At 44.0% G+C, this 68,777-nt stretch overlaps 7 protein-coding genes across 8 annotated transcripts in view; all 7 read right to left on the minus strand.

The window, feature by feature from the left end:
- Positions 1-18,262: 18,262 nt before the first annotated feature.
- LOC132452831 (uncharacterized) lies at positions 18,263-28,237 on the minus strand. Its single transcript, XM_060045637.1, has 6 exons — positions 27,426-28,237; positions 24,337-24,381; positions 23,447-23,592; positions 22,279-22,686; positions 21,115-21,369; positions 18,263-20,064 (listed from the first exon to the last, which is right to left on the minus strand). The coding sequence occupies exons 1-6, from the start codon at positions 27,496-27,498 to the stop codon at positions 18,793-18,795; spliced, it is 2,199 nt and encodes a 732-aa protein (XP_059901620.1). The 5' UTR covers positions 27,499-28,237; the 3' UTR covers positions 18,263-18,792.
- Positions 28,238-30,717: 2,480 nt separating this feature from the next.
- Positions 30,718-33,508, minus strand: cops9 (COP9 signalosome subunit 9). The gene is made up of 3 exons (XM_060045216.1): positions 33,282-33,508; positions 32,663-32,735; positions 30,718-30,947 (listed from the first exon to the last, which is right to left on the minus strand). Exons 1-3 carry the CDS (start codon positions 33,342-33,344, stop codon positions 30,910-30,912), a joined length of 174 nt encoding a protein of 57 aa, XP_059901199.1. The 5' UTR covers positions 33,345-33,508; the 3' UTR covers positions 30,718-30,909.
- A 339-nt stretch (positions 33,509-33,847) lies between these two features.
- Positions 33,848-35,902, minus strand: otos (otospiralin). Of its 2 annotated transcripts, none has more exons than XM_060045178.1 (4): positions 35,809-35,902; positions 35,436-35,497; positions 34,830-34,856; positions 33,848-34,526 (listed from the first exon to the last, which is right to left on the minus strand). In XM_060045178.1, exons 2-4 carry the CDS (start codon positions 35,488-35,490, stop codon positions 34,339-34,341), a joined length of 270 nt encoding a protein of 89 aa, XP_059901161.1. In that variant the 5' UTR covers positions 35,491-35,497; positions 35,809-35,902; the 3' UTR covers positions 33,848-34,338. The 2 variants fall into 2 exon arrangements, with proteins under 2 accessions (XP_059901161.1, XP_059901162.1); XM_060045179.1 differs by having other exon boundaries at positions 35,436-35,500; positions 35,809-35,885.
- A 104-nt stretch (positions 35,903-36,006) lies between these two features.
- apodb (apolipoprotein Db) lies at positions 36,007-41,630 on the minus strand. Its single transcript, XM_060045177.1, has 5 exons — positions 41,470-41,630; positions 40,746-40,861; positions 40,330-40,451; positions 37,905-37,990; positions 36,007-37,043 (listed from the first exon to the last, which is right to left on the minus strand). The coding sequence occupies exons 2-5, from the start codon at positions 40,857-40,859 to the stop codon at positions 36,814-36,816; spliced, it is 552 nt and encodes a 183-aa protein (XP_059901160.1). The 5' UTR covers positions 40,860-40,861; positions 41,470-41,630; the 3' UTR covers positions 36,007-36,813.
- A 549-nt stretch (positions 41,631-42,179) lies between these two features.
- On the minus strand, positions 42,180-45,442 carry LOC132452836 (apolipoprotein D-like). Its single transcript, XM_060045646.1, has 5 exons — positions 45,420-45,442; positions 44,184-44,299; positions 43,917-44,047; positions 43,530-43,621; positions 42,180-42,966 (listed from the first exon to the last, which is right to left on the minus strand). The coding sequence occupies exons 2-5, from the start codon at positions 44,292-44,294 to the stop codon at positions 42,686-42,688; spliced, it is 615 nt and encodes a 204-aa protein (XP_059901629.1). The 5' UTR covers positions 44,295-44,299; positions 45,420-45,442; the 3' UTR covers positions 42,180-42,685.
- Positions 45,443-48,909: 3,467 nt separating this feature from the next.
- Positions 48,910-50,474, minus strand: LOC132452835 (apolipoprotein D-like). Its single transcript, XM_060045645.1, has 5 exons — positions 50,338-50,474; positions 50,053-50,168; positions 49,822-49,952; positions 49,481-49,581; positions 48,910-49,312 (listed from the first exon to the last, which is right to left on the minus strand). Exons 2-5 carry the CDS (start codon positions 50,161-50,163, stop codon positions 49,032-49,034), a joined length of 624 nt encoding a protein of 207 aa, XP_059901628.1. The 5' UTR covers positions 50,164-50,168; positions 50,338-50,474; the 3' UTR covers positions 48,910-49,031.
- Positions 50,475-50,782: 308 nt separating this feature from the next.
- Positions 50,783-68,777, minus strand: part of LOC132452957 (collagen alpha-1(XVIII) chain-like) — a 49,294-nt gene continuing 31,299 nt past the window's right edge. The window contains exons 14-43 of the mRNA XM_060045791.1: positions 67,903-67,956; positions 67,640-67,675; positions 66,965-67,081; positions 66,016-66,075; positions 65,902-65,937; positions 65,764-65,808; positions 65,601-65,663; positions 65,249-65,284; positions 64,992-65,075; positions 64,382-64,438; positions 63,664-63,726; positions 63,182-63,271; positions 62,718-62,753; positions 62,560-62,613; positions 62,285-62,341; positions 62,023-62,082; positions 61,538-61,579; positions 60,548-60,572; positions 59,578-59,646; positions 59,111-59,136; positions 58,913-58,996; positions 58,325-58,469; positions 57,675-57,739; positions 56,597-56,725; positions 55,732-55,779; positions 55,130-55,192; positions 53,950-54,147; positions 53,351-53,466; positions 52,583-52,838; positions 50,783-52,520 (exon numbers count right to left, since the gene is read on the minus strand). Of these exons, the coding sequence (XP_059901774.1) occupies positions 52,640-52,838; positions 53,351-53,466; positions 53,950-54,147; positions 55,130-55,192; positions 55,732-55,779; positions 56,597-56,725; positions 57,675-57,739; positions 58,325-58,469; positions 58,913-58,996; positions 59,111-59,136; positions 59,578-59,646; positions 60,548-60,572; positions 61,538-61,579; positions 62,023-62,082; positions 62,285-62,341; positions 62,560-62,613; positions 62,718-62,753; positions 63,182-63,271; positions 63,664-63,726; positions 64,382-64,438; positions 64,992-65,075; positions 65,249-65,284; positions 65,601-65,663; positions 65,764-65,808; positions 65,902-65,937; positions 66,016-66,075; positions 66,965-67,081; positions 67,640-67,675; positions 67,903-67,956 (2,157 nt within the window). The 3' untranslated portion in view covers positions 50,783-52,520; positions 52,583-52,639. The remainder of the gene's footprint in view (positions 52,521-52,582; positions 52,839-53,350; positions 53,467-53,949; positions 54,148-55,129; positions 55,193-55,731; positions 55,780-56,596; positions 56,726-57,674; positions 57,740-58,324; positions 58,470-58,912; positions 58,997-59,110; positions 59,137-59,577; positions 59,647-60,547; positions 60,573-61,537; positions 61,580-62,022; positions 62,083-62,284; positions 62,342-62,559; positions 62,614-62,717; positions 62,754-63,181; positions 63,272-63,663; positions 63,727-64,381; positions 64,439-64,991; positions 65,076-65,248; positions 65,285-65,600; positions 65,664-65,763; positions 65,809-65,901; positions 65,938-66,015; positions 66,076-66,964; positions 67,082-67,639; positions 67,676-67,902; positions 67,957-68,777) is intronic.

Genomic DNA, 68,777 nt, shown 5'->3' on the forward strand with positions numbered 1-68,777 from the left:
TTGTTATGAGGTAAATGATTCTAATAATATGGCACTAGAGCTAGGCCACGCCCCCAGCTCTCCTAAAATCCCAGCCTGAAGTGGCTCATCTGACACTACAGGCTACCTGCTGTGCTATGTGATCACAGGTGGGTTGTTTTAGAACGGCTTCAATAAATAGGATTCTACACCTGTTTGCTCTGAATCACCGTCTTATTTTAGTAAAAGGGGCACCGTTTCCGACCTCGAGTCGTACCCTTTTATTGCTCGCATAAATCTGCTCCCTCACACACCCTGGTGGGCAGCTCAGGAACTGCTGCTGGTTTTATTTCCATTACATGATTGCTAGAGACAGTGACGGACTGGACGGTCTGGCATTCGGAGTACGGTCCAGCTGTAGCCCCGGAGAATAACACCCTGGCGTGACAACCTCGATGGTGACAACAACCCTGGAGCGACGGAAGTACTCCGGCGTAACGGAAGTGATTTATTTTTTAAACTTCTTTTTACACACCGCTAAATTGGATACCAAAGATGAACCATGGAAGTAAGTGTGACTGCCGATATGCTTAATATAGCCTGTTGAGTAGTATTCATGTCAGTGAATGGGGTAACACAAGGGGTAACACTGTCGTTTTTAATTGGTCGTCAGGAAAAAAAACATAAGGGGTAACACTGTCGAAATGTATCAAATAAAACATAGGGGGTAACACTCGATATTCATCAAATGAAGCATAGGGAGTAGCACTGTCGTTTTTTATTGGTCGTCATGAAAGAAAAACATAAGGGGTAACACTGTTTTTTATTGGTCGTCATGAAAAAAAACATAAGGGGTAACTGTCGTTCTTTATAGGCCGTCATGAAATAAACATAAGGGGTAACACTGTCGATATTTATAAAATAAAACATAGGGGTTAACACTGTCGTTTTTAATTAGTCGTCATAAAAAAAAACATAAGGGGTAACACTGTTGTTTTTTATTGGTCGTCATGAAAAAAAGCTTAAGGGGTAACACTGTTGTTTTTTATTGGTCGTCATGAAAAAACACATAAGGGGTAACACTGTTGTTTATTATTGGTCGTCATGAAAAAAAACATAAGGGGTAACCGTCGTTTTTTATCGGCCGTCATGAAATAAACATAAGGGGTAACACTGTCGATATATATAAAATAAAACATAGGGGGTAACACTGTTGTTTTTCTTTGGTCGTCATGAAAAAAAACACAAGGGGTAACACTGTCGTTTTTAATTGGTCGTCAGGAAAAAAAACATAAGGGGTAACACTGTTGTTTTTTATTGGTCTTCATGAAAAAATACATAAGGGGTAACACTGTTGTTTTTTATTGGTCGTCATGAAAAAAAACATAAGGGGTAACACTTTCGTTTTTTTTGGTCGTCATGAAAAAAAACACAAGGGGTAACACTTTTGTTTTTAATCGGTCGTCATGAATAAAAACATAAGGGGTAACACTGTCGTTTTTTATTGGTCGTCATGAAAAAAAACATAAGGGGTAACTGTCGTTTTTTATCGGCCGTCATGAAATAAACGTAAGGGGTAACACTGTCGATATTTATAAAATAAAACATAGGGGGTAACACTGTTGTTTTTCTTTGGTCGTCATGAAAAAAAACACACGGGGTAACACTGTCGCTTTTAATTGGTCGTCAGGAAAAAAAACATAAGGGGTAACACTGTTGTTTTTTATTGGTCGTCATGAAAAAAAACATGAGGGGTAACACTGTTGTTTTTTATTGGTCTTCATGAAAAGAAACATAAGGGGTAACACTGTCGTTTTTTATTGGTCGTCATGAAAAAAAACACAAGGGGTAACACTTTTGTTTTTAATCGGTCGTCATGAATAAAAACATAAGGGGAAACCCTGTCGTTTTTTATTGGTCGTCATGAAAAAAAACATAAGGGGTAACTGTCGTTTTTTATCGGCCGTCATGAAATAAACGTAAGGGGTAACACTGTCGATATTTATAAAATAAAACAGGGGGTAACACTGTTGTTTTTCCTTGGTCGTCATGAAAAAAAACACACGGGGTAACACTGTCGCTTTTAATTGGTCGTCAGGAAAAAAAACATAAGGGGTAACACTGTTGTTTTTTATTGGTCGTCATGAAAAAAAACATAAGGGGTAACGCTGTTGTTTTTTATTGGTCGTCATGAAAAAAAACACAAGGGGTAACACTGTCGTTTTTTATTGGTCACATGAAAAAAAACACAAGGGGTAACACTGTCGTTTTTATTCGGTCGTCATAAAAAAAAACATAAGGGGGAGCACTGTCGTTTTTTATTGGTCGTCATGAAAAAAAACAAGGGGTAACACTGTTGTTTTTTATTGGTCGTCATGAAAAAAAGCATAAGGGGTAACACTGTCGTTTTTTATTGGTCGTCATGAAAAAAAACATAAGGGGTAACACTGTTGTTTTTTATTGGTCGTCATGAAAAAAAGCATAAGGGGTAACACTGTTGTTATTTATTGCTCGTCATGAAAAAAACAATAAGGGGTAACACTGTTGTTTTTTATTGGTCGTCATGAAAAAAGACATAAGGAATAACACTGTCGTTTTTTATTGGTCGTCATGAAAAAAACAAAAGGGGCAACACTGTCGTTTTTTATTGGTCGTCATGAAAAAAAACATAGGGGGTAACTCTGTCGTTTTTTTCGGGCCGTTTTGGAAAAAACATAAGGGGTAACACTGTCGTTTTTTTCTGGCCGTTTTGAAAAAAACATAAGGGGTAACACTGTCGTTTTTTTTGGGCCGTTTTGAAAAAAACATAAGGGGTAACACTGTGGTTTTTTTCTGGCCGTATTGAATAAAACATAAGGGGTAACACTGTCGTTCTTTTCTGGCCGTTTTGAAAAAAACATAAGGGGTAACACTGTCGTTCTTTATGGCCGTCTTGAAAAAAACATAAGGGGTAACACTGTCGTTTTTTTCGGGCCGTTTTGAAAAAAACATAAGGGGTAACACTGTCGTTTTTTTCTGGCCGTTTTGAAAAAAACATAAGGGGTAACACTGTCGTTTTTTTCTGGCCGTTTTGAAAAAAACATAAGGGGTAACACTGTCGTTTTTTTCTGGCCGTTTTGAAAAAAACATAAGGGGTAACACTGTCGTTTTTTTCTGGCCGTTTTGAAAAAAACATAAGGTGTAACACTGTCGTTTTTTTCTGGCCGTTTTGAAAAAAACATAAGGGGTAACACTGTCGTTTTTTTCTGGCCGTCTTGAAAAAAACATAAGGGGTAACACTGTCGTTTTTTTCGGGCCGTTTTTAAAAAAACATAAGGGGTAACACTGTCGTTTTTAAATAAACGTAAGGGGTAACGCTGTAATTATTTATGTCAATTTGAAATGAGAAGTAAGGGTCGGCTTAGCACAGGAGGTAGAGCAGTTGTCGTGTAAGCGATAGGTTGCGTTTTCAATCCTCAGGGTTAGCACTGCCGTCTTGAAAAAAACATAAGGGGTAACACTGTGGTTTTTTTCTGGCCGTATTGAATAAAACATAAGGGGTAACACTGTCGTTCTTTTCTGGCCGTTTTGAAAAAAACATAAGGGGTGACACTGTCGTTTTTTTCGGGCCGTTTTGAAAAAAACATAAGGGGTAACACTGTCGTTTTTTTCTGGCCGTATTGAATAAAACATAAGGGGTAACACTGTCGTTCTTTTCTGGCCGTTTTGAAAAAAACATAAGGGGTAACACTGTCGTTTTTTTCTGGCCGTTTTGAAAAAAACATAAGGGGTAACACTGTCGTTTTTTTCTGGCCGTATTGAATAAAACATAAGGGGTAACACTGTTGTTTTTTTCTGGCCGTTTTGAAAAAAACATAAGGGGTAACACTGTCGTTTTTTATGGCCGTCTTGAAAAAAACATAAGGGGTAACACTGTCGTTTTTTTCTGGCCGTCTTGAAAAAAACATAAGGGGTAACACTTTCGTTTTTTTTGGTCGTCATGAAAAAAAACACAAGGGGTAACACTTTTGTTTTTAATCGGTCGTCATGAATAAAAACATAAGGGGTAACACTGTCGTTTTTTATTGGTCGTCATGAAAAAAAACATAAGGGGTAACTGTCGTTTTTTATCGGCCGTCATGAAATAAACGTAAGGGGTAACACTGTCGATATTTATAAAATAAAACATAGGGGGTAACACTGTTGTTTTTCTTTGGTCGTCATGAAAAAAAACACACGGGGTAACACTGTCGCTTTTAATTGGTCGTCAGGAAAAAAAACATAAGGGGTAACACTGTTGTTTTTTATTGGTCGTCATGAAAAAAAACATGAGGGGTAACACTGTTGTTTTTTATTGGTCTTCATGAAAAGAAACATAAGGGGTAACACTGTCGTTTTTTATTGGTCGTCATGAAAAAAAACACAAGGGGTAACACTTTTGTTTTTAATCGGTCGTCATGAATAAAAACATAAGGGGAAACCCTGTCGTTTTTTATTGGTCGTCATGAAAAAAAACATAAGGGGTAACTGTCGTTTTTTATCGGCCGTCATGAAATAAACGTAAGGGGTAACACTGTCGATATTTATAAAATAAAACAGGGGGTAACACTGTTGTTTTTCCTTGGTCGTCATGAAAAAAAACACACGGGGTAACACTGTCGCTTTTAATTGGTCGTCAGGAAAAAAAACATAAGGGGTAACACTGTTGTTTTTTATTGGTCGTCATGAAAAAAAACATAAGGGGTAACGCTGTTGTTTTTTATTGGTCGTCATGAAAAAAAACACAAGGGGTAACACTGTCGTTTTTTATTGGTCACATGAAAAAAAACACAAGGGGTAACACTGTCGTTTTTATTCGGTCGTCATAAAAAAAAACATAAGGGGGAGCACTGTCGTTTTTTATTGGTCGTCATGAAAAAAAACAAGGGGTAACACTGTTGTTTTTTATTGGTCGTCATGAAAAAAAGCATAAGGGGTAACACTTTCGTTTTTTTTGGTCGTCATGAAAAAAAACACAAGGGGTAACACTTTTGTTTTTAATCGGTCGTCATGAATAAAAACATAAGGGGTAACACTGTCGTTTTTTATTGGTCGTCATGAAAAAAAACATAAGGGGTAACTGTCGTTTTTTATCGGCCGTCATGAAATAAACGTAAGGGGTAACACTGTCGATATTTATAAAATAAAACATAGGGGGTAACACTGTTGTTTTTCTTTGGTCGTCATGAAAAAAAACACACGGGGTAACACTGTCGCTTTTAATTGGTCGTCAGGAAAAAAAACATAAGGGGTAACACTGTTGTTTTTTATTGGTCGTCATGAAAAAAAACATGAGGGGTAACACTGTTGTTTTTTATTGGTCTTCATGAAAAGAAACATAAGGGGTAACACTGTCGTTTTTTATTGGTCGTCATGAAAAAAAACACAAGGGGTAACACTTTTGTTTTTAATCGGTCGTCATGAATAAAAACATAAGGGGAAACCCTGTCGTTTTTTATTGGTCGTCATGAAAAAAAACATAAGGGGTAACTGTCGTTTTTTATCGGCCGTCATGAAATAAACGTAAGGGGTAACACTGTCGATATTTATAAAATAAAACAGGGGGTAACACTGTTGTTTTTCCTTGGTCGTCATGAAAAAAAACACACGGGGTAACACTGTCGCTTTTAATTGGTCGTCAGGAAAAAAAACATAAGGGGTAACACTGTTGTTTTTTATTGGTCGTCATGAAAAAAAACATAAGGGGTAACGCTGTTGTTTTTTATTGGTCGTCATGAAAAAAAACACAAGGGGTAACACTGTCGTTTTTTATTGGTCACATGAAAAAAAACACAAGGGGTAACACTGTCGTTTTTATTCGGTCGTCATAAAAAAAAACATAAGGGGGAGCACTGTCGTTTTTTATTGGTCGTCATGAAAAAAAACAAGGGGTAACACTGTTGTTTTTTATTGGTCGTCATGAAAAAAAGCATAAGGGGTAACACTGTCGTTTTTTATTGGTCGTCATGAAAAAAAACATAAGGGGTAACACTGTTGTTTTTTATTGGTCGTCATGAAAAAAAGCATAAGGGGTAACACTGTTGTTATTTATTGCTCGTCATGAAAAAAACAATAAGGGGTAACACTGTTGTTTTTTATTGGTCGTCATGAAAAAAGACATAAGGAATAACACTGTCGTTTTTTATTGGTCGTCATGAAAAAAACAAAAGGGGCAACACTGTCGTTTTTTATTGGTCGTCATGAAAAAAAACATAGGGGGTAACTCTGTCGTTTTTTTCGGGCCGTTTTGGAAAAAACATAAGGGGTAACACTGTCGTTTTTTTCTGGCCGTTTTGAAAAAAACATAAGGGGTAACACTGTCGTTTTTTTTGGGCCGTTTTGAAAAAAACATAAGGGGTAACACTGTGGTTTTTTTCTGGCCGTATTGAATAAAACATAAGGGGTAACACTGTCGTTCTTTTCTGGCCGTTTTGAAAAAAACATAAGGGGTAACACTGTCGTTCTTTATGGCCGTCTTGAAAAAAACATAAGGGGTAACACTGTCGTTTTTTTCGGGCCGTTTTGAAAAAAACATAAGGGGTAACACTGTCGTTTTTTTCTGGCCGTTTTGAAAAAAACATAAAAAACATCGTTTTTTTCTGGCCGTTTTGAAAAAAACATAAGGGGTAACACTGTCGTTTTTTTCTGGCCGTTTTGAAAAAAACATAAGGGGTAACACTGTCGTTTTTTTCTGGCCGTTTTGAAAAAAACATAAGGGGTAACACTGTCGTTTTTTTCTGGCCGTTTTGAAAAAAACATAAGGGGTAACACTGTCGTTTTTTTCTGGCCGTTTTGAAAAAAACATAAGGTGTAACACTGTCGTTTTTTTCTGGCCGTTTTGAAAAAAACATAAGGGGTAACACTGTCGTTTTTTTCTGGCCGTCTTGAAAAAAACATAAGGGGTAACACTGTCGTTTTTTTCGGGCCGTTTTTAAAAAAACATAAGGGGTAACACTGTCGTTTTTAAATAAACGTAAGGGGTAACGCTGTAATTATTTATGTCAATTTGAAATGAGAAGTAAGGGTCGGCTTAGCACAGGAGGTAGAGCAGTTGTCGTGTAAGCGATAGGTTGCGTTTTCAATCCTCAGGGTTAGCACTGCCGTCTTGAAAAAAACATAAGGGGTAACACTGTGGTTTTTTTCTGGCCGTATTGAATAAAACATAAGGGGTAACACTGTCGTTCTTTTCTGGCCGTTTTGAAAAAAACATAAGGGGTGACACTGTCGTTTTTTTCGGGCCGTTTTGAAAAAAACATAAGGGGTAACACTGTCGTTTTTTTCTGGCCGTATTGAATAAAACATAAGGGGTAACACTGTCGTTCTTTTCTGGCCGTTTTGAAAAAAACATAAGGGGTAACACTGTCGTTTTTTTCTGGCCGTTTTGAAAAAAACATAAGGGGTAACACTGTCGTTTTTTTCTGGCCGTATTGAATAAAACATAAGGGGTAACACTGTTGTTTTTTTCTGGCCGTTTTGAAAAAAACATAAGGGGTAACACTGTCGTTTTTTATGGCCGTCTTGAAAAAAACATAAGGGGTAACACTGTCGTTTTTTTCTGGCCGTCTTGAAAAAAACATAAGGGGTAACACTGTCGTTTTTTTCGGGCCGTTTTTAAAAAAACATAAGGGGTAACACTGTCGTTTTTTTCTGGCCGTTTTGAAAAAAACATAAGGGGTAACACTGTCGTTTTTAAATAAACGTAAGGGGTAACGCTGTAATTATATATGTCAATTTGAAATGAGAAGTAAGGGTCGGCTTAGCACAGGAGGTAGAGCAGTTGTCGTGTAAGCGATAGGTTGCGTTTTCAATCCTCAGGGTTAGCACTGCCGTCTTGAAAAAAACATAAGGGGTAACACTGTGGTTTTTTTCTGGCCGTATTGAATAAAACATAAGGGGTAACACTGTCGTTCTTTTCTGGCCGTTTTGAAAAAAACATAAGGGGTGACACTGTCGTTTTTTTCGGGCCGTTTTGAAAAAAACATAAGGGGTAACACTGTCGTTTTTTTCTGGCCGTATTGAATAAAACATAAGGGGTAACACTGTCGTTCTTTTCTGGCCGTTTTGAAAAAAACATAAGGGGTAACACTGTCGTTTTTTTCTGGCCGTTTTGAAAAAAACATAAGGGGTAACACTGTCGTTTTTTTCTGGCCGTATTGAATAAAACATAAGGGGTAACACTGTCGTTCTTTTCTGGCCGTTTTGAAAAAAACATAAGGGGTAACACTGTCGTTTTTTTCTGGCCGTTTTGAAAAAAACATAAGGGGTAACACTGTCGTTTTTTTCTGGCCGTATTGAATAAAACATAAGGGGTAACACTGTTGTTTTTTTCTGGCCGTTTTGAAAAAAACATAAGGGGTAACACTGTCGTTTTTTATGGCCGTCTTGAAAAAAACATAAGGGGTAACACTGTCGTTTTTTTCTGGCCGTTTTGAAAAAAACATAAGGGGTAACACTGTCGTTTTTTTCTGGCCGTTTTGAAAAAAACATAAGGGGTAACACTGTCGTTTTTTTCTGGCCGTTTTGAAAAAAACATAAGGGGTAACACTGTCGTTTTTTTCTGGCCGTTTTGAAAAAAATATAAGGGGTAACAGTGTCGTTTTTTTCTGGCCGTTTTGAAAAAAACATAAGGGGTAACACTGTCGTTTTTTTCTGGCCGTTTTGAAAAAAACGTAAGGGGTAAAACTGTCGTTCTTTTCTGGCCGTTTTGAAAAAAACATAAGGGGTAACACTGTCGTTCTTTTCTGGCCGTTTTGAAAAAAACATAAGGGGTAACACTGTCGTTTTTTTACTGGCCGTTTTGAAAAAAACATAAGGGGTAACACTGTCGTTTTTTTCTGGCCGTATTTAATAAAACATAAGGGGTAACACTGTCGTTTTTTTCTGGCCGTTTTGAAAAAAACATAAGGGAAGAAAAAACGGCCACTGTCGTTCTTTTCTGGCCGTTTTGAAAAAAACATAAGGGGTAACACTGTCGTTTTTTTCTGGCCATTTTGAAAAAAACATAAGGGGTAACACTGTCGTTTTTTTCTGGCCGTCTTGATAAAAACATAAGGGGTGACACTGTAGTTTTTTTCGGACCGTCTTGAAAAAAGCATAAGGGGTAACACTGTAGTTTTTTTCGGGCCGTTTTGAAAAAAACATAAGGGGTAACACTGTCGTTTTTTTCTGGTCGTTTTGAAAAAAACATAAGGGGTAAAACTGTCGTTTTTTTCTGGCCGTTTTGAAAAAAACATAAGGGGTAACACTGTCGTTTTTTTCTTGCCGTCTTGAAAAAAACATAAGGGGTAACACTGTCGTTTTTTTCGGGCCGTTTTGAAAAAAACATAAGGGGTAACACTGTCGTTTTTTTCTGGCCGTTTTGAAAAAAACATAAGGGGTAACACTGTCGTTTTTTTCTGGCCGTTTTGAAAAAAACATAAGGGGTAACACTGTGGTTTTTTTCTGGCCGTATTGAATAAAACATAAGGGGTAACACTGTTGTTTTTTTCTGGCCGTTTTGAAAAAAACATAAGGGGTAACACTGTCGTTTTTAAATAAACGTAAGGGGTAACGCTGTAATTATATAGGTCAATTTGAAATGAGAAGTAAGGGTCGGCTTAGCACAGGAGGTAGAGCAGTTGTCGTGTAAGCGATAGGTTGCGTTTTCAATCCTCAGGGTTAGCACTGCCGTCTTGAAAAAAACATAAGGGGTAACACTGTCGTTTTTTTCGGACCGTCTTGAAAAAAGCATAAGGGGTAACACTGTCGTTTTTTTCTGGCCGTTTTAAAAATAACATAAGGGGTAACGCTGTAATTATTTATGTCAATTTGCAATGAGAAGTAAGGGTCGGCTTAGCACAGGAGGTAGAGCAGTTGTCTTGTAAGCGATAGGTTGTGTGTTCAATACCCAGGGTTAGCACTGCCGTCATGAAAAAAACATAGGGGGTAACACTGTGGATTTTTTCGGGCCGTTTTGAAAAAAACATAAGGGGTAACACTGTCGTCTTTTTTCTGGCCGTTTTGAAAAAAACATAAGGGGTAACACTGTCGTTTTTTCTGGCCGTATTTAATAAAACATAAGGGGTAACACTGTCGTTTTTTTCTGGCCGTTTTGAAAAAAACATAAGGGAAGAAAAAACGGCCACTGTCGTTCTTTTCTGGCCGTTTTGAAAAAAACATAAGGGGTAACACTGTCGTTTTTTTCTGGCCATTTTGAAAAAAACATAAGGGGTGACACTGTAGTTTTTTTCGGACCGTCTTGAAAAAAGCATAAGGGGTAACACTGTAGTTTTTTTCGGGCCGTTTTGAAAAAAACATAAGGGGTAACACTGTCGTTTTTTTCTTGCCGTCTTGAAAAAAACATAAGGGGTAACACTGTCGTTTTTTTCTGGCCGTTTTGAAAAAAACATAAGGGGTAACACTGTCGTTTTTTTCTGGCCTTTTTGAAAAAAACATAAGGGGTAACACTGTCGTTTTTAAATAAACGTAAGGGGTAACGCTGTAATTATATATGTCAATTTGAAACGAGAAGTAAGGGTCGGCTTAGCACAGGAGGTAGAGCAGTTGTCGCGTAAGCGATAGGTTGCGTTTTCAATCCTCAGGGTTAGCACTGCCGTCTTGAAAAAAACATAAGGGGTAACACTGTCGTTTTTTTTTCGGACCGTCTTGAAAAAAGCATTAGGGGTAACACTGTAGTTTTTTTCTGGCCGTTTTAAAAATAACATAAGGGGTAACGCTGTAATTATTTATGTCAATTTGAAATGAGAAGTAAGGGTCGGCTTAGCACAGGAGGTAGAGCAGTTGTCTTGTAAGCGATAGGTTGTGTGTTCAATACCCAGGGTTAGCACTGCCGTCATGAAAAAAACATAGGGGGTAACACTGTGGATTTTTTCGGGCCGTTTTGAAAAAAACATAAGGGGTAACACTGTCGTCTTTTTTCTGGCCGTTTTGAAAAAAACATAAGGGGTAAAACTGTCGTTTTTTTCTGGCCGTCTTGAAAAAAACATAAGGGGTGACACTGTCGTTTTTTTCGGGCCGTTTTGAAAATAACATAAGGGGTAACGCTGTAATTATTTATGTCAATTTGAAATGAGAAGTAAGGATCGGCTTAGCACAGGAGGTAGAGCAGTTGTCTTGTAAGCGATTGGTTGTGTGTTCAATCCCCAGGTTTAGCACTGCCGTCATAAAAAAAACATAAGGTGTAACACTGTCGTTTTTTTCTGGCCGTATTGAATAAAACATAAGGGGTAACACTGTCGTTCTTTTCTGGCCGTTTTGAAAAAAACATAAGGGGTAACACTGTCGTTTTTTTCTGGCCGTTTTGAAAAAAACATAAGGGAAGAAAAAACGGCCACTGTCGTTCTTTTCTGGCCGTTTTGAAAAAAACATAAGGGGTAACACTGTCGTTTTTTTCTGGCCATTTTGAAAAAAACATAAGGGGTGACACTGTAGTTTTTTTCGGACCGTCTTGAAAAAAGCATAAGGGGTAACACTGTAGTTTTTTTCGGGCCGTTTTGAAAAAAACATAAGGGGTAACACTGTCGTTTTTTTCTTGCCGTCTTGAAAAAAACATAAGGGGTAACACTGTCGTTTTTTTCTGGCCGTTTTGAAAAAAACATAAGGGGTAACACTGTCGTTTTTTTCTGGCCTTTTTGAAAAAAACATAAGGGGTAACACTGTCGTTTTTTTCTGGCCGTTTTGAAAAAAACATAAGGGGTAACACTGTCGTTTTTAAATAAACGTAAGGGGTAACGCTGTAATTATATATGTCAATTTGAAATGAGAAGTAAGGGTCGGCTTAGCACAGGAGGTAGAGCAGTTGTCGCGTAAGCGATAGGTTGCGTTTTCAATCCTCAGGGTTAGCACTGCCGTCTTGAAAAAAACATAAGGGGTAACACTGTCGTTTTTTTCTGGCCGTTTTGAAAAAAACATAAGGGGTAACACTGTCGTTTTTTTCTGGCCGTTTTGAAAAAAACATAAGGGGTAACACTGTCGTTTTTTTCTGGCCGTCTTGAAAAAAACATAAGGGGTAACACTGTCGTTTTTTTCAGGCCGTTTTTAAAAAAACATAAAGGGTAACACTGTCGTTTTTTTCTGGCCGTTTTGAAAAAAATATAAGGGGTAACACTGTCGTTTTTTTCTGGCCGTTTTGAAAAAAACATAAGGGGTAACACTGTCGTTTTTTTCTGGCCGTTTTGAAAAAAACGTAAGGGGTAAAACTGTCGTTCTTTTCTGGCCGTTTTGAAAAAAACATAAGGGGTAACACTGTCGTTCTTTTCTGGCCGTATTTAATAAAACATAAGGGGTAACACTGTCGTTTTTTTCTGGCCGTTTTGAAAAAAACATAAGGGAAGAAAAAACGGCCACTGTCGTTCTTTTCTGGCCGTTTTGAAAAAAACATAAGGGGTAACACTGTCGTTTTTTTCTGGCCATTTTGAAAAAAACATAAGGGGTAACACTGTCGTTTTTTTCTGGCCGTCTTGAAAAAAACATAAGGGGTGACACTGTAGTTTTTTTCGGACCGTCTTGAAAAAAGCATAAGGGGTAACACTGTCGTTTTTTTCGGGCCGTTTTGAAAAAAACATAAGGGGTAACACTGTCGTTTTTTTCTGGCCGTTTTGAAAAAAACATAAGGGGTAACACTGTGGTTTTTTTCTGGCCGTATTGAATAAAACATAAGGGGTAACACTGTCGTTTTTAAATAAACGTAAGGGGTAACGCTGTAATTATATATGTCAATTTGAAATGAGAAGTAAGGGTCGGCTTAGCACAGGAGGTAGAGCAGTTGTCGTGTAAGCGATAGGTTGCCTTTTCAATCCTCAGGGTTAGCACTGCCGTCTTGAAAAAAACATAAGGGGTAACACTGTCGTTTTTTTCGGACCGTCTTGAAAAAAGCATAAGGGGTAACACTGTCGTTTTTTTCTGGCCGTTTTAAAAATAACATAAGGGGTAACGCTGTAATTATTTATGTCAATTTGAAATGAGAAGTAAGGGTCGGCTTAGCACAGGAGGTAGAGCAGTTGTCTTGTAAGCGATAGGTTGTGCGATAGGTTGTGTGTTCAATACCCAGGGTTAGCACTGCCGTCATGAAAAAAACATAGGGGGTAACACTGTGGATTTTTTCGGGCCGTTTTGAAAAAAACATAAGGGGTAACACTGTCGTCTTTTTTCTGGCCGTTTTGAAAAAAACATAAGGGGTAACACTGTCGTTTTTTTCTGGCCGTATTTAATAAAACATAAGGGAAGAAAAAACGGCCACTGTCGTTCTTTTCTGGCCGTTTTGAAAAAAACATAAGGGGTAACACTGTCGTTTTTTTCTGGCCATTTTGAAAAAAACATAAGGGGTGACACTGTAGTTTTTTTCGGACCGTCTTGAAAAAAGCATAAGGGGTAACACTGTAGTTTTTTTCGGGCCGTTTTGAAAAAAACATAAGGGGTAACACTGTCGTTTTTTTCTTGCCGTCTTGAAAAAAACATAAGGGGTAACACTGTCGTTTTTTTCTGGCCGTTTTGAAAAAAACATAAGGGGTAACACTGTCGTTTTTTTCTGGCCTTTTTGAAAAAAACATAAGGGGTAACACTGTCGTTTTTTTCTGGCCGTTTTGAAAAAAACATAAGGGGTAACACTGTCGTTTTTAAATAAACGTAAGGGGTAACGCTGTAATTATATATGTCAATTTGAAATGAGAAGTAAGGGTCGGCTTAGCACAGGAGGTAGAGCAGTTGTCGCGTAAGCGATAGGTTGCGTTTTCAATCCTCAGGGTTAGCACTGCCGTCTTGAAAAAAACATAAGGGGTAACACTGTCGTTTTTTTTTCGGACCGTCTTGAAAAAAGCATAAGGGGGAACACTGTAGTTTTTTTCTGGCCGTTTTAAAAATAACATAAGGGGTAACGCTGTAATTATTTATGTCAATTTGAAATGAGAAGTAAGGGTCGGCTTAGCACAGGAGGTAGAGCAGTTGTCTTGTAAGCGATAGGTTGTGTGTTCAATACCCAGGGTTAGCACTGCCGTCATGAAAAAAACATAGGGGGTAACACTGTGGATTTTTTCGGGCCGTTTTGAAAAAAACATAAGGGGTAACACTGTCGTCTTTTTTCTGGCCGTTTTGAAAAAAACATAAGGGGTAAAACTGTCGTTTTTTTCTGGCCGTCTTGAAAAAAACATAAGGGGTGACACTGTCGTTTTTTTCGGGCCGTTTTGAAAATAACATAAGGGGTAACGCTGTAATTATTTATGTCAATTTGAAATGAGAAGTAAGGATCGGCTTAGCACAGGAGGTAGAGCAGTTGTCTTGTAAGCGATTGGTTGTGTGTTCAATCCCCAGGGTTAGCACTGCCGTCATAAAAAAAACATAAGGGGTAACACTGTCGTTTTTTTCGGGCCGTTTTGAAAAAAACATAAGGGGTAACACTGTCGTTTTTTTCTGGCCGTTTTGAAAAAAACATAAGGGGTAACACTGTCTTTTTTTCTGGCCGTTTTGAAAAAAACATAAGGGGTAACACTGTCGTTTTTTTCTGGCCGTATTGTATAAAACATAAGGGGTAACACTGTCGTTTTTTTCTGGCCGTTTTGAAAAAAACATAAGGGGTAACACTGTCGTTTTTTTCTGGCCGTTTTGAAAAAAACATAAGGGGTAACACTGTCGTTTTTTATTGGTCGTCATGAAAAAAACATAAGGGGTAACACTGTCGTTTTTTATTGGTCGTCATGAAAAAAGACATAAGGGGTAACACTGTCGTTTTTTATAGGTCGTCATGAAAAAAAACATAAGGTGTAACACTGTCGTTTTTTATTGGTCGTCATGAATAAAAACATAAGGGGTAACACTGTCGTTTTTTATTGGTCGTCATGAAAAAAAACACAAGGGGTAACACTGTTGTTTTTTATTGGTCGTCATGAAAAAAAGCATAAGGGGTAACACTGTCGTTTTTTATCGGTCGTCATGAAAAAAAACACAAGGGGTAACACTGTCGTTTTTAATTGGTCGTTATGAAAAAAAACATAAGGGGTAACACTGTCGTTTTTTATTGGTCGTCATGAAAAAAAACATAAGGGGTAACACTGTCGTTTTTTATTGGTCGTCATGAAAAAAAACACAAGGGGTAACACTGTCGTTTTTAATCGGTCGTCATGAAAAAAAGCATAAGGGGTAACTCTGTCGTTTTTTATTGGTCGTCATGAAAAAAAACATAAGGGGTTACACTGTCGTTTTTTATTGGTCACATGAAAAAAAACATAAGGGGTAACACTGTTGTTTTTAATCGGTCGTCATGAAAAAAATGATAAGGGGTAACACTGTCGTTTTTTATAGGTCGTCATGAAAAAAAACATAAGGGGTAACACTGTCGTTTTTAATCGGTCGTCATGAAAAAAATGATAAGGGGTAACACTGTTGTTTTTTATTGGTCGTCATGAAAAAAAACATAAGGGGTAACACTGTCGTTTTTTATTGGTCGTCATGAAAAAAAACACCAGGGGTAACACTGTCGTTTTTAATCGGTCGTCATGAAAAAAATTATAAGGGGTAACACTGTCGTTTTTTATTGGTCGTCATGAAAAAAAACATAAGGGGTTACACTGTCGTTTTTTATTGGTCACATGAAAAAAAACATAAGGGGTAACACTGTTGTTTTTAATCGGTCGTCATGAAAAAAATGATAAGGGGTAACACTGTCGTTTTTTATAGGTCGTCATGAAAAAAAACATAAGGGGTAACACTGTCGTTTTTTATTGGTCGTCATGAAAAAAAACACCAGGGGTAACACTGTCGTTTTTAATCGGTCGTCATGAAAAAAATGATAAGGGGTAACACTGTCGTTTTTTATTGGTCGTCATGAAAAAAAACATAAGGGGTAACACTGTCGTTTTTTATTGGTCGTCATGAAAAAAAACACCAGGGGTAACACTGTCGTTTTTAATCGGTCGTCATGAAAAAAATGATAAGGGGTAACACTGTCGTTTTTTATTGGTCGTCATGAAAAAAAACATAAGGGGTTACACTGTCGTTTTTTATTGGTCACATGAAAAAAAACATAAGGGGTAACACTGTTGTTTTTTATAGGTCGTCGTGAAAAAAAACATAAGGGGTAACACTGTCGTTTTTTATTGGTCGTCATGAAAAAAAACACCAGGGGTAACACTGTCGTTTTTAATCGGTCGTCATGAAAAAAATGATAAGGGGTAACACTGTCGTTTTTTATTGGTCGTCATGAAAAAAAACATAAGGGGTAACACTGTCGTTTTTTATTGGTCGTCATGAAAAAAAACACCAGGGGTAACACTGTCGTTTTTAATCGGTCGTCATGAAAAAAATGATAAGGGGTAACACTGTCGTTTTTTATTGGTCGTCATGAAAAAAAACATAAGGGGTAACACTGTCGTTTTTTATTGGTCGTCATGAAAAAAAATACAAGGGGTAACACTGTCGTTTTTAATCGGTCGTCATGAAAAAAATTATAAGGGGTAACACTGTCGTTTTTTATTGGTCGTCATGAAAAAAAACATAAGGGGTAACACTGTTGTTTTTTATTGGTCTTCATGAAAAAAAACATAAGTGGTAACACCGTTGTTTTTCTTTGGTCGTCATGAAAAAAAAAGACAAGGGGTAACCCTGTCGTTTTGAATTGGTCGTCATGAAAAAAAGCATAAGGGCTAACACTGTTGTTTTTCTTTGGTCGTCATGAAAAAAAACAAAAGGGGTAACACTTTCGTTTTTTATAAAATAAAACATAAGGGGTAACTGTTGTTTTTTATCGGCCGTCATGAAATAAACCTATGGGGTCACACTGTCGATATTTATAAAATAAAACATATGGGGTAACACCGTTGTTTTTCTTTGGTCGTCATGAAAAAAACACAAGGGGTAACACTGTCGTTTTTAATTGGTCGTCATGAAAAAAAACAATCTCCGAAAAAAATATTTACAGGAAGTTTTTCGAAATAACAACCAAGACAACTAAAGGCAAATAAAATAACTTGTAACCAACCGCAAAACTGTCGTTTTTTATTGGTCCTCATGAAAAAAAAAATAAGCGGTAACACTGTAGTTTTCTTTTGGTCGTCATGAAAAAAAAGATAAGGGGTAACACTGTTGACTTCGTCAAATAAAATATAAGGGGTAAGTTCTTTTTTTTAAGAAAAAAGTTTTAAGGGCCCTTGTTTTTTTTAACATTTGTATCGTTAAATACTCGAGTGACTAGAAACCAAATACTTACATTTAAATGCAAAACTTAAATCGCCATTTTCCGCCATCTCCATTGATTGAATCAGCAATGAATCTTGTGAGCGATACGTTGGGCCGTGAAGGATCTTGGGATACGTTGGGCCGTGAAGGATACAGCCGATGCATCCTTTAAATCCGGGAAAAGAAGGCTGCATTCGTAGGCCGCATTTGAAGGACCCTTGGAATTGGGACAGCACTTGGCGCGTCGCTGTGACGCAATCGGCGTAGACGCATCCTTCGAATGCAGCCTTCGAAGGATGCGTCCTATGAATTGGGACACAGCCATCTCTTGGCCCACTATCAAGCATCTATGGTGTTAAACAGCTTCAAATTAGCCATTTGTCTCTAAATCCCTATTCATGCTACATTATAGGAAACGAACAGTATTTATACCAGATATGAGTGTCTATATACTACACTCATGGTTACCCTTAATATTTACATCGGTCTACATTATTTTGTAGCCTTATTCAATCAGAAGTTTAAAAAGTGCATTGTTTGAAATTGAATTACAACAAATCTGCCTGTATTTTTTATTTTATTATTGGTTTACAAAAGTTCTATGAAGCAGGACTTCTGGGAATTTCAAAACCGAATCAGACCGCGTCTGCGTATAGGGGGTTGTTGGAAGTTGAAAGTTGGAAGATACCAGAGTCTGCTGAGGTTACTATGAGCATGAACTATGAATCGAGGAATTAAGCGACAGAAGGGAGGAGCGGAGAAAAAGAGAGCGAAATCCAGGAAATGACTGTTGGCTGACAGTGAAAAATGCGCGAAACCGACCGATTTGTTTTTTTAAGCCGCCGTGTGCAGCTTCAGCTAGTAGCACCAGCGCTAGCACTAATGTTCAAGACACTGAACAAACAGACCAGTGCGTGTTATTTCCGTGCATGTGAGGTTATATCTGTGTGTTGCGGGCACGCGCGTGCGTGCGCGTCCCCGTGTGGGCCGCTGGTGGTGAAAATGCCAGGGCCGTTTTTTAATCCCAGTCTGTCACTGACTAGAGATTGCATTCATCCATCAATTATTTGTGAAAAAGATCTTGCAACAAGGCGCAGCATCCGCATGAAATTAGAAGGAAAACCATTGTCTAAAGCTTTTATTAAAACATTCAAAGTGGAAAAAAACAATACAAACAAAACATCTTTAAGTAATTCCATCATCGATCTATAACTACAAACACTTTTTTTTACTGAAAAGTGGAAAAGTGAAGCTGAGGGTGATTGCGGGCTTACTATATATTCCAGCGGAGGAAGAAGAATGAGTTTGAAGAGTCTTCAGACGACAGGCGTATGTACATGTATGCAGGCCTGTCAGGTGCATTTGAGTGAGTTGCGTTGAGTGATGTGTACACATTCATGTTTGTATGTTCTTGAGTGTTCATTTCGGTTTTGCGCCGAATGCTTGCATCTGTACACGTTTGCTTGTTGCATACGATGTATCGAGTACGACGTAGCGGTGTGTGTTTCGCTCAGACTCCCTAGTCTACCCACTCTTCCGCTGTGTCCCAAATCCGGTCAGACTGGACGGCGATAGACGCACCCACGTCACGGCATTCTATGAACGGGACTGCATGTGCTTTTGTGTCCAATCCTTTAAAACTATCGTGTGTGTTTATTTCTGGCGGTAGTCGTCTGCGTATGCCCGGTGGTCTCCGCGCTCGGCAAACTGGTCGCCGTAGCCCCTCAACATGTCCTGGAAGTTGGGCATGCCCTGGGGGGCCTGCTGCTGGGGGTAGGGCATGTAGGGCTCCTCCTGCCCGCTCTGGTAGGGCTCCAGCTCGCTCTCTGTCGCCCCCTGGCGGTAGCTCTCCTCCTCCTCCTCCGCGTGCTGCGTCGCCTCCGGCTGGGCCTCAGGCTCCGCCTCCGGCCGCGGCTCGTAGCGGCGCAGTCGGCAGTCCCGGTCGTACTCCGGGTCGCAGTCGGGGTTGCTGGGCTCCATGACGCCGTTGCGGGAGCCGTCGGCGTTGAGGTGGGGCTCGTAGGGCTCGGCCGGGTGGGGGCGGGGCCCGGGGCCGGCGCGCGGCTCGGCGGCCTTCACCGCGTAGCACTCGCGATCGTAGCCGATGTAGCAGTCGTAGCCCTCCCTGGTCTTCCCGGGGGGCCCCAGGGGGTGCTGCTGCTGCTCCGGCTGGGCGGGGGCGCTCTGCCGGGCGCCGTACGGGCCCTGGGCGCGGCGAGACGCCTCGCGGAGAGCGGCAAAGGGGTCGTTAGCGTCGGCCTCCGGGGCGGCGGCGGCGCCGGTGCGCGGGGCGTGGGGGTCGTTGGACTGGGCTCGAGACATGAGCTTGCGCAGCATGGCGTAGGGGTCGTTAGCCGGGGGCTCGGTGGGGGCCTGGCCGCGGTACATCGCGTACGGGTCGTTGTCTTGCGCGGAAGCCTGGCGGTACATGGCGTAGGGGTCGTTCTCCTGTGAGGCAGCGCTAGCTTGGCGGTACATGGCGTAGGGGTCGTTAGCCGGAGCCTGGGTCGGGGCTTGGCCGCGGTACATGGCGTACGGGTCGTTATCTTGGGCGCTAGCCTGACGGTACATAGCATAAGGGTCGTTAGCCTGAGGGGGCGCCCGGCGGTACATGGCGTAGGGGTCGTTAGCCTGCGCCGCGGCGGCCTGGCCGCTAGCCTGACGGTACGCGGCGTACGGGTCGGGGGCTCTGTTGGCGTGCGCGTGGGCGAAGGCGTCCCTGAACACGGCGTAGGGGTCGCTGCGCTGCTCCGCCGGGGCGGCGCGGATGGCGGCGGCGGCGGCGGCGTCCTCCTGCTGCTCACCCCCGTACTTCTCCGGCGGGCTGGCGAACTTGGTGGCGGTGAGGGGGTTGCAGCCCTCCTCCGTCAGGGGGTTGCAGGACCCAGGGCCGGCGCGGGCGGGGGGGTTGGGGGCACGGGGCGCCTGGATGGGACGGGACCGCAGGAAGGGTTAGCCGTGAGGACGGCGACGAGCTAATGAGTTAGCGATCGATAAACGCAATCAACAGAGGCAAACACATTGGCCGAAGTTTTGCCGCGTTCCGGACGGTGCGGTTCGCGTGATTTGAGTGATTGGTTTGGCCTTTGATTACTCTCAGCCTTTGATTACTCTCCACTTCTTACATCACAGTCTAGATTGAGTAATCTTGCAGATGACTTATTAGAGAATTAAGAGAAGAAGAAAAGTGAGGCAGTAAGCTTCACGTTTTGCTCCACGAGCAACGCCTCAACGAGATTGTGAACTCGCAAAATCTGGATGATCTCAGGAGGCTAAATCCAATCTCATCTCATCTCATCTTCGTCTGCTTATCCGGGGTCGGGTCGCGGGGGGAGCAGCTCAAGCAGGGGGCCCCAGACTTCCCTTTCCCGGGCCACATTGACCAGCTCTGACGGGGGGATCCCGAGGCATTCCCAGGCCAGTGTTGAGATATAATCTCTCCACCTAGTCCTGGGTCTTCCCCAGGACCCCTTCCCCATCTGACCTAAGACTAATATCTTTGTCTTACTAAAGTTCACTTTAGTCATTAATTAGGGGGCTGGGTCATCTCGCTCAACTTGAATAGAATCCTTCTTTGGGCTCGGACTCAAAACACCTTGACAACTATACGATCCTGCCCTTAAATAATAACACAAAAATAATATGGATATCACTGAAGAATAACAAGAGTACAAAGCAAAGCAGGGAGTTTCTTCATAAATGTGACATAAATATATCTCCTGTTACGCCCTTTTTGAATGTGGCCTACCTGTGATTAAGGGCTATACAAATAAAATTGAACTCAATAAAATTGAAAGCTCTTACCGACGATCTTTCCCTTAAATAATAACACAAAAGAATATGGATGTCACTGAAGAAAAATAAGAGTAACGAGAAAAATAAATAAAATATATCTCCTGTTACGCCCTTTTGATACTGTACCTGTGCAAAGACTATACAAATAAAATGTAATGTAATTGAACTGAATGCTCCTACCGAGAGGGCGGCTTCGTAGGCACATCGGGGGTCCCGGAGGGGGTCACAGTTGGGGTACTTCAGGTAGACCCCAGAGGGCGCCTTCTGCACCAGCTGGGGCTGGCAGCCGGGGTCTTTCTTGGGGTCGCAGCCCAGGTGGGCGTAGGAGGGCAGGGGCCCGGCGGCGGGCTTGTACCCGAAGGCGGCCTTCAGGTGGTACTGCAGGCACTCCACGTCCTCCGGGGAGCAGATGCGCAGAAGCTCCGCCTTCTGCTCCTGTGAGGAGGGGGCGGGGCCGAGGAGGAAGTGAGCAAGGCGCCGATCGACGGGCTAACAGAAGTTAGCCAGCCTAGCGTGACACCCACCGGGAAGGCCTATTGGTAGCCAGGCCACGAGATCAGTTCATTATTTTAATTGCTATAATTTATTTAATTGCTTAAGCATGTCTTGAATCCAAATGCAGTGATAATTGTCATATTGAATCGTTGATTAATCATCCAATGAAATTAAGGCCTCTTGCACTCGTTTCTACTGTGGACAATGGGGATTAGGGCTTTTCACTTTTGCCCAAAAATCATATTCGATTTTTTGTTTGTTTATTAATCTTAATATTCGAATATTTATTAATCATATTTTGACCATTAAATGCCTTCAGTAAGACCTGGATTGGGCTTTGCGAGGTTTGTTTACCGGCGTTGCTATGGTTACCGGTCTTGCGTGTTCCAACGGTTTATTAGGTTTCTGATAAATCGCTGTCTAATCAATACTTCATTCACTGCCTCTTCCGTGGTCATTACAATATTATGATTAGACTGCATCAGGTTCTCCGACGTCTCTCCCTCTTGGCCGGCCCATAACAGGTTCCAATATTAAGGGCTGCCTAATATTCGTTCGAATTTTGATTTATTCTTTTGATGTTCGAATTATATTCGAAATAACGAAGTTCGGAGTCAAAGCCCTAATTGGGATCGAACCCAGCACCTTCTTAGGTTAGAACCCGAGCGTCCGAAACTAAAATCAGCAATAAACCAAACCCCTACCTCAAAGCGAGGCAGAGATTCTTGGCTGGAGGCCTTCAAACACAAAGGCCTCACATGAGCGGGAACGACCTCTACAGTACTGGTACCATCGATGGCAGGCAGTAAACCAGACGGATGGTCTGGGGGGGGGGGGGGAGGGGGGTACCTTAGTCAGGAAGGGCTGCACGGACGGGGAGTAGTAGTAGTACCCGGACCGGGGGTTCTTGGCGGGGGCGGGGCCGCGGGCGTAGACCGGGGCGGGGGCGGCGGGGGCGGCGGCGGCGGCCTTGGCGGCGGGCAGCACCAGGGGCAGGTAGGGGCTCTTGCCCTGCATCAGCGCGGCGTACAGGCAGTGGGCGTCCTTGGTGGGGTCGCAGGTCTTGACGGGGGCCGGCTTGGGGGGCTCGGGGGCGGGCCGCGTGGTGTGGGTCGCCACGCACTTGGGGTCCTCGGAGTCGGCGCAGGACTTGTAGATGTCCCCCAGGTGGCTGAGGTAGGCCTTGTAGGACCGCCGGCCCTCGGCGCGGTTCTTGTTCTGCAGGTAGGCCAGGTAGATCCGGTCCAGCTCTTGCACCTGGAGGGGGGAGGAGGGGGAGGGGGGAAGGGGGAGGGGGGAGGGGGGAGGGGGGAGGGGAGGGTGAAACCACCAGGTAGCAAAGGTTGAGGCATTGGTTCTTAAAGAGCGGCCCGCAGAAACATTCCTGGAGGCCCGCAATGACACACGGATGTAAGTTATAAAAAAAGAATAATAATCATCTTTTTTTTATTATTATATCAATATTAATTTAAACCAAAAATATCTATATCAAGGGAAAAGTCGACTCACTCTAGCTTTCAATTAAATCCTTTTACATTTGGTAGCTTTAATCCGACAGTACATTACTTTGAAAGGATGAACCTCAGTTTTAGACCTCCCTTGACCTCCCTCCCAGAGGTCCACGTGCAATGTTTTTTTTCACCACGGGAATGCTGTCCGTCAAATTTTGGGTTCCTACATTGGCCCTCAGCTGTCTAAACTTTGAGAACCCCTGGGTTGAGGACCTTCATCAGGATCAAAGAACAAATACAGTAGGTAGGTCCTCGGGTGTGTGTGTGTGTGTGTGTGTGTGTGTGTGTGTGTGTGTGTGTGTGTGTGTGTGTGTGTGTTCAGGTTCAAATGTGTGCATGTATGCATGTGTATGTGAGCTTGTGTGATTATTAAGTGTGCATGCAGGTCAGTATTTCTGTATTTGAGTGCATGTTCTAGTTTGTGTGTCTGTGTGTGCGTGCGTACGTACGTGTGTGTGTGTGTGTGTGTGTGTGTGCATGTGTGCGTGCACATAAGGAAGCCTCACCGCCTCTTGGTTCCCGTTGTCGGTGAAGTACTTGTACCAGCTCCAGAAGTCGGCGTGCTGCTTGTACCAGCTGATGTTCCTCCTGTTCCTCACCAGCTGTCTGCTGGAGGCCAGCTCTGCGGCCCTCTCCTGGACACTAGCTCCCGCTGGGACCACACACCAGACACACACACACACACACACACACACACACACACACACACACACACACACACACACACACCAGACACACACACACACACACACACACACACACACACACACACACACACACACACACACACACACACACACACACACACAACGACACACACCAGGTCAGGTCGTTTGTATTCGTATAGCATTAATGGGGAGAGATCAACTTGCGACAACAGCACTCTGAAGTGAGAGTGCCTGACATGTTAACGTTATAATATGATAATGTTTCTTCAGTAGTTCGTGCAGCAGGTTTTACATGCACAGACACCCTCGTGTTGGTTATAATGAAACATATTTATTAGTGCTGTCAAGCGATTAAATTATTGAATCGCATTATTGACATAGTTAACTCACGATTAATCGCAAACTTTTTTCTATGCTAAATATCCCTTGATTTCTTTGTCCCATTAATTTTTCTCATTTTAATGCTCTTATCAACATGGTGAAGTGCATCGGCTTGCCTTGTGCAAATGTTTTTTTATTGATAACAACATTAACAACTAACTAACAACTTTATTGATAACAACAAAAACGCTTAGTGTGCAATTAAACGATGAACATACAAACATACTGACTTGAAGATAGCAGTCAGGCTACTGCTTCTTTGTTTTGAGTAAAAGAAAAAAAAAAAACGCTGTTCATAACGCGTTGAACTGAAAGCACTAATATTTATTTATAATATATATATTTACCTTCTCTCTTGGTCTTGGTTCCAATAGGCCCTGCGGACGATAAATCTGAAAGGACAGAACAAACATAACCATCAAAATCAACCGAATAAATCAAGACTCATACAATATGTCCCGTCATGGAATAATGTACACGGTTTATGGAGCTAACTACTTTAAATAATTACAAACACATGTTTGAAAATGTGTCATAAAAAACAAGGTTTTAATAAAAACATCAAGGACCCGCCTCTCTGCCACACACACACACACACACACACACACACACACACACACACACACACACACACACACACACACACACACACACACACACACACACACACAAACACACACACACACACACACACACACACACACACAGGTAGTGTAATTGGCAGGGTAATGGGGCTAGCCCAGAGCGAAGGACTTCTGAGGCCCTTTGTACTTTTATTGGGGAACTCCACGCTGAGCAGTGTTCCTGGAGAGCTCAGGGTCCCCTAGTGTACCAGGTCTGTGAGAGTGAGAGGGTGAGGGGGTGAGTGAGTGAGAGGGTGAGTGAGCCAGCGATGTTTGTTGAAGGGATAGATTATGCTATTCGTTGATGGATACTTGTGTGTCTGAGTGTGGGGAAGGAGGATTTTGATGGATGGATATGTGTGTTTCAGGGTTGTCTAGGGTCGCACACACACACACACACACACACACACACACACACACACACACACACACACACACACACACACACACACAGACACACACTACACCACACACAGTTCAACCCTGTTTCCCCGGTAGGGCAACAGATTCATCTCTGCTCCTTTCATCAACACAGGGGGGAAAGCTGCTCATACTTTGCAGGAGAAGGTGGGTTTCGGGGGGGGGGGGGGGGAGGTGGAAGAAAGCAGCAATGAGATGTTTGAAGAATCTTCAGGTCGCAAGACTCCAAATGTTTCAGTACAAAACAAAAGAACGATTTATCTTCTATCTAGTAAATAAGGAAGAAAGGAGAGAAAGAGGAGAGGAGGAGGGAGGGAAGAAGGATGGGGGACGAGAGGAGAGGAAGGGAAGGAAGGATGGGGGAGAGGGAATGAAGTGAGGTGGATGGAAAAAAACAAGGAAGGAGAATGGATGGAGGAAAGGGAGACTAAGGGAAACAGAATGGAAACAGGAGAGAGATTGGGGAAGCAGAAAGAGAATAAGGACAGCAGATGCGTGAGAGACTTGTGTAAAGTGTTAACACCATCGTCAAGGTTGAGCATGGAGCATTAAAGACCACAGTAAAAGCGTCTGTTTCAAACACACACAGAGAGAGAGGGAGGGGGAGAGAGAGTTGTGACTGTTCATAGGCGATACTGGAATTTTTATAGCATTCCACATTTTACTATTTATATATTGAGGATTTAATATTCTAATATTTGATGCATATATATGTATTTAACATTTTAAACTTTGCCCTCCTAATGGTTCACCTGCTTTGGCAATGTTAACGTTAATTTTTCATGTCAATATATCTTTTTTGAATTTAATTGAAATTGAGAGAGAGAGAGAGAGAGAGAGAGAGAGAGAGAGAGAGAGAGAGAGAGAGAGAGAGAGAGAGAGAGAGAGGGAGACAGAGACAGAGACAGAGAGAGAGAGAGAGAGAGAGAGAGAGAGAGAGAGAGAGACAGTAGAGGTGAGCACTGGATGGTTTTTAACAAGCCTGTAAAGAGAAAAACATCAGCGGACACATCTGGAAGCAGTGTGTGTGTGTGTGTGTGTGTGTGTGTGTGTGTGTGTGTGTGTGTGTGTGTGTGTGTGTGTGTGTGTGTGTGTGTGTGTGTGTGTGTGTGTGTGTGTGTGTGTGTGTGTGAGAGAGGAGGAGACGGGGGGGTGTTGCTGACAGGTTATAATCTTTTACAAGACCAGAAGCGCTGAGTTAAGGCTCAGAGTTTACCCTCCTCCCCCCTCTCCCCCCTCTCCCTGTAGTTCCCACCTCTTCCTCCCCCTCTGTCTTTACTGCTGCCCCCCCCCCCCTTCTGTAACCAGGAGACAGGCAATTTCTTTAAAAACAGACTTTTATTGTGTTTCTCCTTATTAGAAACACACAGAGAAGTTTTCCCTATAATGGCTTTCCCTACGGATCTCAGCACAGATACACACACACACACACACACACACACACACACACACACACACACACACACACACACACACACACACACACACACATACACAGAAGCTTTTATATGTCAAGTGATGATAAGATCAAGCTGAAAGCCAGCGGGAGGGGAGATGAGTAGTTGGCCTCCTGTTGTGAGTTATCATCTCAGTCAACTCCCGCCCAAAACAATGTCAGCAAACCAGATTTCAACCTTGACGGGAATTCGATTTATGTTCCGAACTTTGACAACTGTTTTAGGGGAGAACTCAAAGAGTTTGAAATCGTACCGAAACGCATCTTAAATCTTGAGACAAAGAAGACACCTTAGGTGGTATAACAACAAAGAGGTTGCTCAAAGTTGTGATGTAAATCTTTAATGAACTCTTCTAAGATGTCATTAGAAGTCTTGTTATAAAATGTATTACACTTTGAACTTGCCACGAAATATTGATTCTATTAAAGTTTGTGAAATTGTCTCTAATCTGACATATATCTACTGTATACAGAAATTTCTCAGGTAATAATAAAGTGATAAATTCATTTTATGACACAAATGGCAGTTTATCTATGACAAGTTCATAGTGCAGCTACAAAATGTTCAACATCATTAACTGTGATCTTTTGCACATGACGCTTTTTTTCTGGATCATTAACAATCGTGTCAGTAACCCTTACTGCAGGACTGGGAACATAAACACCAATGTGTGCATGTACGTCTTAAAGGTGCTTCTGTGTGTGTGTATACGTGCAAGTGTGTACATGTGTGCCTGTATGTATGTGTTTGTGTGTGTATGCGTGCACGCCGTGTCCGCGTGCGTACGTGTGTGCTTACACACGTGTCTGTATACGCGTGCGTTTGTGTCTCTGTGTGTGTGTGTGTGTGTGTGTGTGTGTGTGTGTGTGTGTATGTGTGTGTGTGTGTGTGTGTGTGTGTGTGTGTGTGTGTGTGTGTATGTGTGTGTGTACTCACCAGGCATCAGCAGCACTGCGACTAGCCCTGTGAGGAACATGCAGGAGGCAGACATTCTCCTGCTTCCAGTCATGGCTTCACCTCCTCCTTCTCCTGCAGGAACACACACACACACACACACACACACACACACACACACACACACACACACACACACACACACACACACACACACACACACACACACACACACACACACACACACACACACACACACACACACACACACACACACACACACACACACACACCAGCCCTGTTCACAACTACAAGTACGAACCGGAGACTCCACATCATCCTTTACCGTCGAACAGACCCGTCCACAGTGATAGAGAAGTCAAAAACACCCTGTCGTTTCTGAGGTAGAACAGCTGTACACTATCAGGTAGAATTAGATAATGGAGATAGAATGAATAGATCAGATCTTATACTGACAAAATGATCAAGATTGATCAAGATAGCGCCTTTTTTGAAGGAATGCAAATAAACGTCTAACCGATAACCGTCAACAATCCGTGAAATCCCTCCAATAGAAACAGGGGATGCAGAACTTATCTGCGTTCGGTTGCTTTGGTTTCATCGAACTCCCGGTTAAAGCCTCAGAGTCTAATGAGGTCTGCAGAACCTTTGGAAGGACCAGAGGGTTTGACGAGTATTCACCGACATGTTCTTGGTCCACACAGCTCCGTCGTAACAAAGCACCAGGTGTCGCACGTATTCCAACCGTACCTCAACCTGAACTTGACAGCCCGGCAAGTACCTTAAATTGACCAAATCTCCTACCTTCCCGAGTGCAGTTCATACAGCCTGGAGCACGGGAGGTCGTCAGGGTGTTTGACTCCCACCACAAAGGTTCTGGGTTCGATCCCATTTACAGCTATTATGTAGTCCTTCTAACAGCCGAAGCCACTTTCAGGAAATATCCTCAGACACATTTCATTAAGGAACAGGTCAGGGTTTAGGCATCTTGCTCAAGGATTCCCGCAGGCACACATTAGGGGTACTAAGGGGTACCTAAGGGTAGTTAGTTACCTAAGGGTACCTAAGTAACTATGGGTAAAGACTTTCATGACCGCAACCTCGAGGTCAGGACTCTACCTGCAGTCATTGTGGAGCAAGAAGCCCTTACCTCAAAATCTGCTCTCTAAGGACATCCATCCATCTGCATTACCTGTGTTCAGCGCTCCGTGGGTACAGAGGGTGTTGGCGTTGGCGGGACGTTTCCGAGGATCAACACAGGACGGGGGTCCTGCTCCACCCTGGTAGGGACGGGACGCGTTGTGTTTGGGAGGAGAGACCCGTTCCTGGAGATGGTCTTCTGACTGTCTGCCCGGCCAGGGGGAGACAGGGCAGGTTTTAAACCAGACGCGTCATCCAACACGCACACATGCACACGCGACACGCACACTGTTCATTACTGTTGACACACACACACACACACACACACACACACGAAACAACACAGAACAGCACACACACTCATTTTGATCTACTGTGCGAAAACCAAGGGGGGTCCTAACGTGGAACGCCATTGGTGGATGAGTCTTAAAAGAAAAGACTTTGACCAATTAGGAGCCTCCGTAATTAACGCCAGGAAGAGAGGGAAGGTGGGAGGGGCCGAGCAGAGAGATGGAGACGTGGAGAGAGAGAGAGAGAGGAAGAAAGAGGAAGAGAGGGGTGAGGAGAAATCTAAAGTTAATGATCCCCCCCACACGTGACTCATGTTGTGATCGGCTGACGGTTAATCCTCCCCACACACACACAATAAATAAAGGATGAGAAGAGAAAGAAGAAAAACAGAAGGAACTAATGAAGGGGAACACTCGTACTGTCAAAACACACACACACACACACACACACACACACACACACACACACACAGTGACAGCTGGTCTACACATGGAGGAATTTCATAAACTACAGTTCCCTCCTCAGTTAAACTGTGTTCAGGCTTGCCAGTATCTCACACACACACACACACACACACACACACACACACACTTCGGAGCAAGCTCCAAATCCATCAACGTTTCACTGCTGTCTCCTGATTAATAATAGTAGTTATTTTAACAATAGTATAAGTAGAAGGTAGGAGTACTTGGACGGTTATCATTATATGAATGCAAGTTCAAGTTGTATTTGATTATTATTTAACGTGAATAATAGGATTTAGAGAAATTGTTCTTTAATTATAATAAACTGCTGGTTAAGGTGGAAAACTGCTTCTTTTTTTATTTTAAACCTTCCTGTAACCATAGGTAACCACACACTGGATTTAATGCACAACACATTAAGAAACCAATATCCAATTATTGGATAAGGCCCCCCAACACACACACACACACACACACACACACACACACACACACACACACACACACACACACACACACACACACACACACACACACACACACACACACACACACACACACACACACACACACACACACACACACACACACAGCACTTTTCTCCTAACCATTTCCTGCCTGCTTCTAGTAAATGTACATCAGCTGGGCCCACTGTTGCCTGGTTTTGGGGTAAATCTGTCAGCTTTACCAATACTGCAGCAGATGTGTGTTCATTTGGGCATTTTTCTCAGATCCTTGATGACCCAAAAGTTATGGAAAGGGTAATTTTGCTTACCTAATTATGTATTATTTGACTGTTATTCTTGTTAAAGGGTAGCCAGCACATGAAACTTGGCAACAAGAAAAAGGATGTACGGCGATACAATGATACAGATTTTGTTTTGACGAGGATAATAAACATAAACATAACCACTCTGGATCATTCAAGGCCCCCCGTGAAAAACACATTAAAGCTGCCTGGTTCTTGGCCGGAAAAGAGTAGATTCCTCCCCTGTGGCGGTTGACCGGGACAGGGGATTTCTGATCGGACCACATCCGGCGTCTCCAGATGTCAACACCCTTTATCTCTGCCGTTTCTTTTATACGCCTTTGTCGGCTCGGCACATTCTCCTGCCGAGTCCTGCCCAAGCGAAACACTAAGGGGTCAGCGTCCTCCGTGTGTGTGTGTGTGTGTGTGTGTGTGTGTGTGTGTGTGTGTGTGTGTGTAATTACATTCAGCTAACAGGTGTTGCGCCGCCGCTACGGCTAACCTGCAATCCTGTCCCGACGGAGGAGCGGATTCGAACACGAAAACGACATGAAGCATACTCATAATTTGCTCCCGAGCCGGAATGTGTGGGATCTCCAGAATTCAACAACACACCTGGTTCTCTCTGCTCTTCCTCTAAGAATAAAAAAGTTCGAAAAATACGAAAAGGTTAGAAAAAATTAATCTTTATTTCAGCAAAGTTGCGAACAAGGAGGTTTGGATAATCGTCGCTTTGTTTCATGGTTCTGAAAGCACACATAAACACAGACACAAAATGCACGACACACACACACACACACGTGTCGCGCACGCACGCACGCACACACAGGCCAGAGGCCGAGGTGCTTTTCTGATGGCGTCATCACTGTAGGTCGTCATCATCGAACAGGTCTTCGAAGTCTGCAGACGTGAGCAGAATACGACACACACACACACACACACACACACACACACACACACACACACACACACACACACACACACACACACACACACACACACACACACACACACACACACACACACACACACACACACACACACACGACACCACAGAAGAAAACAAAAAGTGACCAACGTTAATACCTTAACATCATAATCCACACCTTCTCATTTTACCTCCATAAACGACTGGGAATCCCCGGCAATCATCGCCCTGAACTCGGTCAGTTAGTGATACCCCCCACCCCCCCCCCCCCAGGATATTTCGCTGCATATCCTGTATGTGTACGTGACGAATAAAAACCTTTGAATCTTTGAAACGGTGCGAGCACTTAAGTGATGACCGACTGCCTTTCAACTCTACAGTGACTGACCAAATATCGCCTCACACTAAATCTCCACACCTGTGGTCAATCATCATGTCACCTGGGAGTGCTTCTACCCTGGCTTCACCTCAACCCATCTCCAGGTCGTCTGGTTTTCCTTCCATGTGATGCCGCCGGACAACAGTGGATTCTAGGGGAGTGTCTCCCTGGCGTTCTGCTGTCGTCTAACCTTTGGTCTTCTGTTCCACCTTTACCCGCCAACCTGCTCGTCTACCCTCCTGTTCGGTCAAAGCCAGGTTCCTCCAGCTCCGTGGCCTGCCTCAATGCCCTGTGCTTGGGTACCTCAGCTCTGACAGTGTGTGTGCGTGCGTGCGTGCGTGCGTGCGTGCGTGCGCGCGCATGTGTGTTTTAAAGTGTGGTCAAAGTGGCTGACTGGTAAAGTGTCCCGCAGGGTCTCGGGCTGAAAGCACCAATAAAACTCCCTTCAAACACACACACCTCCGTACCTCCCTCGTCTCTCGACCTCCCCTTTTCCCTCCCTTTTTCTCCCCCTAGCTCTCTCTCCTTTTCCCTACTCATTTCTATGTCTCTCTACCCCTCTCCCTCTCATTAGTGCTGTCTCTCTGTCCCTCTCTCACCCAGTAACGACCCATCTGTCTACGTGCAGCCATGTCTCCCCAACCCTCCCCCCTTCCTTTCTGTACATCTCCCCCATCTCTCTCTCTCTACACCCCCTCCATTACTTTTTTTGACCCATCAGCTCTTTTCTGGGTCATTAACGGCAGTGCCTCTTAGCTTCACTGCAGGACTGGAAAAACACACACACACACACACACAGTACAAGTTTGTTTGTGTATGAGTTTTCATGACCGAGGGGTTGGGGCATGCGTGTGTGTGTGTGTGCGTGTGTATGTGTGTGTGAGTGCTGGTTAAACATGAGCTGGTTATATTTGGGTTTACAGGCCTGGCTTGGGAGCATTAAGGGGTGTGTAAGTCCTTAGAAAAGGTTTGACTGGTGTTGACATATGTAGGCAACACAAAGAAATACCAAAAAAAAACTCTACACAACACATCATTATTTAGGATAAATTAATTAAATTGAGCAAACTTCAATTAAACCTTAACTGAACTGCACATTAACAAAATCATGGGTTACACTTTCTGGGCTCTTGCAGGTTTTAACAGTGTATCCAAATGTTTAAACGTTATGTAATAATGTAAATAGTTTAGTAGTCATTCTTTGCCATGTCTCTGAGAAGAGTAAATGTGAGAAAAAAAACCTCTAGTAACAAGGACTATGTGCGAGGAACAGATGTTGCAGAGTGGACAGAAAGAAATGTGGTTCACCGTTGAAGAAGTCGAGGTGCACTGCCTTCTCATTGGCAGCGAGGTCCATGAGCAGACCGCTGCTGCCCCCTGCCTGCAGGAGAGAGGTACAGCACACAGATTAAGACATCTCCTCGGCAAGATACAACATATCATACACTAAATATATATAATTCAAATACATCAAATGGACCTCATCTAATGACAGCATCCATTTCGTGTTGAATGAAGACTTTAGTATCTAGAAGGCTGTGTGCCTACACAGGCGTAACTCACTGTTGGAGACAGTCCACTGCGACTCAAACATTGCTAGTGACTAGGTCATTTTACAAGTGGGCTTTTCCTGTCTTCATCTGGGTTTATTGGGACAGCAAGAGGCAACCTCTAAGGCCTTTGGGGCCGTGGACCCCCAGACATTAGACCCCAGTGCAGAGATGAACTCAGTGGTCATTTTACACCAATACTAACCCTGATGTAAACATAGGAAAGGTCTGTTTGGAAACCCGAACCCACCACGCGTTTAGAGTATATAACGTTGATCAACGTACACGCAACGTGTGGTTGAATTGTTAAGAGACGATCGTTTTTATTTAATCTCGGAGCTTCAGTTTATGCATTGCTCAGCCTTAGATCAACGAACCTCTTCGAGGTCGACGTAGGGCCCTGCGCCCTCAGGGAACATCTCGTCCACCGCTGGTTTCATGGCGCCGTCCAGTTAATCCGGTGTGAGTACGGTTTAACTGTGTTTAGTTGATGCCGAGGAGGTTGATTCGGTCACTGTCAGAGAGCATAAACAAAGCGGCGCCGTTGGGTGTAACACTCAAATACCTCCGGCTGGATCCCGGTGCCCGACGCTGAGAGGACCGGTCCGCGGTGGATTCGGACCCTCGCATAATTTTCAATAGGCCTACCTCCTTTTTCTCGATTTTACATTCTCTCTTTTTTTTCTGTAACTTCGTTTTCCAAAGAAAAATATCGTCTCTCCATCACCTTTCTATTCCTTGGGCTCGATTTTTTATTTCACCCATAATCTTTCTACACCTAATATTTCACTTTTTATTTTATTTATCTCAATTTTCAAATTTTTCTCCTCCCCATCACTTTCCTATACCTATTTTTTTCTTTCAACTGTCCTCCAGCCAATAAGATCGTTTGAAAATTGTAGAAAAATTAGCTATAGAAAAGTTATGGAGAAAACACCACAAATGAAACTCCACAGAAAAGGTTTATTTCATAATGCATATGACACTATGGGAAATATATATATATTTTTAATCTATGCTAGATAAGTAACACTAATATGTATATAATGTCGTTGCATATAGGCCTATATGACACTGGAAAACATTGAAATGCTCAACTAACCACTATTTCAATAGTTGTATAGATATGGTTACATTGTAATACATCGTTTTTCTCTTTTTATTGAAGTCCTCCTACTCCTATCCTACGTTTAATTCATAAAGATAAATCTACTTCACTTAAATATTTAAACCATTACATTATTACATATATATTTTTACAAATAAAAACATCACAACCGACCATAACAGCCGTTGGGTTAACTTTCCACGTCATCGTCGTCCCCCCCCCCCCCCAACACACACACACAAACACACCCCTTCCCCTCTCCTCCTCCTCCTCCTCCTCCTCCTCCTCCTCCTCCTCCGTTCCTTCCTCAGTCCACGGGTCCGTGCTCAGTGCTCGTGCCCCTCGTTGGTCTCGTATCCCAGCGTGTCCCCGAGGTGCTGGTGCGCGAAGAAGGCGCGCGCCATCTCGTTGATCTGCTCGTACGCGCCGACGGACTTGAAGTACTCGACGTAGTTCCAGAAGTCGGAGGTGGAGTAGGGCCAATAGGGGACCGCCGGGGGCTCGTCGTACGGAACTTTAGGTCCAAGTCGACAAAAACGTGCAAACAGACAGACAGAAAGGGTTGTAACAATCACAAAGGATTGTGTTCATAAGTTTATGATTCATAGTGATGCTAGCAAATAGGCCCTGCATTTTTTTTATTTTGTATTATTATACCACTTACAATAACAATTCTACTACTAGTACTAATACTACTACAATAGTATTTCACGTTTTGATGTTTGGCAACAAAAATAATAGTCCATCATTAGATATCAGATATATTTAGTAAGACTTGTGAGTGATAGTGTGGAAGTTAGATTCAGAGTGGTTGTACCTCCTTCTGGTACGATGACTCTAGCCTCTGTAGAGAGAGGAGAGAGATATTTAACATTCCTCAGTATCCCTGCTGCCTTCGGTATACAAAGACGGGATTGAAAGTCCGGAAAACTGTCTCTCCCAGAGGAGTCCGCAATACCCGGTTCTTCCTCAAATATTATTACTTACACACACACACACACACACACATAAATTAACTCGCACACACATAGTGAATTGGTTAGTGTGTGTGTGTGTGCGTGTGTGTGTGTGTGTGTGTGTGGGTAGAAGGAATACATTACACAAACAGGTACAGAGTGTTCTTTGTGCACATTTAGCATAAAAAACACTCTTCAATATGCTTTAAGTCAATGTGTTTCCAAAAACAGCATTATATAAATACTCTGCTATATTACCATCATGAACTCACTCACTCATCTCACTCAATCAAAATTAATTTAAACAATCCGAAATGATCCTATAATAATCCCAAAAAAACAATGATTTACTTTAACCTAAACGACTAAAATTAATATCTTCATAATCATTTAATCATATTGAAATACTGGGGCAACGTTCATATCATTCTGTATCGAAAGTTTTTGTATTTGGCATTAAAACTCACCGCAGAGGCATCCGATGGCACAGAGGAGTGCTGCGAGACAAAACAAAAACTTCATTGTGCACCTGCTGGCCCAGAAACACAAAAATAACGACATGATCAGCAAAGTGTTCAATCAATACATGCCCACGTTAAATACTTATATCGGTATGCCATCAGTTCCAAGTTGTTAAGAATGTTTTGGTGTTGTTCAGGTAAGGCAAATAAAAAAACGATATAAATTACATTTAAAATTATACACACAATATTAAACCCAACAAAACCTGAAAAAATTATCGTGAGTTAGAAGTGAGAGCAGATATGTCTCTGAGTCACATCTGTGTTCATGCCGTTAATATTCTTAATGCATCGTATGGAAGGGTTCGGTTGTCTTTACCGTGTCAGGTCTTCTCAGGGCAGGCTGGGGCAGCAGGTCTGGTGGCGTCTGGAGGTGGATGTGAGGTTCAGGTTTTGGGAGGTGGGTCCATGGTCTCTCTCTACTTCTCTCGCTCCCTCTCTCGCTCTCTCATTTCTCTCACTTCCACTCATTTATCAATCAATCCCACTCTCTCTTTCGAAGAAATAACGCGCAGAAGACGGTATAGGATATTTTATTTTAAATTGTTCATATTCAATTGAAGATTAGTGAAAATGTGATACTATATATAAGTCAAATCGTAATAGGAGGTATATGATTGTTGCAAAGTTCTAGCAAAGCGCTGCCATTGAATTATCAAAGGCTAATGGAAAGTCAGAAAATGATGAACAAAATATTAAGAGGAAATAGCCCAGGGATGCTCCCTGGGCTATTGACCGATTTCATCACATAAAGAAAGTATATACTTAACCAATCACCTATTCAAAGCCGTTCGCTATATGATAATAGATATTACCATGTGATAACATGTTTGGGCTGGTTTTACTACGCATACATAGATTTAGCGGTTGGAACACAAAATGTGACGATTATCATGACAACCTAAACCAAATACATGAGAAAATATAGAAAAGGGCATTCAAGTTGGAATAAACCGGTCCAGGATGTGTGTGTGCACGTGTGTGTGTGTGTGTGTGTGTGTGTGTGTGTGTGTGTGTGTGTGTGTGTGTGTGTGTGTGTGTGTGTGTGTGTGTGTGTGTGTGTGTGTGTGTGTGTGTGTGTGCGTGTGTGCGTGTGTGTGTCAGTACGTCTGTGTATCTGTGCGTGTATGTTTATGTCTGTGTGTGTCTCTGTCTGTGTGTGTGTCAGTCTGTGTGTGTCTCTGTCTGTCTGTCTGTCTGTCTGTCTGTCTGTCTGTCTGTCTGTCTGTCTGTCTGTCTGTCTGTCTGTCTTTCTGTGTCTGTGTGTCTGTGTATGCATGTGTATCCATATGCATGTGTGTGTGTGTGTGTGCCCCTGTTCCTCCTAGTCCTTGCAGCCCAGCTGGTCGGTGGGCTTCATGCGGTACACGTCCACGCCCTCTCCCGCCAGCAGCTGCTTGGCATACTGCACGGTCTGGGGCTGCACGAAGCGCGAGCGGCTCAGGATCCAGGCGAAGTCGATGTGGAACAGGTGCAGGACGTCCGTGCACGAGTACACCACCGCCACAGTGCTGTAGTCCGTGGTCAGCACCCAGTACGGGGCGTACGGCGTGACTGGGGAGGGGCGAAGGGGAAGGGGAGGGACACAGAGGAGGAGGAAGAGGAGGTGACGTGAGCAACTTCACGGGATGGGGAGGATAGGGTGCGTTTGTGTGATGCGTCACGCACACGCAAAATGATTGTCAGGTTTTTTTGTTTGTCTGCCTATGTAAAGCACACACACACACTAAAACACACACACACACACACACACACACACACACACACACACACACACACACGACAACCAGTTTAGCTGGATTTACCTATGATATGGAAACGGCGTCGTCTGGCACACCTCCAGCAGATCGACCGATAGACTCGCTTGACTAGTTTTGAGTTATTATGGCTGACATTTCAACTATGCCTTAAACAACAACAATGCACTCTCAGTTGAACTCTATTCCCTTTACATTGCCAGTAGACTAGTGATGAGTGATGAGTGATGGGTTGATTTGTTATGGGTGGTGGGTTGATGGATGATGGGTGATGGGTTGATGCGTGATGCATGATGCGTGATGCGTGATGCGTGATAAATGATGCGTGATGCGTGATGCGTGATGCGTGATGCGTGATGCGTGATGCGTGATGCGTGATGCGTGATGCGTGATGCGTGATGCGTGATGCGTGATGCGTGATGCGTGATGAGTGATGAGTGATGTGTGATGGGTGATGGGTTGATTTGTTATGGGTTCTGGGTTGATGGGTTGATGGGTTCTGGGTTGATGCGTGATGCGTGATGCGTGATGTGTGATGTGTGATGCGTGATGCGTGATGACGGGTGACGTGTGATGTGGTGATGGGTGGTGAGTGATGGGTGATGTTTGATGAGTGATGGGTGATCACGTGGCGGAGGTGCACGGAGCGGGGGCTTACAGTAGGAGAAGCTGACCTTCAGCCTGGCCGGTTCTCTGGGGTCCGGGATCACTGCCGTGCCCTCCACTGTCCGGAACTTCTGCTTACTGAGCGAGCGAGAGAGAGAGAGAGATAAAGAACAGAGAGAGAGAGAGAGAGAGAGAGAGAGAGAGAGAGAGAGAGAGAGAGAGAGAGAGAGAGAGAGAGAGAGAGAGAGAGAGAGAGAGAGAACAGAGAGAGAGAGAGAGAGAGAGAGAACAGAGAGAGATAAAGAACACAGAGAGAGAGAGAGAGAGAGAGAGAGAGAGAGAGAGAGAGAGAGAGAGAGAGAGAGAGAGAGAGAGAGAGAGAGATAAAGAACACAGAGAGAGAGAGAGAACACACAGAGAGAGAGAGAGAGAGAGAGAGAGAGAGGAGAGAGAGAGAGAGAGAGAGAGAGAGAGAGAGAGAGAGAGAGAGAGAGAGAGAGAGAGAGAGAGAGAGAGAGAGAGAGAGAGAGAGATGAACAATATACTTAATTAATAATGATTGGATTACCTATTTTTCCCTTTAGGTGTAGAGCTGTACTCTTATATTATCTAAATGGTTAATGATGAAGTTTAATTCTTCACTTAAGGAATAATGTGTAGTCAGGACTATGTAAGCCACTACATTATGACATTCCCACATTCCCATCAAGACAACGACACAACAAGAGATAGAAAGCAAATACCGGTTGAATACACCGGATATAAATTCTTTTTTTAAATGCTTTGTCCAGTTTCATGAATTAATGTACCAACAGTAGGTGGATGTCACATTCTTTTTAGAATGCATAACGAAATAATGGAGAGAGACAGAGACGGAGACAGAGAGAGAATAGCTGTTTGTTTCCCCAGTCAGGTGATTTCTATAGAATCAGCCAAATATCCCACAGACATTTCATTGTCCCTCTCTCTACTGGGAACTCGAACAGTCACCGCACGACAGACTGAAGCACAGTTTTTAAAACAAAAACCCCCAGTCATCAGCCAAACCCAGAGATATTGGTTCATTTGTTTCCCACAGAGCTTTTGGGGTGATAGTCCAATGTGTAGAATGTTGGTGTATTTTAGTGTCTCTCTGTTGTTCACATTTCTAGTCTAGGGACAGGCCAGGGCCTCTCTTACTGATATAAGGTGTTCCTCAACATTCTGCCATTGTTATGTTTCAACAAGGTTGAACCGACCTGGTCCTCCGGGACATAGCCAGGGCCAGATACCTTATCAATGCTGAGAGTGCGTCTGTTTTCGTGTTATTCATATATCCCCTTTTTGTATAATACTCGTCCCAACCCTTTGGTTTGACGAGAAGAGGGTTCGACAGCCAAGGAACAAGTCATCAACCACCGGGTCCACTATAGATTATTCAACCTAAGTCTGTATCTCGCTGTGTTACATCCTGGAATAAACCATCTATTCGACCCTCTAATCCAACCGGTCAAGCTGCTTTGATTTCGACTTCAAGAATTACTACTACGACTGAAAATACACAACGCAGAGTCTGTCCGAACAGTTTAGAAATAAGCTGAAGTCTAACAAATGGTAACCGTGTACCCTGGGAAAGATGCCCCTAACTGCTCCTTAATGACATGCATCTTCGAGACGATGAATTTAAATTAGTTTGTGCTGAATTGTTTTCATTGTCATTTTTTCTTGTGTGATTTGCATGCATAAGATTAAAGCTTGTATGACCAAAGTAGTACCTTGCAGCACTCATGAACACTGCATGTAAACAGAGAGAGTGGAGAGAGAACATGACAGGAAGAAAAAGAGAGATATAATATCATTATCTGATATTAAGCGCATACTTCTTTACTGTATAAACACGTTAACATTTTAATATTATATTGTATTTCTGACTATCGTATTTATTGTAGGCTTCTTATGGTTGATTCTTCTTTTAGTTTTTGTAGTCTGGCAAAGCAAATGAACTGATACCACGTCTTGTGCGTTTGGGCCGAACGTCCAGACGGATCCGGTGTTTTCGGTGGCCGAAAACACACTTTTCTTAAACCAGGTCCGAGGGTGAATCAGACATGAACGGCCCTATGCGTTTTCGTGTTTGGATTCGTGTGGACGCCTGATACGCAAACGATGACGTCGTCGCCTTCCTACCAGGCATTAGAACATTAGAGTTCCGTCTAAATTGGTTTGTTTGATTTGTATTATTTTTGTACTTTCTACTCAATCTAAAAGGTTTAAAAACTGCTTTCTCCACCTCGTCTTCTTCTTTTATTGGTGGAAAACCAGCGGCACACAGTGGCCTTGAACATGTACTACAGAGTTTCTACAGCTAGGCGCGTTTCCGCAATGAGTCTGCCTTTACGAAGATATTCCTAAAACACATTAAAGGAAAACGGAGGGGAAAAGATAGTTAAACGGATGTGTCTGAGTGACGCGCTGTAAAGGGTTGTGATGAGACTTACTAGAACTGAGAGTTGAGCACCTGAATGGTCCCGTCAGGGCGCGTGTTGTAGTTGGCCTCGATGCACTTGCCCCTCTCGAAGGACGCCGGCAGCTTCTCGATCTCGTACCAGGTGCCGAGGTACTGCGGACCGCACCCACGTTCAGCATCAACAGCGTTTATATCACGGCTTTCTATAGTAACACGATCTATCTGCTAATGTGTTACGGTAATCATGCAGCTTTTGTTCCAAAATAGTGGAGGGAAATATTTGATGACACATCTGTTACAGTTAGCAATCAAAGCAGTTCAACAACTTATTGTTAAGCTCACACATTTAAGATGTAGGTAAGCGTGTGTGTGTGTGTGTGTGTGTGTGTGTGTGTGTGTGTGTGTGTGTGTGTGTGTGTGTGTGTGTGTGTGTGTGTGTGTGTGTACCTTCTCAATGTTGAAGTTGGGCTGGATCTTAGGGTCAGGGCAGGCGCCCCAGTGGTAGGACTGGGAGGAGACCAGTGGCAGCACCAGTAAAATGAGAAACGCTGCTGACGTCATAGCTTCACAGGCCCAGGAAGAAGAGAAATTGTGATTACATAAAATCAGTACATAACATTGCATAACATTAAAATAACAGCATATCAGTCAGATGTAGAGGCTAATGATACCATCACATCACAAACGCGCATAGAAAACACAACACAGAGATTTTTTGAAAATGATTTTAAAACATTTAGCCTGATTTTGACCGGGCAAGGACCGTACGTGAGAGATCTGAACTCTTTGACATCTGGGTTGGAATTCTCTTTGTTTCGACCTCTGTGTCGCTCAACTCGTTTTTCGGGATTTCAAGTTGGGGTTCTATCTGTAGGCCTACCCTAACTAGCTCTGTTAATTGTATAATGGCGTTGCAGATCAAATTATTCTGAGAACTACAGGATTAACTCGGTAAGAGCTACAAATTAATATGTAACATAGGCTTTTGAAAAAAGATATCAAAAATAAAGAAAATATAACAAAATGTTACGTTAAATGTTACATAAAACACTGCTTACGGATCACATATTTCAGATTCAAACTCGCCTTAACAACCTGCAGTCTATGTTGACAGTCTAAACAACCACAAAATGGCAAAGACCTAACATGTTTTTTTTATATTTTCACCAACCTCCAGCCGTCAGGAACCGTCCAAGAGGGGCAGGCTTAATAAAAGGGTCAGGGTCGTTATTCGGAGGCAATCCAAGACGAAGCGCGCTGACGCTGCTGCTGCAAACAAACAGAGCGCAAGTGTAGAAGATGCACGCGTGTCTGTGCGCACTCAAGTCAGCACTGTGCCAGAAATTAGCGAAAGCGCTGTCATATGTGCATTCCGTGACAACATCGTCCCCTTTCTGCTAGACGAGTTTTGGAACTCGGCCACTGGCGGCGTTCCAAATCCTATACTTTTTATTTTTACTTGAAGGGTTACACACACACACACACACACACACACACACACACACACACACACACACACACACACACACACACACACACACACACACACACACACACACACGCCATACTGCAACTACCCTTACATAGTACTGTTGGACAGTGCGTACACAGAAGGGCATCTGTGCGTGCGTGTGTGTGTGCGTGTGTGTGCGTGTGTGTGTGTGTGTGTGCGTGTGTGCGCGCGTGTGTGTGTAGGTGTGTGTCCATCTAGCATACAACTATGGATAACAAAAATAACATACAAAAAAAAACTCAAAATAATTGCTTCATAATCATTTATTTGAAATCTCTTTCATATATATATATATATATATATATATATATATATATATATATATAATCTAAATAATTGCTTCATAATCATTTATTTGAAATCTCTTTCATATATATATTAGTGCTGTCAGATAAACGCTTTATTAACGGCCTTAACGCAAACCAATTTTAACAGCGTGAATTTTTTTATCGCTCGATTAACACTTTTTTTTTTTCTTTTTTTTCTTTGGCTCAAAACAAAGAAGCAGTAGCCTGACTGCTATGTTCAAGGCAGAATGTTTGTATGTTCATCGTTTAATTGCACTATAGGCTTTTTTTTTTGTATCATCCTGTTTTGATCAGTATATGCCAATGTTCTTATCAATAAAAAAACATTTGCAAAAAGGCAAGCCGATGCACTTCTCCACGTTGATAAGAGCATTAAAATGAGAAAAATTAATGGGTCAAAGAAATCAAGGGATATTTAGCATAGAAAAAAATAATCGTGAGTTAACTATGACATTAATGTGATTAATCGCGATTAAATATTTTAATCCCTTGACAGCACTAATATATATATATATATTCAAGTATCAGTTCCCTAAAGATTTGAGTGACCGATCAAAGCGATGAGGTTAACTCAGAGTCGTCTCCTCCAACTCCTCCGACGACTCAGACGACTCAGACAGCGGGTCACAGTCGGTGTGGTCTGCCCGGGTCATTAGGCTGACGTCGATGCCCTGGCCCTCCAACAGCTCCAGGGCCTCGCCCACCATCCGGCTGGGCAGGGTGCGCTCGCGGGACATGACCCAAGCCATCTCGATGTAGGCCATGTCAAAGATGTCCTTGCAGGTGTAGAGCACGGCCATATTGGTGTAGTCTGTCTCCAACAACCATATCTCACCGGTGTGCATCGCTGAGGAAATGAGGAGGAGGAGGAGGAGGAGGAAGAGGAAGAGAAGGAGGGGGAGGAGGAGGAGGAGAAGGGGGGCAGGAGAGAAGATTAATACATGAGGCAGGGTCGGAGATGCTAGAGAGCAGTATTTATGAAAGGCGATGGGTGAGAAGAATCTTCTCACCCATCGCCATCTGTGCTAACTAGCATCTTCTCAGAAAATGCTAGTTAGCACAAGGAACGGATGAAAATATGCTAGTTAGCACAAGGAACGGATGAAAATATGCTAATTAGCACAAGGAACGGATGAGAAGATGCTAGTTAGCACAAGGAACGGATGAAAATATGCTAGTTAGCACAAGGAACGGATGAAAAGATGCTAGTTAGCACAAGGAACGGATGAGAAGATGCTACTTAGCACAAGGAATGGATGAGAAGATGCTAGTTAGCTTTGTTAGCACTTTCAAAATAAATACAGAACACAAATCTATGACTCAATGTTGAAGATATACAGACAGACAGAACAAGGAGAAGCAATACTTCTGAGAGGATGGAATATACAGTATGTGTATTCATCACCATACATGCATTCAAGGATTCAGACTCAATTTTCACGTGGAGCTCCATCTTGGCCGCCTCCTCCCTGCCTTCGTAGATCAAACCCTCCGTCCATTTGCTGGTTTAGTGAGAGGTACAATAAATTAAGACCAACTTGCAAGTCAGGGGACACATTTTCAAACGTATGAAGTGGATACACAATTGTACATGAGAGAGAGAGAGAGAGAGAGAGAGAGAGAGAAGAGAGAGAGAGAGAGAGAGAGAGAGAGAGAGAGAGAGAGAGAGAGAGAGAGAGAGAGAGAGAGAGAGAGAGAGACAGAGAGAGAGAGAGAGAGAGAGAGAGGAAATGAGGCAGTGACAGAGACAGAGAGACGGAGAGAGCGTGAGAGAGAGAGAGAGAGACCTAGACTCACGGATGGGGGGTTATGGTGAGGAGCACAGAGTTGTCCATCTGCCGAACAAAGGTACTTGAGCTGCACCTATGCCCTGAGTTCTCTGAATTCCTCCGCGGCATCTTCATTATCGGATACCACCGTCCTAGGAACTACAGTATATATACAAATATAAACATACATACAGGTACAGTACATACATATGTATATATACAGTACTCACACTCCCACACACAGAAAGACAGACGGACAGACACGCAAACGCACGCGTCGCACGCGGCATGTCACCTGGTCCATGCTGAAGTTGGCCTTCACATCGGGAGAGGGGCAGCGCCCAGACCCCATGTACTGAGAGGCCACCAGAGGGAGCGCCAGCAGGAGGACGAAGCAGGGAGACATGCTTCCTTCAGAGAGCGGGAGAACACCAATCAGGCCACACGTAGTCCCTCACTTCACCGATTAGCAGTGTGTCCTCACTATCATCCGGAACAACATACAGTGAATTGAAGCTTTATCTATCGGTGTGCAGGCCTGAGGAAAAGTGATCCATCCCTGGCGTTAAAGGCACCCAGTGCAACTTTCAAGGCTTAAAAATAAACATTCAATTTCTAGTCTTTTTTACACGTAGTAAGTTTCAATAACTCCATACCATTACATACCGACATTTAAGCAGCAAAGATGAGACGTCGCTGTGTGGTGAGAACTGATACAAAATCGATAACAACAACAATGCCGCCATTTTCTTTATTTTTTGTAACCTACAATAAATAAAGCAGGCTTCCAGTCAATGGAAAAATGGCTTCTCCCCACCGGCGATTGTTGTTGTTTACGATTTTCTATCAGTTCTCACCACACAACAACGTCTCATCTTTGCTGCTTAAATGTCGATATGTAATGGTATGGAGTTATTGAAACTTACTACGTGTAAAAAAGACTAGAAATTGAATGTTTATTTTTCATTGAATGTTTACATAAAGTTGCACTGGGTGCCTTTAAGGGTTCTCATTTATTCATTAAAATAGAACACGCTGACCTTCGGGACAAAACACTCAAAAGAGAACCAAATATTTGAAAGGAAAACAAATATAGATTTATTTTCCGTGGATCGGACTTGGTGTTCCCAGCCACCGCCCCTCAGCTGCAGAGCATCCAGAATAACATCACAAGTTTAAACGTCATTATAAACTTCACAGGGAAGAGTTGTTAAATATGATCTAAGGATCAACCATTTACTGCCAGGAAACAAGTTTCATTTAGTTTCAACATCTGGACTCTGAAGCGATAACTGCATATTAAGATAAAATATATATTTTTATAACTTATTGGGAAAGGGAAAACAGAAGGCAATGTAGGGATTCAAACCACAAAATCAATCTAATCAAATAAACGGGGAATAAATAATGTATATTTTTGCAGAAAATATGTGAGTAAAGAAGCTGATATTCGAGAAGAGCTGAGGTTATGAACTATTGTTCTAGATCACCAGATTCGTAATGTCGTCTCTGAAAGGATAAACCAGCTCACCTGTTTCCGCTGAGTTCCCCAACGCGTTAATCTGGGGTTTGAGACAGGGTTGGGAAGGCTATCTTGTGTTTTGGTTTATGCCAGAGGTTCCTTTTATTACAGTGAACTGTAAAATGAGACGTTTCAGACAATAATTTATGAAGACACGCCCATAGACACACAACTGCTCACTCTCTCTCACAAAAAACGGTTAGAAACGATATATTACATTGTGGATGTCATCAATCTGGTTCCACATTAATTGTGGTCTTGTCCTAAATAAATCTTTAATCTTAAATATCCCACATAGTTAAACGTACTTGAGGGTTGAGATAACTAGAAGTAGAAGAGGACGAAAAACACTGGCAAAAAAAAGGTTTGAAAAAAAGTACAGAAACATAAATTACAGTGCAACAAAATCAGGTGGTGAATGTTGGAATTGTGAGTGCACCTACCACAGCCAGGGGGCACTTTGATATTAATATGTCCTTATGATTTGTGTTGGTTGTTTATCAAATGGAGCCAAGTAACGGACGGGCTTAAAGGAGACATATTATGGTGTTTTCCCGACAAGTAAACATAGTATAGGAGTTCCAGAAAACATGTTTTTGAAGCTGTTTGCTGGAAATAGCTTTTTGGAAAAAAAATCTCGCCTACAGGCTACCGCTATTCCCCTCTGTCTCAGTCCCTTCAGAATGCGCTGTTTCTGGTGTCTGTAGCTTTAATGCAAATGAGCTGCTGCCCATTGACCAATGAGCTGCCAGAGTGAACCACAGCATGGAGGAGAAGGGATTGTTGCCGTGTGCGGACTCCTGGAGATCTATATCGATATAATATAATTTAATATTATATAATAATAATATCATATAATATATTGGTATTTATATAATATATCTCATATCACAGCCAAAAGCTATGTGCGCCTCGGATGATATTATGAATCATAAAGATTGCGTCTGGCGTCTATAGTACTTCCACAACAAGTAAAGACTCGTAGTGGGGGATATCTCGGCCATGGTTGAGAGGAATTGGGGGAAAGGAACTTTGGCCTTGACTCTCTGAAGTCCATGAACCGCGACATGGAGGAGAAAGGGATTGAACTCCGGGCAGCTGAGCTGCCGGACTGCCTCCGGAGCATCTGCGGCAGTCCGGCAGCTCCGGCGGATGTACTCCGGCGGGGCGAGCTCGGCGGCAGTCCAGCTCCGGGAGTGCAATCCCTTTCTCCTCCATGTCTCCTCCTCTGGACTGCCGCCGAAGCTTCAGTGGCAGCTCCGGCGGAGAAAGGGATTGTTCTCCCGGAGCTGAGCTTCCGAGTTCCCCCCGCCGGAGCTGCTCGTCCGCATTCCAAACAATCTTAGCTATGCTCTGATTGGAGGGGAGTGGGGAAGTGGGATTTAATATTCCACTGTGCCCCCATCCTACGTAGGAGGGGGCGCCGAAACTGACTCGCTCGTTTGGTAACTGTAGGCGGGGTACTTTCAGAAATGCATATCTCACTCAGAAAAATCATGTACAGACTTTATTCAATGTTTGTATGCGCGTTGGAGCACCAGAGACCAAAAACAACACCCCAAATACAAGGAAAAGTGTTGTTTTCATAATATGTCCCCTTTAAGGGGGCCCCTCCGTACATAATAAATAAATTAATAAAAAATATATATACATAAGAAATAAATATATAGATACAAATATTTATGAATATAGGCTACATAACTATATAAATACAGCATATATAAATATGTATGCATCAAATATATACATATATATATGTATAATTCATATATATATACAGAGTATTCTGAGAAACGCTCCCATTCAAAATGGGTTAACATTTCGTTTAGTCCAGAGCAAAAATTGTCTGAGAAATGCTCCCATTCAAAATGCATTGGTTTACACTTCCGAAAAATGACAGACAATCGTCCTTTGGGACACGATTCAATAGATTCAGTTTATTGAATCAGAGTATCCATAATACACGGCATTTACCCGTTGTTGCATTTGTGGTTTTGACACATAGGCCTACATAACTAGAGGGTGCACCTTCTATCTGCCCACACCCCTTCTGAAGTCGTAGAACATCTTCCAATTGAACTGCTTTGGTTTGAATTTCATCCTGTGTAACAAGAAATAAGTAAGACAATTGTGCTCTGGGACACGATTAATTTTCGTGAACTTGAGCACGATACATAACTAGAGGTTATACTGCACTATCTGCTGCAAAAATCGGAGTATCCATAATACAAAGCATATACCATTGTCAGCACTTTACTATCTGTGCACAGTGCACACCCCTTCTGAAGTCGAAAATAAATCTAACAATTTAAATGCTTTGGTTTGAATTTCATTCTGTGTAGCATGACAAAGTCAGACAATCGTGCTCTGGGACACGGTTCAGAAGATACATTTTAATATGTTTCTCTCTGTGTGTGTTTCTCTCTCTCTCGATTCGTTTTTATGGCGCATTTCCACCGAAGGGCGTGGGTCGGTACAGTCTGCAAAAGTTCGGCACGGGTCGAGTTTCCGCCGCCAAAAGTGGCCGTGATCCGGACCGAGCCGTATTTAGCCATACTCGTCTCGCAGTATTCCTCTGTTGGGATACTGAGACGCCTGATTAACAGCGAATTGTGGCACAATCGGCTTGCCATATTCCGTGACAACATCCCCCCCCGATCTGCGAGACGAGTTCTGGAACTCGGCCACTGGCGGCGTTCCAAATCATATAGCCTACTTATTATTTGCACTTGTAGGGTTACACACAAACACACACACACACACACACACACACACACGCCGTACAGCATCTACCCCTACATAGTACGCACTGTTGGACACAGTATGCATAACAATTGAGACATACCACAGGTCATTTCACTGATCACAGAGCCGAGGGTCGTGGGGCAGAACAGACGACAAGCATGCCGTCGTGTATATATATGCTGAATACTGCGAAATGCGATCAGATGTACTCAGATGGACGTAGTATTTTTTTTCTGACATACTAAATAGTATGGCAGTATGGGTGTTGGACCGCAGGGATGGGTTTTGTTCTGTGTCCCTACGCCCCCTCCTTCTCAGTGGGTGTGTGTGCGCAGTGGCGCACTGGTCGTTTGAAAGGCACCTACTGAAAGACTTGTGGCCCCCGCCCCGACGTGAATGACGAAATCATCTTCATCCTTGATTAGGATTAACATCATGTTATTAGATGATCCAATTTAAAGTATAACCAAACCTCAATGGCAAAAACGCAAAAGAAAACGATAGAACTTTAAATCGCATCAAAGTATTTGTCTGTTTTTGGTGTGTATTGCAAGGGCACTGTGTTGTGTTTTCTCACTTAGAAGGGCATCTGTGTGTGTGTGTGTGTGTGTGTGTGTGTGTGTGTGTGTGTGTGTGTGTGTGTGTGTGTGTGTGTGTGTGTGTGTGTGTGTGTGTGTGTGTGTGTGTGTGTGCGTGCGTCCATCTAGCATACAACTATGGATAACAAAAATACCATACAAAAAAACCCTCAAAATAATTGCTTCATAATCATTTATTTGAAATTTCTCTCATATATATATACACACACACACACACTGTATATATATTCAAGTATCAGTTCCCTAAAGATTTGAGCGACCGATCAAAGCGATGAGGTTAACTCGGAGTCGTCTCCTCCAACTCCTCCGACGACTCAGACGACTCCGGCAGCGGGTCACAGTCGGTGTGGTCCACCCTGGTCATTAGGCTGACGTCGATGCCCTGGCCCTCCAACAGCTCCAGGGCCTCGCCCACCATCCGGCTGGGCAGGGTGCGCTCGCGGGAGATGATCCAAGCCATCTCAATGTAGACCATGTCCAAGATGTCCTTGCAGGTGTAGAGCACGGCCATATTGGTGTAGTCTGTCTCCAACGTCCATATCTCCCAGGTGGGCATCACTGAGGAAGTGAGGAGGAGGAGGAGGAAGAGGAAGAAGAGGAGGATCTAGCTTTATTAGCACTCTTAAAATAAATACAGAATACGTGAATGTTGAAGATATAGCCTACAGACAGAATGAGAAGCATTACTTTTGAGAGGATGGAATATTTGTGTATACATCACCGTACATGCATTCAAGAATTCAGACTCCGTTTTCATGTGGAACTCCATCTTTGCCGCCTCCTCCCTTCCTTCGTGGAGCAAACACTCCATTCTCATCATCTTTTTGCTGGTTTAGTGAAAGGTAAAATAAATAAAGACCAACTTGCAAGTCAGGGGACTAATTTTCACACAAACGCAGTGGATACACAATTGTACATGAGAGAGAGAGAGAGAGAGAGAGAGAGAGAGAGAGAGAGAGAGAGAGAGAGAGAGAGAGAGAGAGAGAGAGAGAGAGAGAGAGAGACAGAGACAGAGACAGAGACAGAGACAGAGAGAGACAGAGAGAGACAGAGACGTAGAGACTCACGGATAGGGGGTCGGGATGATGAGCACAGAGTGGTCCATCTGTCGGACCAAGTTACATGAGCTGCACCTTGGCTCGGAGTCTTCTGAACTCATCGACGGTGTCTTCATTATCGGGTACCACCGTCCTAGGAACTACAGTATATATACAAATATAAACATACATATATACATACATATGTATACATACAGTACACACACACTGACACACACACACACACACACGGCATGTCACCTGGTCCATGCTGAAGTTGGCCTTCACATCGGGAGAGGGGCAGCGCCCAGACCCCAAGTACTGAGAGGCCACCAGAGGGAGCGCCAGCAGGAGGACGAAGCAGGGAGACATGCTTCCTTCAGAGAGCGGGAGAACAGCAATCAGGCCATGCTTCTTTTATGCCCCAGCAGTCTGACATGATGTACATCCCTAACATACTGAAACCACTGGTGACTTTTTTTTATGAACTATTGTTCTAGATCACCAGATTCGTAATGTCGTCTCTGAAAGGATGAACCAGCTCACCTGTTTCCGCTGAGTTCCCCAACGCGTTGGGTGTTTCTCAAAACCCTTTCCCGTTAATCTGGGGTTAGAGACAGGGTTGGGAAGGCTATTTTGTGTTTTGGTTTATGCCAGAGGTTCCTTTTATTACAGTGAACTGTAAAATGAGACGTTTTGGACAATAACTTATGAAGACACGCCCATAGACACACAACTGCTCTCTCTCTCACACACACACACACACACACACACACACACACACACACACACACACACACAATGGATGGCAACAACAATTTCTTTGCCTTTTGATGGGAAGTACTTAACCCTAACCCTTCTTGAATTAAATAATGGATTAATCGTTGTGATTATGTGCACTCATAATAATATTTAAATGTACGTAAGTAAAATTGTCCATTGCATATGGGCTGCATTTACGAAAAAAACAAAACAACAACAACACAACAGGTTACAAAAAACAACAACTTTACTTGATGAAGCACCAATTTTTGTACAAAAACATATGCTCTTATACTTCTGCCTTAAAGGTAAATATTGTCGTAGTTTTGTTCTTTGGTATTGCTGGGGTGAAATAACATTTGATGGCTCGGAAGGTTCCCTTTGGATTTTGTGATTCTTCTAGGAATGTTTTGCATAAAACAATTGCAGTAAAGAGGCAGAACGCAAAAGATCAATTTGACAAAATTTCACAAAAGATATGAAAAAACAAACAGTTACAAACGATAAATTACATTGTGGATGTCATCAATCGGGTTAAACATTAATTGTGGTCTTGGCATAAATAAATCTTTAATCTTAAATTAAATATCCCACATAGTTAAACGTACTTGAGGGTCGAGATCACTAGAAGTAGAAACGGACAAAAAACATTAGAAAAAAAAAGATTTGTAAAAAAGAAAAAAGTACAGAAACAGATAAAATACAGTGCATCAAAATTAGGTGGTAAATATTGGAATTGTGAGTGCACCTTCCACAGACAGGGGGCGCAGTGTTATTAATAAATCCTGATGATTTGTGTGGGTTGTTTATTAAACCTAACGTAAAAAGGACGAATGTAAAAAATCATCCGCCACTCCAAACCAGCCCACGTTTTGCTTTGTGGATGAACACACCTCTTCAAGCCCTTATTGATCCATTGGTTTAGGGTGTCACTGCTGTTTGTCCCACTGCGGGTAAGTAGGCTTGAAACAGTTTGAAAAAAATATAACATCCAGGAGCTACAAAGAATACTGAGGCTGCCAGCTACACTGGACTCGGGTGTCATGAATGGTAGGTGCATATTCTCAAAGTGTTTGGTCTCATTGCACACACACACACACACAAAAGGCACATGAATGCCCTCCCGGTGGGACTGGTAAGGGGTGCGACTCGCAGAGCGAGGTTTGGGCGGGTGGGACTCAACCAGTGGTTGAAGTCCCGACATGTTTAGGTCTGAGAATCCTTTCCACACGCAGGGGATTGGCAGACGTTTGCTCAGGGCTGCCAGTCGTTGGTAAATCAGTTATTCGTACATCCAGAACCCTTCTCGAGAATCTTCAAACCTTTACTTTTATAAATTATAAATGTTAAATCTAATTACTAGATCACATAAAACACCAATCTCATGGTATCTTTTGTGTATGAGGCGACTCGAAGTGAGCTCCTGATTTAATTGCGCACTGGATTAGACCCCATACACATAGATGGGAGGGGGCGGAGTCAGAGAGGTCTAGATGGGAGGGGGCGGAGTCAGAGAGGTCTAGATGGGAGGGGGCGGAGTCAGAGAGGTCTAGATGGGAGGGGGCGGAGTCAGAGAGGTCTAGATGGGAGGGGGCGGAGTCAGAGAGGTCTAGATGGAAGGGGGCGGAGACAGAGAGGTCTAGATAGGAGGAGGCGGAGTCAGAGAGGTCTAGATGGGAGGGGGCGGAGACAGAGAGGTCTAGATAGGAGGGGGCGGAGTCAGAGAGGTCTAGATGGGAGGGGGCGGAGACAGAGAGGTCTATATAAGAGGGAGCGGAGTCAGAGTGGTCTAGATGGGAGGGGGCGGAGTCAGAAAGGTCTAGATGGGAGGGGGCGGAGTCAGAAAGGTCTAGATGGGAGGGGGCGGAGTCAGAAAGGTCCAGGTGGAGGAGGGCGGACTCACATAGTTTTGGGTGAAAAGGGGCGGAGTCAGAAATGTCCAGGGGAAAGGGGGTGGAGTCAGAAAGGTCCAGGTGAGAGGAGGCGGAGCCAGTAAAGGCCCAGGGCGGAGCAGGGGAGACTCAAATAGTCCCAGGTGAGAGGGGGCGGAGTCAGAAAGGTCTGGGCGGAGATGGGGGGGCGTGGCCTATGTCTTGTGCGTCTCGATGCAGAGGACGATGTACTGGTTGGAGCAGCTGCGCGTCTGCTGGCCCAGCAGCCGCCCTGACAGCAGGTTGGACGACAGGCCCGTGACGGACATGTGGTCGGCTCGCCACGCCTCGCAGTGCTTGTCCTGCACCCGCAGACCCCTGGTGGCCGAACCGTGCCACACACTCTTCTGAGGCCTGTGGGGGGGGGGGGGGGTGGCAGAGGAGGGAGGAGGGGGAGAGAGGGTGGGCTTTGATGAGATGCAGGGGGAAGATGGAGGACAGGGCGCATGTGTTGGTGAGGTCTGGGGGCGCAGGCTTAGATGCTACCCACTCAAAGGTGTCGCTGTACCAGTGCTGGTAAACGTATGCAGGGACGAGCACGCTTACACACACACACACACACACACACAGACACACACAGACACAGACACACACACACACACACACACACACACACACAGACACAGACACAGACACAGACACAGACACAGACACACACACACACACACACACACACACACACACACACACACACACACACACACACACACACACGTATGCATGCACGAAGACACACAAACTTGGGACGAACGTTTGTACATAAACACAAAGATGCACACATACAGAAACGTAAACATGCACAGACAAACACACACATAGGTTTTAATGCATGCACGAACACACACACACACACACACACACCGCACCAGAAAGGGTCAGCGAGGACGTCCCGTCCATCGAAGGAGTAGATGGGTATCCTGGCGTCGATCGGAGCTCCGTCGCCACTGAACACCGCGTGCCAGTTCCTGAACATCACATCACCCTGGAGACACACACACACACACACACACACACACATCACACGATGTCACGTGACATTCCACGACATGACACACAATTTCATCACATGACGCTACACGACATTCCAATGCATGACATCAACACCCTGACATCACATGGCGCCAAATTATGCACGTCACATGTCAATTCAAATCATAAATTCAGCTTACATCACGTGACCTACCATCACGTCACATGACACGAGGGCGAGGTGTGTTCTGGGGCCTAGTGTGTGTGTGTGTGTGTGTGTGTGTGTTGTGTGCATGTATGTTTGTATGTGTGTGTGTGTGTGTATACGTGTGTGTGTGTTTGTATATGTGTGAAAATGTGTGTGTTTATATGTGTGTGTATAGGCGCGCGTGCATCCAAACCTATGTGCGAGTTTCTCCACACATTACGAGTGTGTGTCTAGAACCGTCCCATGAGCACCCTTAGCGCCCCCCCCCCCCCCCCCCCCCCCCCCTACCCGGAGGTTGGTGACGGGCGTGGCGTGGCGGGACAGCGGGTGGACCACGTGGAGCAGGTCCTGGCGCCCGGACGACAGGAAGGCGCGGTAGTGCGGCGGCAGGCCCATGGCCTTGGCCTGCTCGAAGCACATGCGGTCGGCCGCGTCCACGCCCATCATGTCTCCCGAGTGGGGCTGGTTCAGCGCCACCAGGGTCAGCTGGACGGGGAGAGGGGGGGGGGGGGGGGAGGGGTCACTGAGTGGGCGGGGTCTGACCCTTGGAGGGAGTGGCTATCTTTTATCTTTTATCCAATCCAACTTTATTTGTTGAGCCCTTTAAAACGACCGCCGTTGACCAAAGAGCCTCACAGAGTAATAATTTAAAGACATCAAAAAAAAAGACAAGAAAACAGGAGAACATAATAAACAACGAGTTTTGACGAGGCATTTAAATTTAGTTTATAGCTAAACAAGCCAATTTCTTCCTTAAATCAATGTAATCATATCTTATACCCTCAATCAAATAAATTCCTAGCTTTAATCAAGTTAATCATCTCTTATATTGTTGATCAAATCAATTCCTACCTCTTAATCAATTTAACTGTCTCTTAAACCCTTAAACAAAAACAAATGTATACTTTTACATTTTCACCCACTTTAAATATGCCCCAGAAGGATTGGCTTAGCGCCTTCATTTTACAGTACAACTGCCTCCTTTAATGAAGATAGTACTCCCCTGTTCTCCATCAATACTTCATTAAGAAATACTAACAACTTTGTACAATTCAAATCATTCATTCATTAAAGGGCTCATGTCATGCCACCAGGTATGGGTGTGATTAATGAATTCCTATAATAATTAAATAAATAATTAATCATTCCTTCCCTGTGCCAGAGTGACATCACAAGTGGGCGTGTCCACCCAGATATATGAAGGATAGATGAGCAACGTTTGCTACAGTCCACTGGGTAGGCTGATCTATCCAGCACGCATCTAGGCGGACACTCCCACTTGTGATGTCACAAGAGGCAGATTTTCCAAACGGCTTGTAACGCCAATCACGTCCCCGTGACACACACACACACACACACACACACACACACACACACACACACACACACACACACACACACACACACACACACACACACACACACACACACACACACACAGTGCGTCTCGGTCGTCTCTGGGACCTACCCTCTGCGAGACGGTGCGTACTCGCTCCATGGCGTCTCCTCTGGCCTGGGACGCCGGGCGGGGCTAGGGAAGAACGGGACACACAGTCCGTCAACAGGAGGAGTGTGTATCGATGATAACCCGTCTATGAAGCGCTATGAGTGTGTATCGATGATAACCCTTGTATGAAGCGCTATGAGAGTGTGTATCGATGATAACCAGTGTATGAAGTGTTATGAGAGAGTGTGTATCGATGATAACCCGTTTATGAAGCGTTATGAGAGAGTGTGTATCGATGATAACCCGTGTGTGAAGCGCTATGAGAGAGTGTGTATCGATGATAACCAGTGTATGAAGTGTTATGAGAGAGTGTGTATCGATGATAACCCGTCTATGAAGCGCTATGAGAGAGTGTGTATCGATGATAACCCGTGGATGAAGTGTTATGAGAGTGTGTATCGATGATAACCCGTGGATGAAGTGTTATGAGAGTGTGTATCGATGATAACCCGTGTGTGAAGCGCTATGAGAGTGTGTATCGATGATAACCCGTGTGTGAAGCGCTATGAGAGTGTGTATCGATGATAACCCGTGGATGAAGCGCTATGAGAGAGTGACGTTACCTCGTCCTGGGGGATGATGTTACTGGAGAGGTAGACCATGCCGCCGAGCTGTGAGGAGGGGAAACAGAACGGTAAACGTACCACCGCTGCACCCATGACCGCTGTGCGTATCACCATTGTACGTTTCACCGCTGCACTGCCAACCTGCAGCGGTGCAGTGTGCATAGCTCCCTGTTAACCGGTGCTAACGTGAGCGGTATTGATGGGGATGCTATTTGACTACAGTATGTTAAACAGTATACACTGTGCTTTTACTGTGATGCTCTTTAATCCTAAGGTACGGTACTTCAGGACATTGTTTCTGTTTATGAATGATTTGATATTGTAAAATATATCTCCCGCCATATATCATATCCCATATCAAATCCCATATCATATATTTTTGCATATCATATTAGATCTCAAATTATATAAAATGATCACATCAGATCATATATATCATATCGTATCATAGATGATATCCTTTCTCATATCATATCATATCTCACAGCATCTCACATCATATCTCATATCATACCATATCTCACATAATCTCCCCTCATATCTCATCATATTATTTCTTAAATCATATCTCACATCATCTCATCTCACCTCATATCTCATATTACTGTATATCTCATATCATATCTCATATCATCTCGTCTCTCATCATATCCCATACCATATCTAACATCATCTCACCTCATATCTCGTATCATATCATAGCTTATATCATACCATATCTCATAACATATCATAGCTTATATCATAGCTCATATTATAGCATATCTCATATCATAGCTTATATCATATCATATCTCATATCATATCATAGCTTACATCATATCATAGCTCATATTATATCATATCTCATCTCAGTGTTTACCTGGACCTCCTTCCAGCCCTGGGAAACCTTGAGGAAGAGCGTTCCGGTGGCCGAGACGAAGGCCAGCGTTCCCTCCACGTCCCTCACTGTGTGCTGCATCATGGCCTCCCGCGTGGAGAAGCTCTTCAGCTGGAGGAGGAGGAGGAGGAGGAGGAGGAGGAGGAGGGCAAGAACATGAGAACAGGGGGAGGAGAACAACTCAATAAGGTGGAGATGAACCCCACTCCCTTATTTTCTTGCCCTCTGGGGGGCTAGGGTCAGGGTTACAGGTCATTCATATATGACCTGTTAGGCCCTTTGAGACTGTCACTGTAGTTAAGAAATATAAATCATATAGAAATTGAAAAATCAGAAGAATTGAATGTAAGAGTTGAAGAGTGTCCTGGTAAAACGTTATGTTTGGGTTTATGTTTATGCATTTTTACATTAGTTTGACAATTGTGTCTATGTTTGCGATTACCAAAGTTATGTTTGGCTTTGTGTTTGTTTTCATTTTCATCGCTGATTATGTTTCAAAAAGTTTGTGTTGTGTTAATAATCGCATTTCCGAAGGGTTATCGGGTAAACATAAGTTTACGTTTTGCGATTTCCACTCAAGTTAACCGTTACCATTATTGTGCTGTTCCCAAGACAACTGGTAACCATGCAACCAGAACATTCCAAAGAGGTCGATGGACAAAGACCAAGCCTTCTGTAAAATGAATCCAAGATGGAGACCAAGGAACCGAATCACAACGGAGCGAGAGAGACAGGGAACGAGAGAGAGACAGGGAGCGAGAGAGAGACAGGGAGCGAGAGAGAGAGAGAGAGAGAGACAGGGAGCGAGAGAGAGAGAGACAGGGAGCGAGAGAGAGTGAGACAGGGAGCGAGAGAGAGAGAGACAGGGAGCGAGAGAGAGAGAGACAGGGAGCGAGAGAGAGAGAGACAGGGAGTGAGAGAGAGACAGGGAGCGAGAGAGAGACAGGGAGCGAGAGAGAGAGACAGGGAGCGAGAGAGAGACAGGGAGCGAGAGAGAGAGACAGGGAGCGAGAGAGAGAGAGACAGGGAGCGAGAGAGAGACAGGGAGGGTCTGACTCACAGCTCCTGAGGTCCCAGCCGCCCCCGTTGGCCCCGGGGGGCCGGGGGGGCCCGCGACGGTCACCGCTGTCAGAACCAAAACAGAAAACATCCTTAGTGTCCGTGTGTGGGTGGGGGTCTACCCCCGGGTTCAGAACAAGGCTCTGTGTGTTCTTTGGTTCATCATACGATGTGTCGTACAGAATGAAAACATTCCCGCAAAGCTCTCAAACCGATCCAGCTTCCATCCGCTCCGTCTGCCCTCTGTTGTTACCCCAGTTACCCCCCCACCGTTAACCCCAGACACAGCGGGGGAGCACATGGGCCAATCAGGTCGCCCCTCGTGCGCTGCTTGATATGTGACGTCATGCCACGAGGTGCGAGTGTGATTAACCGTTGCGAGCCGTTTTTGAAAATCTGCCGTTTCCTGTGTTGTTGTGACGTCAGAAGGGGGCGTGTCCATCGAGGCGTATGATGGCGACGGGCGACACGCCCACTTGTGATGTCACTAAAACGTGCGGCAAAGGCCGACTTTCAGACGGCTTGTAACGGCTAACCACACTCACACCCGGTGGCATGACCTCACGCTCTTAACCCGAGAGGGGGGGGGACACAGGGACAAAGGGGGGGGGGGGGGTGCGGTCTGGGGGGTCTCTGTCGTGGAGGGTCTACCTGAGCCGTATCGGGAGGGGGGTCCGGGCCGGCCGGGGGGGCCGGGTTGGCCAACAGAACCGGGTCTACCGTAGCCCGGGACGCCGGGGGAGCCGGGGACCCCCGGCCGGCCCGGGGGGCCGTGCACAGACTGGCCCGGAGGCCCCTGGAACGAGAGCTGGAGTTAGAGAGGAGCCGGGCGTGAACACACACACACACACACACACACACACACACACACACACACACACACACACACACACACACACACACACACACACAGACAGTTTCCTATATTACTGCTATATGAGTGAGTGAGTGAGTGAGTGAGTGAGTGAGTGAGTGAGTGAACGAGTGAACGAGTGAACGAGTGAACGAGTGAACGAGTGAACGAGTGAGTGAGTGAACGAGTGAACGAGTGAGTGAGTAAGTGCGTGAGAGAGTGAGTGAGTCTGTGTGTATTTTAATCCGTCACACCAGGGCAGTGACATTCTTAATGCATTCATTCCTTCATGCTTCAGACATCTATCCTATCGTTTATTTACTGCACACATCTATATCTTTATTTATTTTTTCATTGGATGGGGTTTCCATGGAAACAGAACGTACCATTGCTCCTTGTCTCCCAGGGATACCCGCGTACCCAGGCGTTCCCTTCTCCCCTTTAATGCCCTGGTCACCATGGCTACCCAGCTGGAACACAGACACACACATTTTCATATATTTACACACACACACACACACACACTCACACGTAGCGGCGATCAGAAGGGAGGGCACCGATTGGCTGAGCAGATCATGACTTACCCCGCCTCTTCCGGGATACAATGAGTCTGTGGCGGGATGACAGAGGAAACACAAAGGTTACTCACAACGCTACTGGGACTCATGTGCAACACATCAACACAACAGAGGATGAATTTGCCTTACTGAATCTAGTTTAATATAATAATATTAATATTTACATGAATGGCAGACATCTGTGGGGTACAAACTAAATGTTCATGTGATGTGATTGTTTTAAGATGTTAAACCGACCCCAATTGTTGTGATGCATGGATTTTTTTGGTGTATTTAGTAGTTTAATGAAGGTCAAATAATGATGCTTATTTTGTCTTCCATTATCAGAGCATGTTACATATACCTAACCTCATTCCTTCAGACAGAGTAGAATTACACTATACAATGATGTGCTTTGAACTGCACTGAACCCGATCCGTTTGGTTCAGACTGGATTGTGGGGGGGGGGGAATTATGGTATAGATGGGACTCACTTTGCGAAGCAGACCAACCAGGAAGGCCTGGCTGACCTCTGTCCCCCTTCTCTCCCCTCGGACAGTTTCCTGAAGGGCCACCAGGAGCAAAGGAGTTAGTCTGATGCAGCATCACGATCCCTCCTTCCATCTCTGGATGAAGGGACCCCCACTCTGAACGCCTGATGCCCCACTCTGAAGGAGGGACCCCCCACTCTGAAGGAGGGACCCCCCACTCTGAAGGAGGGACCCCCCACTCTGAAGGAGGGATCCCCCACCCTGAAGGAGGGACCCCCCACTCTGAAGGAGGGATCCCCCACCCTGAAGGAGGGATCCCCCACCCTGAAGGAGGGACCCCCCACCCTGAAGGAGGGATCCCCCACCCTGAAGGAGGGATCCCCCACTCTGAAGGAGGGACCCCCCACTCTGAAGGAGGGATCCCCCACTCTGAAGGAGGGACCCCCCACTCTGAAGGAGGGATCCCCCACTCTGAAGGAGGGACCCCCCACCCTGAAGGAGGGACCCCCCACTCTGAAGGAGGGACCCCCCACTCTGCGTTCCTTCTCTAGATTTCTTCCTTGCTAACTAAGGGAATTTTTCTTGCCTCTGGGGGGCGAGGGCCAGGGGGGGTCATAGATTTACAGCCTGTTAAGCCCTTTGAGACTGTACCTGTGATTAAGGGCTACACAAATACAATTTAATTTAATTTAATGTTGTTATAGTCAGATTAACTGAAGATATTGTCCCACTATCTCGACCACAGGTTAACTGAAGATCGTATGAAGCGCTTTCGATCCCTGGATCTTTTCAGTTGCTGCATGAGCTCAGTTTCAATGTTGAAGTCCATCTGAGATTCATTCCCCTGATTTATCCATAACAACCTTCCAATCATTCTAATGCAAATTAAAAATGATGAATAAAAACAACAGATAGCAGGAAATTAAGGATTGTTAAATTATAACCTATGACTAAAATTATAATTTTTTCTTACCATTTACAGTTCCATCGGCGTTCAGCTAAACAAAAAAAAAATGCAATTAAACGTACAACATATAAATAAAAAGTGATGACATCGATTTTCATGACATAATGACATGGTGGAGAGACATGCGTTGAGAGAGAGAGAGAGAGAGAGAGAGAGAGAGAGAGAGAGAGAGAGAGAGAAAGAGCGAGAGACACAGAGCCCCAGAGAGAGAGAGAGCAGCAGTACCTCTGATCTCGATGGGCCCCGGGCCCCCAGTCTGCCTGACACCACTAGTACGGTACAGTGAGTGAGAGGCACTCGCTGCCAAACACTCTGACGCAGACAGTGAAGAGTCGCCATGCAGGTTAACAGGGGACAGAGAGAGAGGCGGCAGAGGGTCCACTAAGGGTAAGAATGAATGAATGAATGAATGAATGAATGAATGAAATGAGTTATTAATGAACGAGAAAGAGTGTGGGAATAATGATGATAGAGTCCGTCGCGACTTTTCCACGTCACAAACAAGCGGAAAATGATTCTGGTTAAGATTTGCACCAAACGTATCAAAACATATTATACATCCGTGCAGTTTGATTTCTCAGGGTTTGATTCATTCGGTCTGGAAGAAGAAAACGAGCATTCCTAAAGACAGATCTGTCTGGGTTAAAGACCGACGGTTGGTGAATCATCCCCGGTAAGGCACTGGTCAGGCAGTGAGGAGAACGCAGAGGACCCGACGCACGGTCCTCTGACACATGAACCAGGGGTCAGGGGTGACGATTGACGGCCATCAATCGTCACCCCTGACCCCTGATTCATGTGTCGGAGGACCCAACGCACGGTCCCCCGACACATGAACCAGGGGTCAGGGGCGACGATTGACGGCCATCCATGCAGAGACGGGCCCGAGGTGCACGGAGGCGGAGCTACGCGGTCAGACGGCCCGCTGTTAGTTCGACGTGCTGCGAAAACCAAACGATGGAGGAGCACGTTCCCACGCCGGGTCACATGACTTACCGCGTTCTTGCAGTGGGGTCGGGGGGGAATGGGGAACACGGTCTGTGGAGGACAGGGGAGGGAGAGGGGGGAGGGAGAGGGGGGAGGGAGAGGGGGGAGGGAGAGGGGGGAGGGGGAGGGGGGGGACAGCGTGAGCCGGCTAGTGGAGAGGGCTGTGTGTGTGGTTGTGGTTGTCTTTGTGTGGGGTGTCTAAATGTAACTGTTGGACAACACACACAGGAAAATGACAGCCACACTCAAGGATAAAAGCAAATATACAAACACAAACTTATAGTCATTGTCTATAGTCTTATTTTGGAGTGAGTGAGAGAGAGAGAGTGTATGCGAGTGTTTGTGTGTGTGTGTTTGTCTCTCTATGTAGTGTGTGTGTGGTTGTGTCTTTAAGTATTGCTTGTGTGTGTGTGTGTGTGTGTGTGTGTGTGTGTGTGTGTGTGTGTGTGTGTGTGTGTGTGTGTGTGTGTGTGTGCGCGCGTGTGTGTACATACTCCATTGGGGCAGTTGAACATGCCAGGGCGGCCGGGGAGACCGGGGGGTCCAGGAGGCCCCTGGTGGAAGAAGAGGAGGAGGAGGAAGAGGAGGAGGAGGAAGAGGAAGAGGAGGAAGAGGATCAGGGCTCCACCTCGACCACCATTGTGAGATGGCAGTTTAAACATCGAAAGAAGCCCACAACTTCTTTAATAACGCATCATACATTTTTCCAAAAAATGGGAATATCTATTGACAGACTTCCGTGTGTGGCTGACTCACCGGCGGGCTGTGAGAGGACCCGCTCTCTCCCTTAGCACCGGACACCCCGGGGCGACCCTGGAGAACAACACAACGTTTAAACGGAACGCTGGAGTATAGATGCAATTAACATTCACATTATTATCTCTATCATAAATCGATTCAAAAAGTACAGATTAATTACTATGCCGAACATCTTCTCTATGGTATCCTTTGTTTCTTGAATAAATTTTTTATTTATTTCAAGTTTAAAGCCTGAGTTTAAAGACATATTTCTTGAGCGTGTTCATGTTTACCGGACGACCGGGGTACCCGAACTCGCCCTTCGGCCCCTTCGGCCCCGTCGGCCCCTGTGAGGTGAGACGGAACGCGTGAGTTGGACTCTAAACCGACAACAGTGTTTACGTTGGAATAACTGACAAACGGGTGGTTACCACGACAACCGGGGACTTACCGCAACGCCTGCCGCTCCGGGCAAACCGCTATCGCCCTGGACAGGAACACAAGCACTCAGGTCAGGATATAGAAGACAAGACACTTGGTTTGGAGATTACAAAAGACAAAATGTGGGTTTTCTAGCTATTTGTGTTGTAAGAATTTCGAAATCAAAAAAATATAGTTTTTTTTAATATTTGAAACTAATATTACATTATATTATTATAACTAATTTTTTTAATATTTGTACAAAATAATACGTTTTCTAAACAATATATTTTTAATATTATTTAATAATAATAAAAAAATATATAATAATTTGTGGCTCAAAATGCTACTGAATGACTTGTGTCTACTCTTGAGATTACAAACGGAGCCTCAAAAACATTCTAACCAAAGGTGTGTGTTAAAAGTGAGTGGACATTATGTCTACTACTGCTACATGGTATAAATGGTGGTCAGTGATTGGTCGTATGTGGTCACCTTGATTCCTGGAGGTCCGTTTACCCCCCCGAGGTCAGACATCAAGGAGCCGTCGGGCATCACGACAACGCCTGATTCTCCTTTCTCTCCCTTCACACACACACACACACACACACACACACACACACACACACACACACACACACACACACACACACACACACACACACACACACACACACACACACACACACACACACACACACACACGTATGTACAAATGTGGCTTCTGCCAATTTATAAGGGTGGGCTTGTATTGTATATAAATACTGGGTAAAATAACTTGTGTACGCTAAACACCTGTAATGTATTCCTCAATTAGAAATTAAATTAAATAAATGAATTTAATACTGTTGTGGAACATGAAGTGTAGCCATGATTAAATGGGCCAAGTTGGCTCCCGCCCTGTTCCAGTCTGGCTCAGAGAGTCACTTCATGAGGAGAACTGGAGGAATTCTCCACAACAACAAAGAAATATTTACCTTTGGCCCCGCTGGTCCATTGACGCCCGGCAATCCAATATCTCCCTTGGGGCCCTTTGGAGCCTGTAAAAAATGAGTGGGATACGGAATATAACAATCATGACAATCTCAATCATCTGGCCTTTCATTAAATTCATGTGGTTAGGCGTAACATCCTGGCTCGTCTGAAAATACAAAAGCAGCTAGGAGTCCTTTGAGTGAGGAGACAGATACTGTGTCATTACAGAAATGACAATGATGTTATTTCATATTTTGTCTGTTGGCCTTGCCAATCTGACTGAATATCTACATGTTCTAAGATACATGATGTTAAAGAGCAGGTAGAGGGCGAGGGCCTCTTGTTTCAGATGCCCACAGGTCGACTCTGGGCATTGTCAGGAATTATACCATGGTCTGGGGGTATACTATTCAAATTGTCTGTTCAGCCTTCAAAACGAGAGCTGGTAAATTGTGAAAAATGCATTAAACTGAAATAAGAAAACGCGGTTATATGCTATAGACCCTATAGTATCTGGGGTATGCATAAAGGCTGGGACGAATTTCTTTTCTTTGGCAAGTGACCATGGTACAAGCAGGATAATGCCCTTCAAGGTGTCCATAATCAGGAATTAATGGACAACTAAGGCCTCCGCGTCGTCCATTAATTTGGGTTAACCTGCCGATAGTTTGGAACATTCATGCTGTTCTGTGATTGGTCGAAGCCCGGACCGAGGGTTACCTGAAGCTCCACCATCCCTGAGAAGTTGTACACTCCGTCCGTGTCGTTGAGCATCAGCTGGACAGGAAACAGGAAGTTGAGTCTGTAGTTAGTTTGGTACATTTGTATTTCTGCTGTTGATACTGTGGATGACGGATGTTTATTGCAAGTCAAGTTTTGCCAACATCGGTTTCCCCCTTAAGTGGTCAACACATGATGCCGTGTTCAGTGTCAGCGTTGTCAGCGTTGCCAGCGTTGCCGATGTATTCCTATAGATCCCTCTCGAAGCAGGGGCATTGTCTGATCTCCGAAAATGAGTCTAAACGCCAAGGGCTATCGTCATTCATAAACCTAAATTCATGTTTCCTTTGTTTATGATCAAAAAGCCATGAAAAGCAAGGGTCCATCTTTAATGGGCTGTTTCTTCTATTTCGTCATTTAGCAGATGTCTTTATCCAAAGTGCCTTCTGACGAGAAAAGCTTTAGGTCACTAAGAAGCAGGGCGGGGCCGGTGGCTGAAGGCTCCTACAGGTACACTGCGGACATCAGGGTTTGACCCCTGATCTCTTCCAGGCTGGGGGGTCCAACCCATCTCAATGCTGGCCTACGCCGCCCATATCAGGTCACTCACCTCCTGGAGGTTTATGATTGGTCCCGGAAGCCCGGGGGGCCCTGGGGGGCCGGGTAGGCTGAGTCCATCCCTTCCTGGTCCTCCCTGGAGCAGAAAAAGCGGCTTGATTTCAGTGTTTGGTTCTTCTGTATCTTGTGATAGCAACAGTGTGTGTTTGTGTCCCTAAAAACATTGTTTGTGTGTGCTTTTCTTTGTGTGCGTATCCATAAACTTGTGAATGTCTTTACTGAACAATGTGTTTATATTGTAGCTTTCACCTTTTGTCCGGCGACACCTTTGTCTCCTTTTTGTCCCTGTGGAAGAAACGCGGGGTTAGGGAGAGAGGCTTTGTTCACTACTGGCTGTATGTCCGCCCCTGTGTCTGTGAACCAGAAAGCAGCGACATTCTATACACATTAAAAGCCCCACCTCTGATTGATGAAAAAGATTAACTCTTATCTGAAAAATACTTAATAGTTATCAGGGTCCACTCCCAAACCCAAAAAGCTAATGTTATGCATTTACCAAAATCCACTTTAATTACTGAACAATCCGTTTTTTCAATGTGATTATTCATGTTTTTCTTGAAAAGTTAAAGTTATTATATTCTAATTTGTGTTGTTGACTGACCTCATCTCCGTTTAGTCCAATTGTGCCTGGCTTGCCGGGAGCTCCATGTGCCCCTGTCGCCCCCTAGAGGTCATAGGAAGACATCACCACCAGACTTACTTAGCCTGACAGCCTGAATGGCCACCAGGCACTTTCCCGTTGATCCTAAAGGCCAGAGACTGACCTTTGCTCCTGTCTTCCCTGGAGGCCCATCCAACCCGTCTTTACCCTGGTAAACAATCATTAATTTATTTATTATAAGTCGCAATAAATAAATGAAATAGATTAATTTAAACTAAATGTACTCAGTTAGTTAACCTACCATAGTTCCTGGAAGTCCAGGGATCCCAGGAGGTCCCTGTGAGAACACAATAAATATAATGAGTAGCAGAAATAATGTCTTTAATTATAGTAGTACTATTGTTACGTTTGTTACCTCAGGGCCTTTGGGTAGAAATGCACCAAAGCCGCTGGACATTCCGGATCCTTCCAGATCCTACCAACAGAAACACGATTGGTTAGCAAGCTCATTATCAACAGAGACGTTATTAAAGTCTTATTGTTGATTGAGCCCCTCCCAGTTAGTAAGTAACTAAACAGTAACTGTTTACAACTGTGTAGAACTGTGTGATGTAAACTATAGCTTTGAGGTACACTCTGCCCATCATATTTTATTGGAAGAATATATCAGCTATTGGATGTTAATAGATAAAATAAAATGTATTCCCTATCAATAAGAATTGACCATAGATGTGTCAGGGTAATTTCAAGCAACAAGCCTGGTGAAATATTAGATGTTGCGACTTTGATGAAGTTTAATCAGGAGTGACATCTTCAAACGTCAATCCTGACAATCATAACCAGAAAGGCCACGATCAGCGCTGCGTAGGTCGGGCCTCAGACCTTGGGCGCGTTCCGATATCCAGACTTTCCGTACTTACTATACTGAGTAAGTACGGAAGTTCCAATTACAGTCGTGGCGAAAAGAAGCGTACTGAAAGGAGCCGGATGGTGCCCTCCAAACGGTCAAAACGCTGAGTGTGGAACGATGTGAACTTTTTCCTCACTCAACGGCAGCCATCTTAGCTACGTAGCGGAAGAGGCGGAGCCAGCAGCTCAGCGCGAAATAAAAGGCGCTTTAAAGGGTTCACTGTTCAGCGGGATGTTTTTTGGCGGGTGGCGAGCCGCGGCGGCAGTCACAGTCTCCGGTTAGTGCACCACGGAGTATTCGAATTGGAACAACACTGACATTTGAAAATCCGCGCACTTAGTGAGTGTGCAGATAGTGTTCTACGTTTAAGTGTACTCATGGAAGTAACAGCACTGCTCAGCGCCTCAATGCAAAATGGCCGCTGGATATCTAAGGCCCAGTAAAGGAGCAGCACCTCCAGGTCCATGGTGAAGCCCCCGCCCGGAGGCCCCGGGGGGCCAGGGGGGCCGCGCGGCCCGGGCTTCCCTTCAGCTCCATCCGGCCCCGGGAACCCATCATGGCCAGAGTCCCCCTGAGAGAGAGAGAGAGAGAGAGAGAGAGAGAGAGAGAGAGAGAGAGAGAGAGAGAGAGAGAGAGAGAGAAAAAGAGAGAGAGAGAGAAAAAGAGAAAAAGAGAGAGAGAGAGAGAGAGAGAGAGAGAGAGAGAGAGAGAGAGAGAGAGAGAGAGAGAGAGCGAGAGAGAGAGAGCGAGAGAGCGAGAGAGAGAGAGGGAGCAAGAGAGAGAGAGGGAGCAAGAGAGAGAGAGAGAGAGGGAGAGGGAGAGGGAGCGAGAGCGAGAGCGAGAGAGGGAGCGAGAGAGAGAGAGCGAGAGAGAGGGAGCAAGAGAGAGAGAGAGAGAGAGAGGGAGAGGGAGAGGGAGCGAGAGCGAGAGTGAGAGAGACAGACAGAGAGAATAGAGAAATTAGAAAAAATGGAATACAGGCAGAAACATATCAATAAATAATAAAACCACGTAACTAGCATAATGGTATGGCAGATATGCATAGAAATATACGTGCATAATGGAGGCTTGTCTAATCTGCATTGATGATTAATATCGGGTCTATAGGAGTTTATTGATCAGGCCTTACCTTTGGCCCCGGAGTCCCAATGAAACCCATCTCTCCCTGTTCACAAAGAAAATAAACACAGAACCCTCAACCAATGCTTAAGAAGTTACATTCTTCGTTTAATTATTTGAACATTTCAAATAGTAAATCTTTACATAAATAACAATCTTATTGAATTGGTAGGAGTCTGTAGGAATGCATCAAGTCAATGTTTAAACATAGAATATTGTGAATGAGCATAAAGGTACGGTTGCCATGGAACCAACACCGCCGTCCCCGCTCACCTCGTCTCCCTTCGTCCCAGCGAGTCCCGGGTCGCCATCTTTACCATCAGGACCCTGTTGTCACGGGGACAATTAGACATTCAGCGTTCCCATGGATATTCAGTCCGAACCTGACGAGGGGTCAGGTGTTCCTCTTGAAATGAATAGTATTTACGTCAAAATATCCTCCTGTTTTTAGTCGCTGTTTTTTGTCCCAGTATTCTTTGCAATATTTGTTGCATTGTACCTCCAAGAACTCGTCTAGCATAAGTCTGTGCTGATATTTGACAGGATTGTATCTACAGAAGGAAACGACTACGACCACATAAACATTTTCAAAGCCTCTCAGATAGATTGAGTTTAACGAACAAACACGATTTACTGTCTGGGATCAATAAAGTATCTTAAATCTTATGTTCGCAGCATATCTGCAAATAGGTTATTACTGTATTTGTTAGCGGTGAATTAAAGTTCGACAGATTATAAAACTTGTATTAATTCAACCACTTGAATACATATGAGTGAATGCTACACACACAATGAATGGATGGTATGACTACGACATATACACCGCAGGGTGTACGGTAGCCTCTACACTCTCATTCATGTAATTAGTAAAAAGCTAGCAAAAAATTAAAACACTGAAAAGACACATTTTCCCCCACAGATGCTGTGGCTATTGGTCCTGACCATGTTCTCAAGCTTTTCCATTAGTTTCTGCCACAACGCTAACATTAGCCATAATACGCGCGCCCGCACGCACACACACGCACACACGCGCGCGCGCGCGCCTTGCCTCTTTGACAGTGCAGCAAGCTTAAGCAAACAGGCAGAACTCAACATGGTGTCATGTTAAAAAAAGTTGGGGGAAAATTCTGCCTTTTAGGTCCGTTGTG

The sequence above is a fragment of the Gadus macrocephalus genome, chromosome 23, assembly GCF_031168955.1.
Source record: "Gadus macrocephalus chromosome 23, ASM3116895v1".
NCBI classification, from domain to species: domain Eukaryota; kingdom Metazoa; phylum Chordata; class Actinopteri; order Gadiformes; family Gadidae; genus Gadus; species Gadus macrocephalus.

Coding starts and splice junctions, on each gene's coding strand:
- cops9 (XM_060045216.1), bottom strand. CDS start 33,344: ATGAAACCAGCGGTGGACGAGATGTTCCCTGAGGGCGCAGGGCCCTAC. Junction 32,736..33,281: donor CCTACGTCGACCTCGAAGAG/GTTCGTTGATCT, acceptor TCTCTCCTGCAG/GCAGGGGGCAGCAGCGGTCT. Junction 30,948..32,662: donor GCACCTCGACTTCTTCAACG/GTGAACCACATT, acceptor TCACGTCTGCAG/ACTTCGAAGACCTGTTCGAT.
- apodb (XM_060045177.1), bottom strand. CDS start 40,859: ATGACGTCAGCAGCGTTTCTCATTTTACTGGTGCTGCCACTGGTCTCC. Junction 40,452..40,745: donor CCAACTTCAACATTGAGAAG/GTACACACACAC, acceptor TGCGGTCCGCAG/TACCTCGGCACCTGGTACGA. Junction 37,991..40,329: donor GTGCTCAACTCTCAGTTCTA/GTAAGTCTCATC, acceptor TCGCTCGCTCAG/TAAGCAGAAGTTCCGGACAG.
- LOC132452831 (XM_060045637.1), bottom strand. CDS start 27,498: ATGACTGGAAGCAGGAGAATGTCTGCCTCCTGCATGTTCCTCACAGGG. Junction 23,593..24,336: donor AACCAAGACCAAGAGAGAAG/GTAAATATATAT, acceptor GTGTGGTCCCAG/CGGGAGCTAGTGTCCAGGAG. Junction 21,370..22,278: donor TGCAGCCCTTCCTGACTAAG/GTACCCCCCTCC, acceptor CCCTCCTCACAG/GAGCAGAAGGCGGAGCTTCT.
- LOC132452836 (XM_060045646.1), bottom strand. CDS start 44,294: ATGTCTCCCTGCTTCGTCCTCCTGCTGGCGCTCCCTCTGGTGGCCTCT. Junction 44,048..44,183: donor CCAACTTCAGCATGGACCAG/GTGACATGCCGC, acceptor TATATACTGTAG/TTCCTAGGACGGTGGTATCC. Junction 43,622..43,916: donor CTCACCATAACCCCCCATCC/GTGAGTCTAGGT, acceptor TCACTAAACCAG/CAAATGGACGGAGGGTTTGA.
- otos (XM_060045178.1), bottom strand. CDS start 35,490: ATGAAGTTTTTGTTTTGTCTCGCAGCACTCCTCTGTGCCATCGGATGC. Junction 34,857..35,435: donor TGCCATCGGATGCCTCTGCG/GTGAGTTTTAAT, acceptor CTCTCTCTACAG/AGGCTAGAGTCATCGTACCA. Junction 34,527..34,829: donor AGTCATCGTACCAGAAGGAG/GTACAACCACTC, acceptor TTGGACCTAAAG/TTCCGTACGACGAGCCCCCG.
- LOC132452835 (XM_060045645.1), bottom strand. CDS start 50,163: ATGTCTCCCTGCTTCGTCCTCCTGCTGGCGCTCCCTCTGGTGGCCTCT. Junction 49,582..49,821: donor ATCATCCCGACCCCCTATCC/GTGAGTCTCTAC, acceptor TCACTAAACCAG/CAAAAAGATGATGAGAATGG. Junction 49,313..49,480: donor GTCTGAATTCTTGAATGCAT/GTACGGTGATGT, acceptor TCACTTCCTCAG/TGATGCCCACCTGGGAGATA.